Genomic DNA, 72,089 nt, shown 5'->3' with positions numbered 1-72,089 from the left:
GGTGGTGTCATGGTGTGGGGAATATTTTCTTGGCACTCTTTGGGCCCCTTGGTACCAATTGAGCATCGTTGCAACGCCAAAGCCTACCTGAGTATTGTTGCTGACCATGTCCATCCCTTTATGACCACAATGTACCCAACATCTGATGGCTACTTTCAGCAGGATAATGCGCCATGTCTTAAAGCTGGATCATCTCAGACTGGTTTCTTGAACATGACAATGAGTTCACTGTACTCCAATGGCCCCCACAGTCACCAGATCTCAATCCAATAGAGCATCTTTGGGATGTGGTGGAAGGGGAGATTCGCATCATGGATGTGCAGCCGACAAATCTGCGGCAACTGTGTGATGCCATCGTGTCAATATGGACCAAAATCTCTGAGGAATGGTTCAGAACCTGTTGAATCTATGCCACGAAGAATTGAGGCAGTTCTGAAGGCAAAAGGGGGTCCAACCCATTACTAGCATGGTGTACCTAATAAAGTGGCCGGTGAGTGTAGATGTGTAGTATGAGGTTCTATAGCAGTATAGATGTGTAGTATGAGGTTCTATAGCAGTATAGATGTGTAGGATGAGATTCTATAGCAGTATAGATGTGTAGTATGAGGTTCCATAGTAGTATAGATGTGCAGTATGAGGTTTCTATAGTAGTATAGATGTGTAGATGAGATTCTATAGCAGTATAGATGTGTAGTATGAGGTTCTATAGCAGTATAGATGTGTAGGATGAGATTCTATAGCAGTATAGATGTGTAGTATGAGGTTCCATAGTAGTATAGATGTGTAGTATGAGGTTCTATAGCAGTATAGATGTGTATTATGAGGTTCTATAGCAGTATAGATGTGTAGTATGAGGTTCTATAGCAGTATAGATGTGCAGTATGAGGTTATATAGTAGTATAGATGTGTAGTATGAGGTTCTATAGTAGTATAGATGTGTAGTATGAGGTTCTATAGTAGTATAGATGTGTAGTATGAGGTTCTATAGCAGTATAGATGTGTAGTATGAGGTTCTATAGTAGTATAGATGTGTAGTATGAGGTTCTATAGTAGTATAGATGTGTAGTATGAGGTTCTATAGCAGTATAGATGTGTATTATGAGGTTCTATAGCAGTATAGATGTGTAGTATGAGGTTCTATAGCAGTATAGATGTGTATTATGAGGTTCTATAGCAGTATAGATGTGTAGTATGAGGTTCTATAGTAGTATAGATGTGTAGTATGAGGTTCTATAGCAGTATAGATGTGTAGTATGAGGTTATATAGCAGTATAGATATGTATTATGAAGTTCTATAGCAGTATAGATGTGTAGTATGAGGTTCTATAGTAGTATAGATGTGTAGTATGAGGTTCTATAGCAGTATAGATATGTATTATGAAGTTCTATAGCAGTATAGATGTGTAGTATGAGGTTCTATAGTAGTATAGATGTGTAGGATGAGATTCTATAGCAGTATAGATGTGTAGGATGAGATTCTATAGCAGTATAGATGTGTAGTATGAGGTTCTATAGTAGTATAGATGTGTAGTATGAGGTTCTATAGTAGTATAGATGTGTAGGATGAGATTCTATAGCAGTATAGATGTGTAGGATGAGATTCTATAGCAGTATAGATGTGTAGTATGAGGTTCCATAGTAGTATAGATGTGCAGTATGAGGTTCTATAGTAGTATAGATGTGTAGTATGAGGTTCTATAGCAGTATAGATGTGTAGTATGAGGTTCTATAGTAGTATAGATGTGTAGTATGAGGTTCTATAGTAGTATAGATGTGTAGTATGAGGTTCTATAGTAGTATAGATGTGTAGTATGAGGTTCTATAGTAGTATAGATGTGTAGTATGAGGTTCTATAGTAGTATAGATGTGTAGTATTAGGTTCTATAGTAGTATAGATGTGTAGTATGAGGTTCTATAGTAGTATAGATGTGTAGTATGAGGTTCTATAGCAGTATAGATATGTATTATGAAGTTCTATAGCAGTATAGATGTGTAGTATGAGGTTCTATAGTAGTATAGATGTGCAGTATGAGGTTCTATAGTAGTATAGATGTGTAGTATGAGGTTCTATAGCAGTATAGATGTGTAGTATGAGGTTATATAGCAGTATATATGTGTAGGATGAGGTTCTATAGTAGTATAGATGTGTAGTATGAGGTTCTATAGCAGTATAGATATGTATTATGAAGTTCTATAGCAGTATAGATGTGTAGTATGAGGTTCTATAGTAGTATAGATGTGTAGGATGAGATTCTATAGCAGTATAAATGTGTAGGATGAGATTCTATAGCAGTATAGATGTGTAGTATGAGGTTCCATAGTAGTATAGATGTGTAGTATGAGGTTCCATAGTAGTATAGATGTGCAGTATGAGGTTCTATAGTAGTATAGATGTGTAGATGAGATTCTATAGCAGTATAGATGTGTATTATGAGGTTCTATAGTAGTATAGATGTGTAGTATGAGGTTCTATAGTAGTATAGATGTGTAGTATGAGGTTCTATAGTAGTATAGATGTGTAGGATGAGATTCTATAGCAGTATAGATGTGTAGGATGAGATTCTATAGCAGTATAGATGTGTAGTATGATTTTCCATAGTAGTATAGATGTGCAGTATGAGGTTCTATAGTAGTATAGATGTGTAGATGAGATTCTATAGCAGTATAGATGTGTATTATGAGGTTCTATAGTAGTATAGATGTGTAGTATGAGGTTCTATAGTAGTATAGATGTGTAGTATGAGGTTCTATAGTAGTATAGATGTGTAGTATGAGGTTCTATAGTAGTATAGATGTGTAGTATGAGGTTCTATAGTAGTATAGATGTGTAGTATGAGGTTCCATAGTAGTATAGATGTGTAGTATGAGGTTCTATAGCAGTATAGATGTGTAGTATGAGGTTCTATAGTAGTATAGATGTGTAGTATGAGGTTCTATAGTAGTATAGATGTGTAGTATGAGGTTCTATAGTAGTATAGATGTGTAGTATGAGGTTCTATAGTAGTATAGATGTGTAGTATGAGGTTCTATAGCAGTATAGATATGTATTATGAAGTTCTATAGCAGTATAGATGTGTAGTATGAGGTTCTATAGTAGTATAGATGTGCAGTATGAGGTTCTATAGTAGTATAGATGTGTAGTATGAGGTTCTATAGCAGTATAGATGTGTAGTATGAGGTTCTATAGTAGTATAGATGTGTAGTATGAGGTTCTATAGTAGTATAGATTTGTACGGTATTATGAGGTTCTATAGTAGTATAGATGTGTATTATGACGTTTGGCAGCAGCTTAGGGGCTCTACTCATGACATTTTTGCACTTTGAGCAACAAAACTCTTTAATTTTTACTGTTTGAATTTGGTCAAACAAATGTAAGAATTTAGCAAATCCCCACTACGCAGACACAGCAGCCGCCGCCATGTCTCCTGGTACTTATTACAGTCATTTCAATGGATTTCTTTCCAGTCATTAAGCTCATTAAGGATCGCTAGTTGCCATCTCTGACTTCCTGTTGGGTCTAATAATGGACAGTAATGGAGTAGTGGACACATTAGAGGATGTAAATGTACAATGGAGGGTTATTGATGGTGAGACACATCTGTGGTAACTATAGGAGGACTATACCCCTGGGTTGCAGCACATACATCTAATATTTCTACATTCCCAACAAGTCTTCGGATTAGTCCATGTTTGCAGGATCTTTTTCTGCACATTTCTAATTTATTATTCATTCAATTAAACAACATTTGTTTTATGCTGAAATCTCCCAGAAAATAATTATAGGTGCTGAATTATTTAGGGGCGGAAAGGTCTCGCTGTTTCTATTAATATAGGGAAATGCTAAGTATAATGGTGCAAAATAGAAATTCAGCACTGGTCATAGACTATGTCTCATGGTATAGATGCTTCACTAAACTGGAAAACAGGGATCTATGGCATGTAATAGACTATGGGCAGACCCTGAAGCCTCCAACCAGTATATCATTGTCTTCTATTGACTCTATTTTGGTGGTGGTAAAGTCCCTTTAAGACATAACAAAATCCTAACCACCATTGTCTATATCACCTTGTTATTTGAGCAGTTTCTGTAGAACCAGACAATAAATGAGAAAAGATCTTTTTTTGTATAAATCAGTTAAGACTTTAATTCTAGCAGATGGAAGGCGGAAAAGAAAATCAATAGATGTTCATCAATTTGCACAGCGATATAGACAAGACAAATTCTTTTCATTCCAATTGTTTCCAGATGAATAGCCATGAGGGAAGAAGTTATGTTATATCCCTGCCTAATACCTGACACCTCTCACACATATGATATATTCACAATACAACCTCATATAGCACAGTGGCTGGAACCAGGACTGCGGTCTGCTTAGCTTTGGGAGATTAACATAGTGCGTGTTATGGCATTTACAAAGTTTTATATGAAATTCAGCCTTAAATATTTCATATAATATATATATATATATATATATATATATATATATATATATATATATTATTCCTCAAGCAGTTTGCATATGTCCATGGCACAAGCTGATGTACTGTGGACAGTCATCAGCTGGTTTCCTGCGTGACCTGTGGCACCTTTTCAAGGGCCAGATATTGGAAACGACCAGTCTTAAGAGCAGCAGTTCTCAATTAGTGTCCCAAGTCTTAGCCCATATTAAGAAAATCACAAGATCAGCCATTTCTGCTTCCACTTTGGCTGGTTGCAGGGGCGTACGCAAAATTTTCTTGATCGGACTATAGGGAATTGGTGCAGGAACCGGAAGGCAAGTTCCCCAAACACAGTATAATGTACTCTTAGTGTCTTCAAACACTATTATATCCCCCACATAATGTTCCCTTTAGTGCCTCAATGCACAGTATTATGCCCCCTTGTGCCCCCACACAGTATAATGCTTCAGACCTTCTGCCACACAGTATATTGCCAACAACCTCCACACAATATATTGCTCTCCAGTGTCCACACAGTATATTGTCACCCAGCCTGCACACAGTATATTGTCCTTTACTCCAGGCAGTATATTGCTCTCTCAGCCTCCACACAGTATAAACCGCTTCTTACTTCTTTGCTCTGATACCAATGCACACTAACCGTCAGAGCGACGCCAGCACCAGCAGCAGAGAAGGAGCCGGCAGTTGTAAGAGTGATGAGCATTGACAACCATACTTACCAGTCACTGCTCAGCCCTGCCTCTAACCAGTGAGCACTTCCAAAACACTCATTGGTGAAGTGCTTATTGGTTTCCATTGAACTGCCACCTTCCCATGGAAGGGTAAGTTCACACAGCGTTTTTTGGACCAGATTTTGATGCAGAATCCGGCTCCGAAAAACGCCTCCCATTGACTTCAATGGGAGCCGTTCACTTCTTTTTTTCCGCTAGCACTTTTTTGCCGCTCGTAGCAAAAAAGAAGCGACCTGCCCTTTCTTGCCGCGGATTCCGCAGTGGAATCCGTACCAACGTCCGCGGCGCGAACCTTCCCTCCTGACTAGTTGCATTCATTTGGACCTAACCTGGAGCGGAATGCCGCAACTGGATGCCGTTGTTCTGCACCGGCAACCAGTTTCAGATAGCCGTTTTTTGGACCGGATTCTGAGGCGGCCTCTGCTTCAAAATACAAGCCAAAAAAACCTGTGTGAACTCACCCTTATGATACTTATTGAGGAGAGCAATGGCAGCCATGGTCAGAAACAGTTTTAACTATTAAACTGCCCCCTTGTGTATGAGTCTGGTTGTTAAGTAAAATGCTGCAGAAATGAACTGTCCCTCACTGTTCTGCTTTCTATAAGAGACTAAGGCCGGCCATACACGTTAGATTATCAGTCAGGTATGGTAATGCAATAAACATACATTTGTGGCTGAATGATTTGTGTCTGACATTAGTTTGCCCAAAGCATAAAGCTTATGATGGATATTTTGGGCTGTTGACTAAAAATATCAATGATGAGCGGATGGAAGAGGCTGCGGCGTTCAGGTAATGGCTGCAGCATCTTCAGTACTTACCTAGCACAGCGCTGCACATCTGTACAGTGGCCATGCTTGGTATTGCAGCTCTACCCATTCATTTGAATGGGACTGAGCTGAAATCAGGCCATGTGACTGATGAACCTGACATCACATGGCCTAGGTGTTAAACCCCCACAGATCTTCAATTGATGGCTTATCCTAAGGATAGGTCTTGAATTAAAAAGTCTCATAAAAAAACCTTTAATTATTGTTATTGCATATTACATGTAAGAGGTTTATCAATACTGCGGATGTAGTGCTGTGTAGATTAGATCAATAACACTCATGATAAATGCCTCAACTACAGTATACTGCATAGCAGAGAGCATCAGCTGTAACCCCATCACACCCAGATCAAGGTGTCTAAGAAGCTTTACCAGGTTTTCTTACTTTTCTCACAATTGGTGGAAAAAATAACTGGAAAATGAAAAAAATATATCTTAAAGGGGTTCTCCTATCATAGCCTTTCATAAATGGATAGATATATAGATAAATAGATAGATAGATAGATAGATAGATGATAGACAGATAGATAGATAGATAGATAGATAGATAGATACTGTGGCATAACTAGCAAAGACTGGGGCCCCCAGCAAACGTTTGACTTGGTCCCCCACATGGCAAAGCACCCTCTTTCTTGGCCCCTACACAGTTTAGCAACGCATTTATACACACTATAATGGCCCAACTAGACTCCAGACAGTATAATGTCCCACAGTGGCCCCCCACACACTATTATGCCCCACTGAGCCTCTGCACACACACTATTATGCCCCATAATGGCCCTTGCACACAGTATGATGTCCCATAGTGGCCCCTGCACACAATATTATGCCCCATAGTGGCCCTTGCACACAGCATTATGCCCCATAGTGACCCCTGCACACAATATTATGCCCCATAGTGACCCCTGCACACGGTATTATGCCCCATGGTGGCCCCTGCACACAATATTATGCCCCATAGTGGCCCTTGCACACAGTATTATGCCCCATAGTGACCCCTGCACACAGTATTATGCCCCATAGTGGCCCCTGCACACAATATTATGCCCCATAGTGGCCCCTGCACACAGTATTATGCTCCATGGTGGCCCCTGCACACTGCACACAGTATTATGCCCCATAATAGCCCTTGCACACAGTATTATGCCCCATAGTGAACCCTGCACACAGTATTATGCCATATGGTGTCCCCTACACACACTACTATGCACGATACTGGCCCCTGCACACAGTATTATGCCTCATTGTGGACCACGGTCTTTTCAGACCCCAAGTATAATGATGAGATACCCAGGGGAAGATACAAACATAAAAAAAATACTGTTACTTACCTCTCCCTGGCTCTGGAGCACTTCCCAGATGGCCATGAGCAGGAGTGAGGATCGGTAAATAGATGGGGCCAATAAGTAGCTGGGGTTACTCCAGCAGGTAACGGCGTATAAAAAAAAAGCATCAGAAGCCCACCAAGCCCCTTAATGTCCTGGACCCTATGGCAGCTGCTACTGCTGTACCCCGGTATTTACGCCAATGGATAGATAGATAGATAGATAGATAGATAGATAGATAGATAGATAGATAGATAGATAGGATAGATTTCCACTACAGATATTTATCACCTATCCATAGTTCCACCGCTCCATTCTCTTCTATCAGACTCTAACAACCCTGAGAATTATATGGAGGATTGACCTGCATCAACACCACTGCTCCATTAACTTAGGTTAAAGATACAGCCCCATGTCTTGATGGTTGGTGGTCCCAGCATTCAGACCCCCAGTATTCAGGCTCTGATCCCCTATCCTGTTATCCTGTTGATAGAGGATAAGAATGTACCATGGAAAACCACTTTAAGTTTAGATAAGATTTCCATTTCTATGAATACTGATTTCTCATCTTCACGATATTACCTGTCTACACCAATCCTCAGACTGGTTACATTTTTTTGTCATTTTGGGTGAACCACAGATCATATTTTTCATATATTTATATTTAACAGACAAACGTAATAAATCAAGTAAGACGCACAAGCCGTCCCTATGGGGGAAGTCTGTGGGTGGGCACAATGCGTCGAGTGGGATATGGCGGCGTGAGTGCAAATGGCTGAATATATCAGAATCCTAATTGAATTTTTCTGTCTTTGTCCAGTGAGACAGATGTAATATATGGCTTTATCTTCAGAATAAAAGGTAATGCATATAAATAGAGGCAAATCAATATAGAAAGCAGAGAGCAGTACTGAACAATAGAAAACCTAGGCCATATAGACGCCAACTGTTATTTTCAGGGTTCTTACTCTTTAATTAATAGTAAAATTAGATTATCTTCCATAGACGTCATTGCTTATGAATATACAAGGATAATGTGCAATTGTCCATACAGATTTCACCAGGTGACTACACAAATCCCCCACAAACTGATATGCAGGTCAGATAATACGTCCCATTGGAGCCTATTGTATAACTAATGCAGGTCTCAGATGACGGCAGAAGGATATTTCAGCTACACATAAATCATATGTAGAAGTATTCCGGCTTTGCAATTCATGGATTCTGGAAGCTTTTTAATATTCATAAGCATTGGATATATCAGGTGACTGGTCATTATGTATCTACATCCAAATTGGATTGACCGAGACGTGGGAATATTTGTGAGACTATAGGTCAAACGTCTACTATATTACCCTAGCCTATGGATAGGCTGCAAAGAAAGACTACACAGGCCTATGACTCTTCCAGCAGAAATTGTTTCTTAACCCTTTGTATTATACCTAACAACATTACAAAATGTGAAAAAAATGAAACCGGAGGCAGGGGTCGTAGAGATATGCAGACGGTTTAACTTGACACGGCATGGCAGGTCCTCTTTATGTGGATGAAGGTCTTTGCTGTCCAAGGTTCTGAAATACATGACCATGTGTACTGGAGCTTCATGTACACTTACATGGTAAATATGATTGATCCGGTTTCTGGGATTGTAATAATGATCTGTCCTTAAAATAGGTCATCAATGTCAGATAAGTGTGGTTAAGACACCTGGAACCCCCTATGATTAGTTCTTTAAGTGGCCACAGCATGTGAAGTGGAAGGGGCACCGGGTCAGATATTGATGACTTATAGTAAGGATAGGCCTGATTCACATCTGTGTTCGGTATTCCATTTGGGGAGTCCGCTTGGGGGCCCTGCCGAACGAAATAGTGAATGCATTGACAAGCGGTGGACAGTGAAACCACACGGACCTCATAGACTATCATGGGGTCCGTGTGTTTTCCACGCGGTGTCTGTACAAGTCATGTGGACAGCAAAGTAGCTCATGAAGTACTTTTCTCTCTGCTTGACTGATACAGACTCTGTACGAAAAACGCACAACCCCATTATCGTCTATGGGGCCTGTGTGCTTTCATAAGCTCACCACTTGTCAGTGTGTTCGGTATTCTGTTCAGGGGGTCGCCAAGTGGACTCCGTGAAGGGAATCCCAAACGCAGATGTGAACCAGGCCTTAGATCATCATCATTTAGCTCTCGGAACCTCCTTTTAATTATGGTCTCCGCATTTTTCACCCCTTTCGGTTGGAATCCAGGTGGACCCTATTATAGTCTATAGGGTGACAGGTTTCCATGGGTAACTGCTTTTTCAAGTGGAACCTTGCATTTCACGTGAACCTAGCATCAGATATATACATACAGACAGGGATTGACGGGGGGAAGTTAGCAGGTGAGAACACTAATCCTTAAAGAGACAGGAGCACGCACAGACTTAGCCATGCAGCTTGGTCTGCTGAGAAGGTAATATAGTTGCATCGCCCTCTCTTCTAATAATACTGGTATACAGTGTATACACATGTCTTATCCTCAATAAGGATTCATAGGTTATATGTGAATCAACCCATAATATATAGACCCTAGTGGCAAGTGATTGTCTTCTATGTCACCACCAATTGGGTTTGTTTCCAGGACCTTTGTTGTGGTCCTCGTGTCAATATCATATTGTATCCCTGTCTTCTAGTTCTACATATCTATGAACTACGTTCTTTATATATAATAGGTGTGGTTTATTACACATGCAGGAATTTTCATAGCGGAATGAAACATAGACCTATTTAGCCCTGCAAATCCTTGCTGTGTGTTCATAGAAACCCTCTCTCAGTATTCTAGGTAATGTATGCCGTACCCCCATAATGCTGTTCTCAATAGCAGTAATTCACTTTGAATACCTCGTGAAGCTTACACCAGGGTCTGCTTTGAAAGCCATCAAGAATTATACAAAGGCTTTCCATTCTCATCTGTATTATTCATTGTATAAGTAATAACGTTGTATACACAATACAGGCAGACGTATCGACTTTGCCATAGAATATATTAATGTAGCGCCAATGGCAGGCGCTTAAAATAAAAGGGAAAACCTGAGAAATGTGTAAATCTGCTCCCGATAATATGCACCAGGCATCAAAAGAAGACACTTCATTACAATGGGAGCTTGGTAAATAATGTTATGGGAGTATACTGTATATTACAGGCAAAAAAGAGTGGATATACAGTGGTGTGCAAAAGTTTTAAGCAAGGATGGGAAAATGCTGCAAAGTACAAGGTTTAGAAAACTAGAAGGGTTAATAGTTTATTTATGGCCAATAAGCAAAATGAAGTGAATGAAGAAAAGAAAAATCTAAATCCCAACAAGATTTGGTGTGACCTTTACCCTTTGGGGGAGGAGTCCTGGAAGTGATGATACGGCCCCCGCAGAGCCCTGATCTCATCATCATCCAGTCTGTCTGGAGTTACATGAAGAGATAGAAGGATTGGAGCAAGCCTACATCCACAGAAGATCTGGGCTTAGTTCCCCAAGATGGCGGGAACAAGTTCATTCAAAAACTGTCTGCAAGAGTACCAAGAAAAATTGCCTTCCAAGGCCATGGGTGCCTTCATCTAGTTTCTCAAATTCCCTTATAGGTTGTGATCTTTGTAACATAGCTTATGTTTGCTTCCTTTGATGGGCTTGAATTTGGCTTTTTTACTGAGTTGCATGACATCATTTTTGAGGCATCATGGGAGATTGGAAATGATACAACCAGGCATACCTACAGTCTAAATGTTGGTGAGACAAACACATGAATTGGATACAAAAGAGGCAAAGTTTAAGCAAATTTACCTCAAAATTTACTGTTTGGGGTCCATTCCCAAAATTGGAGATTAAATCTCCCAATTTTAACAGATTTATAGGGGTATTCCTGTAATTTAAAGGTATTGCCTATCCACTGGCTAAAGGATAGGTAATTAATAGGGGTCTGACCCAGTCATGAGAATGGGGAGTCCCTGTACCCCAGTATGTATGGAGTGACTGGTCACATGTGTATGTTGCTCATTCACGCCTGTGCCAGAGATAGCCAAGAACATTGCTCACCATAGAGAATGAATGGAAACACATCAGCACATTCATATGGGTGAATGGGACCCACTTTATCATGAGAAGCCGGCTCCCCACTGATCATCCAGTGATCTCCTACCAATGAAATGTCCAGAATATCCATTTAAAGAGGACCTTCCACTTCCTTGGGCATCTGCGGTTTTATATACCGCTAGAAAGCCGACACTGCGCTTTCCCATTATGTGCCACCAGTGAAGAGATACCGGTGCTCTTACCCATATCTCATTACCGTCAGAAGGGCATTCCTGGCAGTCTAGCTGGGCTGTGAGAAACACCTCTCCTGACAGTATTGTCTATAGCCTTGTACTGTCGGGGGGGGGGGGGGGGGTGTTCTTTACCACCCAGCGAAGACATTAAGCTGTGAATAACACCGCCCAGTACTAGTCTATGGACGAGTACTATCAGGAGTACTGGAGGGTGTTCCCCACTGCTCATGATTATTCCTGGGCAGTAAAGAACGCCCCCTCCGACAGTACACAGCTATGGACAGTACTGTCATTGGTGGCGTTCCTCACAGCTCAGCTAGACTGTCAGGAACATCCTTCTGACGTTGAAGAGATATCAGTAATGGCACTGATATCTCCAACCCCCGGGGCACATAATGGGAAAGCCAACAGTGCACTGAATTCAGCACACTGTCGGCTTTCTAGCAGTATCAAAAACCGCATGTGCTCGAGGACATGAAAGGTCCTCATTAAGTGTTTATAAGTATGGCTGCCAATATATCATGTGTCATGATGATGAAACTCCATACACATGACATGAATATCATAGAAAATATGGTCATAACAGCATCGGTCTGGATAGAAGTTTGCTCTTAGGAACCATAAACGCATTTTGATAAGTTGCAAACATTTCCAAAGTTTAATGGATTTATTTTATAAGTTCTTATAACTCATGTTTTGCAGGCAGGAGCTGAGAAATATCAGGGAATCAATATGAGGAACTCCTCTATTTAGCTTTCCATATCACATTGCCTCGTACAAGTAAACATCTTGCCCAGAAGTACATAAAGAACGACTTGGTCCTATGCCAATGTAAACTGGAATAACTGCACATTGGTATTCTCCAGTCTCGGCAAACAAATACATTCCACCTGGACTCCTGCACTCTTCTATCTCCTTGTTTTATCAGAAATACCTTCAATTTGGCTCGGAATATGCGTCCTTAAAATGCAAATTCTTATTAGCTTCAACATCAAAGGGGCTTCACGTCAATTCCTTTATACTTCATCTCCCCTCGTGTTATTTGTGGTGGATTCAAAGACAGAATGTTTGCATATACATGGTGGCTGAGATTGGAAGGAAACACATGGCATCTGTCAAATTTAAGATCAGGCAGTGGTCCGATGGCCTGAATGCAAACCCACCGGGGAACCTCCATGGCACAAAGTCAGCAACGGCTTCCAATGACTGACACACATCACATTCAGTGGCGTAACTAGGAATGGCGGGGCCCCGTGGCGAACTTTTGACATGGGGCCCCCCCCCCATCCCAACTGACGCCGAAGACCTCGACCGACCCCCTCCTCCGCACTCTATTATGTCCCTTACTGGCCCCTGCACACAGTATTAACCCCAATAGTGGCCCCTGCACACAGTATTAACCCCAATAGTGGCCCCTGCACACAGTATTAACCCCTATAGTGGTCCCTGCACACAGTATTAACCCCTATAGTGGCCCCTGCACACAGTATTAACCCCAATAGTGGCCCCTGCACACAGTATTAACCCCAATAGTGGCCCCTGCACACAGTATTAACCCCTATAGTGGCCCCTGCACACAGTATTAACCCCATAGTGGCCCCTGCACACAGTATTAAATCCAATAGTGTCCCTCTGTGGACACCCATAAACAATTATTATACTCTGGGGTCTTTTCAGACCCCAGAGTATAATAATCGGAGACCCGGGGTCGGAATAAAAACATAAAAAAAACAACCCACTGTTGCTTCTTACCTGTTCCCCGGCTCCTGTGCTGTACTGTCCTCCTCTCGCGTCCTTCTTTAATGACGTCGGACGTCACATGACCCGGGAAGCATGCCGGGTTCATGTGACGTCAGAGACGTCAGACAGCAGTAGGACGGAGGCCTGGCAGGATCGTGGAGAGGTAAGTAACAGTTTTTTATGTTCCCTTACCTCTCTGGTCCGCCGGTCATTATACTCGGGGGTCTGCAAAGACCCCCGAGTATAATGATAGCCCCTGTGGGGCCCGCGGTGTCACTTGCCGATCCCGGCCCAGCCAGGATCGGCAAGTGAATAGGGCCCGTAACTGCCTATTTTAAAAAAACCGCAGCGGTAGCGGCTGTCACCGGGCCCCCTAATGGCCCGGGCCCTGTGGCAGCTGCTACTGCTGCTACCACGGTAGTTACGCCCCTGATCACATTGGATTTTGATCAAGGAAACCTTTGCACTATGTAGAAATAATATCAGGCCCATAAACAATCCCTCCATTATTGCCAGTACCCAATATACGACACATGGGTATTATATAACGTGTTCCAGACCGCAGTTATCATTCCAAAACGGTATTGCTTTTGTCTAATAACATGGAGGATCCGGATTATGGAGGAGATTAATCTTAGGTCTTTGGCAGAACATGTTGAGTGAAAGATAGAGGTGAGCAAAAGTCAAGAGTGGAATTGCTTGTGAGAAAGCTGCACGTTCCTTGTGACAAAGACGAATCTCCAGTGCCGCTCCGAGGTTATTGCTCATTCTGGCCAAATGCTGTTAACATAGATCCTATGAAGCGACTACATAGAAGTCCGGCCGTAAGATCAGAATTACTCAGAGAAGATTTGGATCTAAATTGTTTTCTTCGCTGTCCGTTATCCTGGGTATATCAGCACTTGAATTTTACATTTGTTTTCTTCTATAATCGTCGCTCTTGTTTTCTATTAATAAAGTCAGATATCATTTCTTTGGTCATTTACCATAAAAATGTACAGAACCTACTAGAATGCAGATCAGATCTATAGCCTCTACAAAATGACTTCCTTAAAGGGAGTCTGTCGCCAGGACCCGGCATATCTACCTGGCCCCTAGATTGATAGGTTAAGGTCACCTGAATCAAACAGTGTTTTCCCCTTTTGAATCACCCCAAGCAGACTTCCCGAAAGCATGCACAGGTGTGAACTGGGTCTATGAAATCTCACAATACTTATGCAGATCAGATAATATGCACATGCTCATACTCAGTGTTATCTATGAGTTTACATAGAGAGATAACAGATAGGGCTTTATCAGCAATCTGTAATTAGCTGAACTGATTGTCAGGGGCGGATCCAGGGCCGGGCGAGCCAGGCAACCGCCCAGGGCCCTGCGCTTAGCGGGGCCCTGCGGCCCGGCCCTAAGAAAATGGTCCCAGTCAGCTCGGCAGTCGGGCAAGTGCCGGGGCCCACAGAGCCTCTGGGGGGCCCCCGGCACTTGCCTGTCACGATTTCAGCTCATCGGCGTCCGTCCGCCGATGAGCTGGAATACATACGCGATCAGTGGCGTAACTACCGCCATAGCAGCAGAGGCAGCTGCCACAGGGCCCGGGACATAAGGGACCCGGCGACAGCTACCTCTGCTACCCCCACTGTTATCACAGACAAACTGTTTTAACTGTGCTAAGAGCGGGGGAAAGCTGAAAGGACCTTGTGTGACGTCATCCGTCACATGACTGGGTGGGCGTGTCTATAGCCCGTACAGTCCTGGAAAGAGAAGGAGAGATCTGCTGCGAGGTAATGAAGGGGAGGGGGAAGGGAGATGCAGGATGGAGAGTGTCTGTGTGTAAGTGTGTGTGAGTGTGTATGTGTGTGAGTGTGTATGTGTGTGTGGTGAGGAGCAACAGTAACCTAGGGGCAGAGATGGAGGAGAGGACATGAAAATGTGGGTAGAGATGAGGGGTGCATGAAACTGGGGGCAGATGGAGGGAGGGTATGAAATGTCAGGTGACATCAGTGTGTTATTAAAGATGGCCAACACCACCAAAGACTGCAGCGGAGCCGGAGACAGGTAAGTAACTTTTTTTTTTTATGTCTGTATCTCCCCTCGGTCTCCGATTATTATACTCTGGGGTCTGAAAATACCCCAGAGTATAATAATTGTTCGTGGGTGTTCATTATCGGGCATAATCCCGTGTGCAGGGGCCACAATGGGGTGTAATATTGTGTGCAGGGGCCACAATGGGGTATAATACTGTGTGCAGGAGCCACTATGGGACATAATTGAGCGTGCAGGAATGCGGCGTGTGTGTGTGGGGGGTGGGGTAGTCGGTCGAGATCTTCGATGTTGGTCAAGAAGGGGGGGGGGCCCCATGTCAAAACTAGGAATGGCCCCGCCATTCCTAGTTACGCCACTGTACGCGATTAAAGCAGGAGCTGTGACCTCAGCTCCTGCTTTAAAGCTCCGGCCCGGCTTGCGTGTGTAGGCGCGATGACGTCATCACATCGCGCCTATACACGCAAGCCGGGCCGTAGCTAAGCAGGAGCTGAGGTCACAGCTCCTGCTTTAATCGCGTATATGACTGGAGTGGGAGAGAGGAGAGAGGAGCGTCGGGGGGAACGATGGAAGGTGAGTGATAGAAGGTGAGTGTAAGTGTTTGTTTTGTATTAAATATTAAGGTGGAACATAATGAAGGGGGCCCATGAAACTGGGGGGCAAATGAAGGGGAGGGGGGAACGGCATGACAATGGGGAAGATGAAGGGGGTGGGGAGAGAACGGCATGAAACTGGGGACAAAGATGGAGGGGGCCCAATGAAACTGGGGGGCAAATGAAGGGGAGGGGGGAACAGAGACGGGGGACATTAAACTGTGGGCAGATGAAGGGGGAGAACGTGATGAAACTGGAGACAGAGATGGAGGGGGGGGACATGAAACTGGGGACAGAGGAAGGGTGTATATGAAACTGGGGGAGAGATGGAGGGGGGGCATATAATTTACGGGTGACTGTAGGAGGATTATACTGTGTGGAATCACATGAAAAATGAATGAGAATGGGCGGAGTCAACATAAAAGTTGACCCTGGATCCGCCACTGCTGATTGTCCTGCCAGCACAGCAGTGAGTGACATCACTTGTCCTATCACACAGGTCAAGTGTTATGGAAACACTGTGTAAATAATGGAGGAATAAGTTCACATAGCAGGAAAACAAAGCAGCATTGCAAAAGCAATATATATGCATAAACTACCAGTATAGATAGGATTACTGAGATGGGAATACCTCTTTAATGTTTGCTATTTTTTTACAACTCCCTTGGACCTTCACCTCTGTTCAGACCACAGAGTTTAATATTTTCACTTGCTTTTCTATCTGAACAAGTTTGAACTAAAATGAACTGGAGTATTGATTCCCCGAACCCAAGATGAAACAAATCTTCAGAGGTTCACCTATCTCTATATACTCTATTTATGTGGCCATGTCTCCATGTAGTGTATTAGAAAACTAAATAAAATTCCTGAGCATAACCTATGGTTGTTTTTTTTCTTTTATACTTATTTGTATCATATTCCACAGCGCTTTACAGCCATTGTCAGTCACTGTCCCATATAGGGCTCACAATCTACATTCCCTATCAGTATGTCTTTGGAGTGTTGGAAACGTCTATTCACACATGCATCTTCCCCTCTCCCTCAAAAGTTCCTGAAGTTTTGATAGCAAAAACATTGAATTTTGAGTAACCTGTGTCTTTTTTTTAACCTTATCAACTATGTATCTATATGATAGAATTATTCTTGCTTCTAGATCCATGATGAAAACCTATCAATGCCCGTTATAAACCATGGGATTATTCTGAAGGATGTTGAAATCCATTTAAAAAGTATTTTTTCTCATTGTTATGTACTGTGAGAACTTGTTGACTGGGTGAAAGGATCTCCAAGATGGCAGGTCTTGTGGAATGTTCCTGAAATGGAGTATTGGTATCTAACAAAGATGCTCATAAAAAGGCCAATTGGTGACCTAGTGACCAGTTCATGGATGCCTAAAACCATTGATGTTTGTAGGGAACAATATCAGTCCATCTGGTCTGATCCCCATAAAAAGTTACTGTAACATAAATTGCTAAAAAGTTAATATGGGCTTTGGTAGAAAGGAGTCAGGATAAGCAAAACATTGCAACATTGCAAACAAATCCTGGGTCTTGTATCTATACCTCTTAAAAGGCTTGTCCAGAACTATGATATTGATTGCTGTGACCTCTTCACTACTTATCAAGCACAGCACCATACATTGAATAGTGACTGAGTTTGGCAATGCAGTTGACTTGATTTCCAAACTTCGCAAGAACTCAAGCATTTGTCTGGTGTTCTGGAAAAATAAGGGCAATTTATGGTGGACACTCATCACAACTTCCAAGACCTAAAGGATCTGCTGCTACTGCCTTGGTGCCAGATAACATAGGACAACTTCATGCGGTGGCCCAGAAGTAGCAAGATGGTGGCCTTGTTGGTCTTGGTGGCTTTTGGTGACAAATCCTCTTATAGGTCACAGGAGGAGGTTGTACTCAGGTGATGGTGTTGGGTCCACAGGGGCACTCCCTACAACTTTTTTCCCATGTGCTGGGGTGTCCTTGCTGCCAGACTGCAACGGGTACATCCTCTTCCCGCCTCTGCCATTTATACCCCTCCCTAAATCCCGCCCCAACAACAGTTGGGAGATTGTCCCTCCAGCATTTTACAAAACTTTAACCCCTTGCTGACTTACAGTCCCTGGCCATCTCATTAACCACTTCATGGACTTCTAGGACAAGGATCACCTATGTTCTTTCCACCTATTAGGAATCCCATAGCATTAACCACTCGTGCCTACAGAACAATACAGGAAGGGCAGATTAACTCTAACATGTGCAACATAAATGAACGTGAATGTGAAAATATACAGATATAACATTATAAACAGTATTAAAACAGCTCAAAACATACTGTCCTTGGCAATGGTCTTTTGGGGGGACACTGAAGTCAATTGTCTTGTGCATTCCTGGATGGGATGTTTTTGCCAGACAAGTAGGGTATATACAATATTAGATAGATGGATTTATTTGTTGTACTTGATAAGGGCATATTTTACTGTTCATGGATGTAATGTTCTTCATAGGACTCTATTATAACGTCTAGTGAGACAATGATTGACTGGACTGGACAGAATGATAGAGGACCTACTGAGAGTACTTGAGTCCCGGGAATGCCTGATGAAATACACTCCATGTACAGCAGACCTCATATAGATTGAGCTGTTCTGTAGGCGCCATGTGGCAGAAATCAAGTGTCTTGATTAAATCTATCTTTAGACCTCGGCAAATAATAGGGAGCTGGAGATGTTACCGCGCAAGATCTGCAATATCTATCAGATGTAACTGGACCGGTGATACAAGCCATTTTACTCACAATAGAAAAATCTATATTAGATAAAGACAGAAATTGCTTTCAGTGGGTTAATGAGATGTTTTCACAGCCCATCCCCCGTTACGAACGTCTCTGAATAGTAATGTAACGGTTAAATGGTGATCTATAAAAGTATAAAGTACTAATGAAGACAATGGAGAAAATATCAATATTCCATAGTAGGGATCAGTGAACCGGTTTATAATGAGCCAGGATTGTTATGAATTTTTGGGGTTTGCCATTCACGAACCATTATTATACTCTGGGGTGTCTTCCAATGTGGTGTATAATAAGTGGAGGCCCAGGGGAGGTGAGCAAATCCTTGTGAGATTTGTCTTGTGAATATTCAAGAGAATTGCCTGGCAGTTTCGTTCTGTAATAAGCCGAATCCCAGGGCATAACAGTCATACTCACTTTTCATGAGTTTGGTTGCAAATCCCCAACCTTTTTTGGCTTCTACGACCTCCTGAATGAAGTGTTTTGCAGCTTTTAACATTCATGGCATATTGCTAGAGGTTGTCTGAGACCAGTAGGGATAAGCTGAATTGATGCAGCCTGCAATAGATCTCCATTTGATGTTAAGATTTGCAGTGTAAAAAGGTTAATATGCCAAAATGCTATGTTTTCTCGAGCATCATACTGGATCCTTGTGGCCACAACTGATTTGATGCTGGCTAGACTGGGGTGCAGAATCTAAATAATCCATGGATTTCACCCTTCAATGAGATATGAACTTTACTGTAGCGAGATAGAAGCAGGACTGGGGCTAGAGCTGGAGAGAACATGGAAGGTAAACACAGGAACATTCAGAGGACTAGAACTTGGGAACAAAACTGAAAAAAAGAGACAGAACTACACAGAAGTGATCAGGAACAAAAGAAATCTTGTATAGCCCATCAGGATCAAATGGCATTCTGCTAGTGATGTATACTACTACTTGCTAGCAACATGGTACAATCGCCAAGAGGACACAGCAGGATTCTGCTGGAGTGGGGAGCAGTGAGTAATAGCGCTGACAGCCATTTGCATTATATTACAGAAACAATTCAAGGGGTTTTCCATCCACAAATGCATGTTTCATACTGATGACTAGAGGTGAGTGAGTACTATTCGAAATGGCCGTTTCGAATAGTACTCACTAATCTCTACTGATGACAGGATAGGTCATCAATATCTGATCTATAGGCGTCTGACATTTGGACATATTGATATTGTAGTAGCAAACAGAAAAGGGAATGATTCCTTGCTAATATTCACTTCCACATAATCCTACACATGTCCACAGCTCACAACAATATGGCACCCCAGCACTGAACTATAGCAATGAGGTGGGCCCCTCAGTGGGCGATACCCTTTTATTTTGGCTATAAGTACATCCCCATAGGCATGTAGCAGGGCTGTGACATTGATGACATTTGTGTCCTGCCATGCCTCTACAGCCCCATTCATTGCTCTCGGTGAGTCCAGACCTTCCTGGGTTTTGCCCCCGAGTTCTCTGGCACATACAAGGGTCTGTGATAATATATAGGCATGTGTATGCAGCCATAGAAATGAATGATGAAAAACATGTCTAGCGCAAAGACGAAGTATGCAGTCCTGTACATGTAGCCTAAGTCTGAGAAAATTGGAAAAATATACTTGGAAATAAGAGCTAATTTCTATGTAACCTTCTAGGAACCGAGTCTTTGAAATGGACAGGCAGATTAGAAAAAAAACCACCAAGTTGTTGAAGGGCATGACATGATTTATCATATTGTACTTGGTGACAGGTCTTCTTTAAAGGTTCACTTCGATGTAATAAAGTCCATAGCTTCCCAGACATCTCATAAGTTACCTTCTTAATGTGCATGACTCATCCAGTATACCCTATAGCTTACATTATGTCCTCCCTGAGTATATAGCGGTAAATGAATTAGATGGAACTTCTCCAGCCAGAATGTTAACAGGTTCCTCTTAGAGGAATTGCTCTGTCCTGCGCTCTGTAACGTCTGTATTATATGGGCATTCCTGTAGGCTTGATGTTTAGCCGTCAGCTTTATTTAAGGTTTTAATATCTTTAACTGTGCGTTCATTATCCAGGCAGCTAAATGAGAAATTCGGCTTGGCGCTCGTCCATTGCACTGCCTGTAAAAGGGCTGCCAAGCGTAGAAGCGCAGTCTTGTAATCACATTCAGTGTTGTGAATAAATGCTTATGAAGTAGAGCGAGTTTTGCTGCCTTGGAGGAGAACATAATTTTGGCATTAGAACATATTCATATAATGATTTATCTCTCTTCAGAAAACACAATGATTAGGTATTAAGGAGGAATCATAACTGGTGCAGATGGTCCTGACTACTTACTGTTCATACCCTCTTATTGCCTGGGTCCAGTATGATAATGATGTAGAAGGGGTTATTATATAGTGTATCAAGGTACATATACAACAGTCCGATGAACAAATACAATACACAAACTTGCACAAAATAGATCAATGCAGAAGAAGAGTGAGTTACACATACCATAGGAGTGTACTACCAAGAAAGAGAAGTAGTGGTAGTGGAGACTAGATTAAGGTAGGTTACAACCTTGTCTGAGCCGGTACACCTCTAATACAGACACACCACACAACTGGACCCGGAGAGGAGTTTGGTGTGGCCATTGTACTTGGTGTGCACACCAGAGACTGATCAGAGATTGTAACCGCTAAGCAAAATGCCTTTATGAAAACTGTAACCAATAAGTTGTATCCCTGTAAGTATTAAAGTGGTTACCAGCATAAAAAAAATTAATCCCTACCCTAATCTAAACACCTAAATAACTAAAAACCTAAATAACATTATTTATCAAAAATGTATATTTACCCATATCTCTGGGGTAGTCATGTGACCACCTCAGGGAGATTTGCTGGTTATCTGATAATGATCTGTTTCTCCATTTCTGGAAATGAAACATCACTACTACTCCCCTCCCTATACATTCTGTCATACTTACCTATCTTCCTTCCAGGCTTCTTCCTGTGGGACGGCTCCTCCTACTTTTCTGACTGCTGACACGTGCTATAGCCCAAGCGCTGCTCTGTGTTCTGCCTCTGATAATCCACCTCAACTGTGTAGCTCCCACACCTGCAGTAGAGTTGGATTTTCGGTTGTATAGCACAGAGCAGCGCTGGGACAATAGTGTTCTCCGGCAGTCAGAAAAGTAGAAGGGGCCATCCCATAGGAGGAAGCTTGGAAGGAAGAAACGTAAGTATAATGGGGTCGTGGGTTGGGCTGAGTAGGTATTAAAGGGCTAGTTGTGGGTGGAATAGCAAGAGAGACAAGGAGGGGGTGTTTGAGAAGGAAGGAGAGCGAGGAGGGGGAAGTGAGGTGAGAGGGAGGTGCTGTGAAAGTTACATAGCAGGAAGCTGAACCACGTCAACAAATGCAGAAGATAACAGGAGCTCCCAGAAACACCCACAAATCACTCAAAACACTGCTAAAGGTGTATGGGTGCATTTATTAACTCATTAATAGCACTAACAGACCTTTTTTAAAAAAACAAAATTGCCCGAAAACCCCTTTAATTTATTGTGTGGCAACTACAGAACTGTAACCATTAAGCTATGTGCCTTCCAGAGAACAGTAACCACTAAGGCTGTAGCTTAAAATATGCAGACAGAAAAGTCCTGCATGTATGCTAGTTTTGGGAAGAAACCTGGCGGGTCACATTATAGTTTATGGGGTCCAGGGGTAACTACTAGAGATGAGCGAACACTAAAATGTTCGAGGTTCGAAATTCGATTCGAACAGCCGCTCAATGTTCGTGTGTTCGAATGGGTTTCGAACCCCATTATAGTCTATGGGGAACAGATACTCGTTAAGGGGGAAACCCAAATCCGTGTCTGGAGGGTCACCAAGTCCACTATGACACCCCAGGAAATGATGCCAACACCTCTGGAATGACACTGGGACAGCAGGGGAAGCATGTCTGGGGGCATCTAACACACCAAAGACCCTCTATTACCCCAACATCACAGCCTAACAACTACACACTTTACACACTCAATACCACCTCTCTGACAGTAGGAAAACACCTTGAAACATGTGTATTTGGCACTTGCAGTGAGGAGAGCTTGTCACCAGCAGTGAATTTGGCCCTTGTAGTAAGTTGAGGTTGGCACCAACATTTGTTTTGAAAATCAGGGTGGATTGAGCCTCTAACCAGCAGAGTTTGGGCAAATTCATGGTGGAGGGAGCCTCTAAACACCCCAGTTAGGGCAAATTCATGGTGGAGGGAGCCTCTAAAAACCCCAGTTTGGACCAATTCATGGTGGAGGGAGCCTCTAACCAGCCCAGTGTGGGCAAATTCATGGTGGAGGGAGCCTCTAAAAAACCCAGTTTGGACCAATTCATGGTGGAGGGAGCCTCTAACCAGCCCAGTTTAGGCAAATTCATGGTGGAGGGAGCCTCTAAAAAACCCAGTTTGGACCAATTCATGGTGGAGGGAGCCTCTAACCAGCCCAGTTTGGGCAAATTCATGGTGGAGGGAGCCTCTAAACAGCCCAGTTTGGGCAAATTCATGGTGGAGGGAGCCTCTAAACAGCCCAGTTTGGGCAAATTCATGGTGGAGGGAGCCTCTAACCAGCCCAGTTTGGACCAATTAATGGTGGAGGGAGCCTCTAACCAGCCCAGTTTGGGCAAATTCATGGTGGAGGGAGCCTCTAAACAGCCCAGTTTGGACCAATTCATGGTGGAGGGAGCCTCTAAAAAACCCAGTTTGGACCAATTCATGGTGGAGGGAGCCTCTAAACAGCCCAGTTTGGGCAAATTCATGGTGGAGGGAGCCTCTAACCAGCCCAGTTTGGACCAATTCATGGTGGAGGGAGCCTCTAACCAGCCCAGTTTGGGCAAATTCATGGTGGAGGGAGCCTCTAAACAGCCCAGTTTGGACCAATTCATGGTGGAGGGAGCCTCTAAAAAACCCAGTTTGGACCAATTCATGGTGGAGGGAGCCTCTAAACAGCCCAGTTTGGGCAAATTCATGGTGGAGGGAGCCTCTAACCAGCCCAGTTTGGACCAATTAATGGTGGAGGGAGCCTCTAAACAGCCAAGTTTTGGGAAATTCATGGTGGAGGGAGCCTCTAACCAGCCCAGTTTGGACCAATTCATGGTGGAGGGAGCCTCTAAACAGCCCAGTTTGGGCAAATTCATGTTGGAGGGAGCCTCTAACCAGCCCAGTTTGGACCAATTAATGGTGGAGGGAGCCTCTAAACAGCCAAGTTTTGGGAAATTCATGGTGGAGGGAGCCTCTAACCAGCCCAGTTTGGACCAATTCATGGTGGAGGGAGCCTCTAAACAGCCCAGTTTGGGCAAATTCATGGTGGAGGGAGCCTCTAACCAGCCCAGTTTGGACCAATTAATGGTGGAGGGAGCCTCTAACCAGCCCAGTTTGGGCAAATTCATGGTGGAGGGAGCCTCTAAACAGCCCAGTTTGGACCAATTCATGGTGGAGGGAGCCTCTAAAAAACCCAGTTTGGACCAATTCATGGTGGAGGGAGCCTCTAAACAGCCCAGTTTGGGCAAATTCATGGTGGAGGGAGCCTCTAACCAGCCCAGTTTGGACCAATTCATGGTGGAGGGAGCCTCTAACCAGCCCAGTTTGGGCAAAGTCATGGTGGAGGGAGCCTCTAAACAGCCCAGTTTGGACCAATTCATGGTGGAGGGAGCCTCTAAAAAACCCAGTTTGGACCAATTCATGGTGGAGGGAGCCTCTAAACAGCCCAGTTTGGGCAAATTCATGGTGGAGGGAGCCTCTAACCAGCCCAGTTTGGACCAATTCATGGTGGAGGGAGCCTCTAAACAGCCAAGTTTTGGGAAATTCATGGTGGAGGGAGCCTCTAACCAGCCCAGTTTGGACCAATTCATGGTGGAGGGAGCCTCTAAACAGCCCAGTTTGGGCAAATTCATGGTGGAGGGAGCCTCTAAAAAACCCAGTTTGGACCAATTCATGGTGGAGGGAGCCTCTAACCAGCCCAGTTTGGACCAATTAATGGTGGAGGGAGCCTCTAAACAGCCAAGTTTGGACCAATTCATGGTGGAGGGAGCCTCTAAAAACCCCAGTTTGGACCAATTCATGGTGGAGGGAGCCTCTAACCAGCCCAGTTTGGGCAAATTCATGGTGGAGGGAGCCTCTAACCAGCCCAGTTTGGACCAATTAATGGTGGAGGGAGCCTCTAAACAGCCAAGTTTGGGCAAATTCATGGTGGAGGGAGCCTCTAAACAGCCAAGTTTGGACCAATTCATGGTGGAGGGAGCCTCTAACCAGCCCAGTTTGGGCAAATTCATGGTGGAGGGAGCCTCTAAACAGCCCAGTTTGGGCACATTCATGGTGGAGGGAGCCTCTAACCAGCCCAGTTTGGACCAATTAATGGTGGAGGGAGCCGCTAAACAGCCCAGTTTGGACCAATTCATGGTGGAGGGAGCCTCTAAAAACCCCAGTTTGGACCAATTCATGGTGGAGGGAGCCTCTAAAAAACCCAGTTTGGACCAATTCATGGTGGAGGGAGCCTCTAACCAGCCCAGTTTGGACCAATTAATGGTGGAGGGAGCCTCTAAACAGCCAAGTTTGGACCAATTCATGGTGGAGGGAGCCTCTAAAAACCCCAGTTTGGACCAATTCATGGTGGAGGGAGCCTCTAACCAGCCCAGTTTGGGCAAATTCATGGTGGAGGGAGCCTCTAAACAGCCCAGTTTGGGCAAATTCATGGTGGAGGGAGCCTCTAACCAGCCCAGTTTGGATCAATTAATGGTGGAGGGAGCCGCTAAACAGCCCAGTTTGGACCAATTCATGGTGGAGGGAGCCTCTAAAAACCCCAGTTTGGACCAATTCATGGTGGAGGGAGCCTCTAAAAAACCCAGTTTGGACCAATTCATGGTGGAGGGAGCCTCTAACCAGCCCAGTTTGGACCAATTAATGGTGGAGGGAGCCTCTAAACAGCCAAGTTTGGACCAATTCATGGTGGAGGGAGCCTCTAAAAACCCCAGTTTGGACCAATTCATAGTGGAGGGAGCCTCTAACCATCCCAGTTTGGGCAAATTCATGGTGGAGGGAGCCTCTAACCAGCCCAGTTTGGACCAATTAATGGTGGAGGGAGCCTCTAAACAGCCAAGTTTGGACCAATTCATGGTGGAGGGAGCCTCTAAAAACCCCAGTTTGGACCAATTCATGGTGGAGGGAGCCTCTAACCAGCCCAGTTTGGGCAAATTCATGGTGGAGGGAGCCTCTAAACAGCCCAGTTTGGGCACATTCATGGTGGAGGGAGCCTCTAACCAGCCCAGTTTGGACCAATTAATGGTGGAGGGAGCCGCTAAACAGCCCAGTTTGGACCAATTCATGGTGGAGGGAGCCTCTAAAAACCCCAGTTTGGACCAATTCATGGTGGAGGGAGCCTCTAAAAAACCCAGTTTGGACCAATTCATGGTGGAGGGAGCCTCTAACCAGCCCAGTTTGGACCAATTAATGGTGGAGGGAGCCTCTAAACAGCCAAGTTTGGACCAATTCATGGTGGAGGGAGCCTCTAAAATCCCCAGTTTGGACCAATTCATGGTGGAGGGAGCCTCTAACCAGCCCAGTTTGGGCAAATTCATGGTGGAGGGAGCCTCTAAACAGCCCAGTTTGGGCAAATTCATGGTGGAGGGAGCCTCTAACCAGCCCAGTTTGGACCAATTAATGGTGGAGGGAGCCGCTAAACAGCCCAGTTTGGACCAATTCATGGTGGAGGGAGCCTCTAAAAACCCCAGTTTGGACCAATTCATGGTGGAGGGAGCCTCTAAAAAACCCAGTTTGGACCAATTCATGGTGGAGGGAGCCTCTAACCAGCCCAGTTTGGACCAATTAATGGTGGAGGGAGCCTCTAAACAGCCAAGTTTGGACCAATTCATGGTGGAGGGAGCCTCTAAAAACCCCAGTTTGGACCAATTCATGGTGGAGGGAGCCTCTAACCAGCCCAGTTTGGGCAAATTCATGGTGGAGGGAGCCTCTAACCAGCCCAGTTTGGACCAATTAATGGTGGAGGGAGCCTCTAAACAGCCAAGTTTGGACCAATTCATGGTGGAGGGAGCCTCTAAAAACCCCAGTTTGGACCAATTAATGGTGGAGGGAGCCTCTAAACAGCCCAGTTTGGGCAAATTCATGGTGGAGGGAGCCTCTAAACAGCCCAGTTTGGACCAATTAATGGTGGAGGGAGCCGCTAAACAGCCCAGTTTGGACCAATTCATGGTGGAGGGAGCCTCTAAAAACCCCAGTTTGGACCAATTCATGGTGGAGGGAGCCTCTAAACAGCCCAGTTTGGGCAAATTCATGGTGGAGGGAGCCTCTAACCAGCAGAGTTGGTGGAAATCAGGGTGGAGGGAGCCTCTAACCAGCAGAGTTGGGGGAAATCAGGGTGGAGGGAGCCTAGTATTAGCAGAATTGTGCAACGCTTATGGTGGATGAGTATGAGGATGCGGAGGAATTGGAGAGGTTGAGTACAGACATGGAGTTTCATGTTGGGGTGCTTTACACAGGTGGGCACAAAAATGACGGCTCTACCCAGTGGTGGTTCATTTTTATCAAAGTGAGCCGGTCGGCACTCTCAGCTGACAGACGGGTGCGCTTGTCAGTGATGATGCCACCGGCTGCACTGAACACCCTCTCAGATAGGACGCTGGCGGCAGGACAGGACAGCACCTCCAAGGCATATAGGGCAAGTTCAAGCCACAGGTCCAACTTCGACACCCAATACGTGTAGGGCGCAGAGGGGTCGGAGAGGACAGGGCTGTGGTCGGAAAGGTATTCCCGCAACATGCGCCTATACTTCTCACGCCTGGTGACACTAGGACCCTCCGTGGCGGCACTTTGGCGAGGGGGTGCCATCAAGGTGTCCCAGACCTTAGACAGTGTGCCCCTCGTTTGTGTGGACCGGTGAGAACTTGGTTGCCTACTGGAGGAACTGCCCTCCCTGCCGCCAACGTCACATGCTGGAAACATCTCCATCATATTCTGCACCAATTGCCTGTGGCAAGCATTGATGCGATTGGCCCTCCCCTCTACCGGAATAAAAGACGAGATGTTGTTTTTATACCGGGGGTCAAGGATAGCAAAGATCCAGTACTGGTTGTCCTCCATGATTTTGACAATACGCTTGTCGGTTGTAAAGCACCCCAACATGAACTCAGCCATGTCTGCCACAGTGTTAGTTGGCATGACTCCTCTGGCCCCACCGGAAAGTTCAATCTCCATTTCCTCCTCATCCTCCATGTCTACCCATCCGCGCTGCAACAATGGGACGATTCGAAGTTGCCCGGAAGCCTCCTGTATCACCATCACATCATCGGACAACTCTTCTTCCTCCTCCTCCTCCTCCTCCATTAAACGCAGTGAAGTGGACAGATGTGTGGACCTACTCTCCAGCTGTGACGGATCGGATGCTATCCCTAACTCCTCTGTGTGATCTGAGTTATCCCTGATGTCAATCAGGGATTCTCTCAGAACACACAAGAGCGGGATTGTAAGGCTCACCATCGCATCCTCAGAGCTCACCCTCCTTGTGGACTCCTCAAAGACCCGTAGGATGTCACAAAGGTCTCTCATCCATGGCCACTCATGGATGTGAAACTGAGGCAGCTGACTTTGTGGCACCCTAGGGTTTTGTAGCTGGTATTCCATCAAAGGTCTCTGCTGCTCAACCACTCTATTCAACATCTGAAACGTTGAGTTCCAGCGTGTGGGGACGTCGCACAAAAGCCGGTGTTGTGGCACATGCAGGCGTTGCTGGAGAGATTTTAAGCTAGCAGCGGCTACTGTCGACTTGCGAAAGTGGGCGCACATGCGCCGCACTTTCACCAGTAGCTCTGGAACATTGGGGTAGCTCTTTAGGAAACGTTGCACCACTAGGTTGAAGACGTGGGCCAGGCATGGAACATGTTGGAGTCCGGCAAGCTCCAGAGCTGCTACCAGGTTCCGGCCGTTATCACAAACGACCATGCCTGGGCCCAGGTGCAGCGGCTCAAACCATATTGCCGTCTCATCGAGGAGGGAATCCCTCACCTCGGAGGCAGTGTGCTGTCTGTCCCCCAAGCTGATCAGCTTCAGCACAGCCTGCTGACGTCTACCAACGCCAGTGCTGCAACGTTTCCAACTCGTAGCTGGGGTCAATCTAACAGCGGAGGAGGAGGCGGTGGCGGAGGAGGAGGCGGTGGCGGAGGAGGAGGCGGTAGAGGAGGAGGAGGAGGGGGGTGTTCTTCTCGTGTCCCTGCCAGGAATGTTAGGCGGGGAGACGAGGTACACCGGGCCAGTTTGGGAAGCAGTCCCAGCCTCAACTACATTCACCCAGTGTGCCGTCAGTGAAATGTAGCGTCCCTGTCCGCATGCACTTGTCCACGCGTCGGTGGTCAAGTGGACCTTTGTGCAAAGCGCGGAACTAAGGGCCCGCCTGATGTTGAGTGACACGTGCTGGTGCAAGGCGGGGACGGCACACCGGGAGAAGTAGTGACGGCTAGGGACGGCATAGCGAGGTGCCGCAGTTGCCATCAGGTCCAGGAAGGCGGGAGTTTCAACAAGCCGGAACGCCAACATCTCCTGGGCCAGCAGTTTAGCGATGTTGGCGTTCAAGGCTTGCGCGTGTGGGTGGTTAGCAGTGTATTTCTGCCGCCGCTCCAATGTCTGAGAGATGGTGGGTTGTTGTAAAGAAACGCCTGATGGTGCCTTTGATGGTGCAGGAGAAGGAGATAAGACAGGACCAGGGGAGGATGAGGTAGAAGTCAACAAAGTGGCGGAGGCAGATGAAGTGGTGTCCTGGCTCGTCCTCTGGAGTGCATCGCCAGCACAGTCAGCAGTGGCAGTGGCAGAGGCAGAGGCAGTGGCAGAGGCAGTGGCAGTGGCGTGAACGGCAGGCGGCCTTTGTCCTGCCGTTGCTGCCTGCCACTGATTCCAGTGCTTGGATTCCAAATGACGGCGCATTGAAGTGGTGGACAGGTTGCTCTTCTCAGAGCCCCTAATCAATTTCGAGAGGCAAATTGTGCAGACAACACTATATCTGTCCTCGGCGCATTCCTTGAAAAAACTCCACACCTTCGAGAAACGTGCCCTCGAGGTGGGAGTTTTTCAGGGCTGGGTACGAACTGGAACATCTTGGGAGATTCCGGGTGTGGCCTGGCTTCGCCTAAGCTGCTGACCTCTGCCTCTGCCTCTAGCTACCCTTTTTGGTGCTGCACCTGCCTCAACATCCACACTACTTTCCCCGCTTGACATCCCCCCTGTCCAGGTCGGGTCAGTGTCCTCATCATCCACCACTTCCTCTTCCAACTCCTGTCTCATCTCCTCCTCCCGCACAATGCGCCGGTCAACTGGATGCCCTGACGGCAACTGCGTCACATCATCGTCGATGAGGGTGGGTTGCTGGCCATCCACCACCAAATCGAACGGAGATGGAGGAGACTCTAGTGTTTGAGCATCTGGACACAGATGCTCCTCTGTTAGGTTCGTGGAATCGTGACGTGGAGAGGCAGGTTGAGGGACAATGAAAGGAGCGGAGAACAGCTCTGGGGAGCAGGGACAGTTTGGGTTATTGTTCTGTAAAGCTTCGGAATTTTGGGAGGAAGGAAGACAAGACTGTTGGGTAATAGGAGGAGAGGAGGCAGAGTCTGACTGGCTGCTGGACAATGTGCTGTAAGCGTTCTCTGACAGCCATTGCAAGACCTGTTCCTGGTTCTCGGGCCTACTAAGGTTTGTACCCTGCAGTTTAGTTAATGTGGCAAGCAACCCTGGCACTGTGGAGTGGCGCAATGCTTGCTGCCCCACAGGAGTAGGCATGGGACGCCCTGTGGCTTCACTGCTACCTTGCTCCCCAGAACCATTCCCCCGACCTCGCCCACGGCCTCGTCCACGTCCCTTTCCGGGAGCCTTGCGCATTTTGAATTCCTAGTTAGAAATTGGCACTGTATACCAGTAGTAAAAATTGTGGGTGCACGTAACCCCAATATATTCTTTGAATTCCCAGTCAGACACTGGCACTATATGGCAGTAGCAAGAAATGAGGGTATTTGTATTCCCAATATATTCTTTGAATTCCCAGTCAGACAATGGCACTGTATACCAGTAGTAAAAATTGTGGGTGCACGTAACCCCAATATATTCTTTGAATTACCAGTCAGAAACTGGCACTATATGGCAGTAGCAAGAAATGAGGGTATTTGTATTCCCAATATATTCTTTGAATTCCCAGTCAGACAATGGCACTGTATACCAGTAGTAAAAATTGTGGGTGCACGTAACCCCAATATATTCTTTGAATTCCCAGTCAGACACTGGCACTATATGGCAGTAGCAAGAAATGAGGGTATTTGTATTCCCAATATATTCTTTGAATTCCCAGTCAGACAATGGCACTGTATACCAGTAGTAAAAATTGTGGGTGCACGTAACCCCAATATATTCTTTGAATTACCAGTCAGAAACTGGCACTATATGGCAGTAGCAAGAAATGAGGGTATTTATAACCCCAATATATTCTTTGAATTCCCAGTCAGACAATGGCACTGTATACCAGTAGTAAAAATTGTGGGTGCACGTAACCCCAATATATTCTTTGAATTCCCAGTCAGACACTGGCACTATATGGCAGTAGCAAGAAATGAGGGTATTTGTATTCCCAATATATTCTTTGAATTCCCAGTCAGACAATGGCACTGTATACCAGTAGTAAAAATTGTGGGTGCACGTAACCCCAATATATTCTTTGAATTACCAGTCAGAAACTGGCACTATATGGCAGTAGCAAGAAATGAGGGTATTTGTATTCCCAATATATTCTTTGAATTCCCAGTCAGACAATGGCACTGTATACCAGTAGTAAAAATTGTGGGTGCACGTAACCCCAATATATTCTTTGAATTCCCAGTCAGACACTGGCACTATATGGCAGTAGCAAGAAATGAGGGTATTTGTATTCCCAATATATTCTTTGAATTCCCAGTCAGACAATGGCACTGTATACCAGTAGTAAAAATTGTGGGTGCACGTAACCCCAATATATTCTTTGAATTACCAGTCAGAAACTGGCACTATATGGCAGTAGCAAGAAATGAGGGTATTTGTATTCCCAATATATTCTTTGAATTCCCAGTCAGACAATGGCACTGTATACCAGTAGTAAAAATTGTGGGTGCACGTAACCCCAATATATTCTTTGAATTCCCAGTCAGACACTGGCACTATATGGCAGTAGCAAGAAATGAGGGTATTTGTATTCCCAATATATTCTTTGAATTCCCAGTCAGACAATGGCACTGTATACCAGTAGTAAAAATTGTGGGTGCACGTAACCACAATATATTCTTTGAATTACCAGTCAGAAACTGGCACTATATGGCAGTAGCAAGAAATGAGGGTATTTGTATTCCCAATATATTCTTTGAATTCCCAGTCAGACAATGGCACTATATACCAGTAGTAAAAATTGTGGGTGCACGTAACCCCAATATATTCTTTGAATTCCCAGTCAGACACTGGCACTATATGGCAGTAGCAAGAAATGAGGGTATTTGTATTCCCAATATATTCTTTGAATTCCCAGTCAGACAATGGCACTGTATACCAGTAGTAAAAATTGTGGGTGCACGTAACCCCAATATATTCTTTGAATTACCAGTCAGAAACTGGCACTATATGGCAGTAGCAAGAAATGAGGGTATTTGTATTCCCAATATATTCTTTGAATTCCCAGTCAGACAATGGCACTGTATACCAGTAGTAAAAATTGTGGGTGCACGTAACCCCAATATATTCTTTGAATTCCCAGTCAGACACTGGCACTATATGGCAGTAGCAAGAAATGAGGGTATTTGTATTCCCAATATATTCTTTGAATTCCCAGTCAGACAATGGCACTGTATACCAGTAGTAAAAATTGTGGGTGCACGTAACCCCAATATATTCTTTGAATTACCAGTCAGACACTGGCACTATATGGCAGTAGCAAGAAATGAGGGTATTTGTATTCCCAATATATTCTTTGAATTCCCAGTCAGACAATGGCACTGTATACCAGTAGTAAAAATTGTGGGTGCACGTAACCACAATATATTCTTTGAATTACCAGTCAGAAACTGGCACTATATGGCAGTAGCAAGAAATGAGGGTATTTGTATTCCCAATATATTCTTTGAATTCCCAGTCAGACAATGGCACTGTATACCAGTAGTAAAAATTGTGGGTGCACGTAACCCCAATATATTCTTTGAATTCCCAGTCAGACACTGGCACTATATGGCAGTAGCAAGAAATGAGGGTATTTGTATTCCCAATATATTCTTTGAATTCCCAGTCAGACAATGGCACTGTATACCAGTAGTAAAAATTGTGGGTGCACGTAACCCCAATATATTCTTTGAATTACCAGTCAGAAACTGGCACTATATGGCAGTAGCAAGAAATGAGGGTATTTATAACCCCAATATATTCTTTGAATTCCCAGTCAGACAATGGCACTGTATACCAGTAGTAAAAATTGTGGGTGTATATAGCCCCAATTCTATTGCTAGGGGACTTGCAGGGTATTTCTGGGGTGAAGGTGGGGGGGGCACACCGTTGGAACGGGTATCGGGGTATATATCGGGTATACGGGAATACACTGACAGTGTATTCCATTCAGGATCCTGGGAAAGCTGGGTTGCGGCGATTGAGCCCGTCAGTGCCACGTTACACTGACAAGCTTCTCCCTGGAATTTAGCTCTTATAAGAGCTGTTGGTTGTCTTCTCCTTCCTATCCTAGCCTGTCCCTGCCTACCCAGAATCTAAGCCCTAGCTAGCTGGACGGAAACCTCCGTCCTCGGTGAATTGCAAGTTCAGAATGACGCGAACCTGGGCGGCGCTGTTCTTTTAAATTAGAGGTCACATGTTTTCGGCAGCCAATGGGTTTTGCCTACTTTTCTCAACGTCACCGGTGTCGTAGTTCCTGTCCCACCTACCCTGCGCTGTTATTGGAGCAAAAAAGGCGCCAGGGAAGGTGGGAGGGGAATCGAGTAATGGCGCACTTTACCACGCGGTGTTCGATTCGATTCGAACATGCCGAACAGCCTAATATCCGATCGAACATGAGTTCGATAGAACACTGTTCGCTCATCTCTAGTAACTGCTTCTTAAGCAGAAGAGTTTCCATTTTTTTTCAGGTCCCCAAGTGGGTCTGAAGAATAGAAATCTGAATGTTAGTGTGAACCTAGTTTAAGCAGTGTGTCCACCAAAGATGGTAACTGCTAATCTATGTGCCTGCCAGGGAACTATAACCACCAAGTTGTTTTCCTGCCAGGGAACTATAACCACTAAGCTGTGTGCCTGCCAGGGAACTATAACCACTAAGCTGTTTGCCTGCTAGGGAAATATAACCACTAAGCTGTGTGCCTGCCAGGGACCTATAACCACTAAGCCGTGTGCCTGATAGGGAACTATAACCACTAAGCTGTTTGCCTGCTAGGGAAATATAACCACTAAGCTGTGTGCCTGCCAGGGACCTATAACCACTAAGCTGTGTGCCTGCCAGGGAACTATAACCACTAAGCTGTGTTCCTGCCAGGGAACTATAACCACCAAGTTGTTTTCCTGCTAGGGAACTATAACCACTAAGCTGTGTGCCTGCCAGGGAACAATAACCACTAAGCTGTTTGCCTGCCAGGGAACTATAACCACTAAGGTTCTACACGTCCCTTAGAAACTGTAACCCCTAAGCTGCTGTGTACCTATCAAAAACTTTAACCATTGAGCTACCTGTCAAGTCCTATAGCCATTTATAACCCTGTACCCATTTATAACCAATGGATTGCCGGAGCTTCATGTCAATGACTCCATACACATTAACAATTCCTGTCATGCAGCACCTCATGCAGCTATTGAGACCTTAGACAATCATTTTACATTGTTATGTTTCTTGATTAATAATCCCACAATAAATATTTGTTCGCTGCTTGTTATTATATTTCACTTCCATCCATAGAAAACGACGGTAAAGAAAACTCTTCTGTTTGCTTTTCAGACTGTCTGTCAACTATCCACCCAGTGATCTCTCTTTTGTTCTTTTGTGGCGGAGATTCATCACCCAGAGCTGTGTTTGCTTCCATAAATATTTGTCAATGATAGGGAGCTGACATTTGCAAGGAAAGTAAATGGCAAATATTACAGCGACGCGTTTGCTCAGCAAGAATTTTTTTTTTTTAAATTATGTATATCCTCATTGTAATTGCAGGGCTGAAGGCAATGATGCAGACTAGCGTAGAATAGTGTATTGTGAATGGAGAACACATTTCTCAGATTTCTGATAAAACCATGGTGCAATATGTCCAATATTAAAGTGGAGCTTTCATGTCCTCGAGCACATGTGATTTTATAGACCACTAGAAAGCTGCACTGAATTCACTGTTGGCTTTCCTGTTATGTGCCCCGAGGCTGGAGATATCGGGTTGGGCTGTGAGGACTGTGCCCACTGACGGGACTCATCCATAGCCCTGTACTGTCATAGGGCGCGTTTCTTACCTCCTAGTAATGATGCTAAGTTATGAAGAACACCCCACAGTACTAGTCTATGGACCACTACAGTCAGGGGCATATATTTAGAAAAGTATAGCCCCAGAATTACCACCCTTAAAGGGAGTCTGTCAGCAGGAATTCTGATATAACCTAATCCTAGTACCTATACAGTTGTTAGCACAGTTTATAATGATGTGTCTGGGCTTTTGGGGTCTTTACTTTTTTGGGCTGTACTTCACTGCTGCTCCTAATTGCCACCCAGCTCCATCCCCACTAGTGCACTGACATCTCAGTCGTGGCACAAAGTACTAACTGATGACACACAAGTCTGATGATGACACACTGGACCCAGACATGAAGGAGGCCATCTCCATCTGCCTCCGCCTGAAGCCTGCCTCCTTCACTAAATGAAAGAGCCTGTGCCTTTCAGAATTTCTCCTGTATTTACTTCTGAGTGATTTTGTTCCATATTCCATACACAAGTAATATCAGTTTACAATGAAGTCTATGGAGAGGGGTGGGGTAGGAGGAGAAGGAGGGAGACAAAGATACTGTATGAGGTCATCTACAGCATTAAATGACTTATTTCTATCAAGGAGAAGGCCAGATAGTAATTCCTAAAACCATGTTTTGTGAAAGAAAACTGTATAGTGCAGAAGTCTCTCTGGTTTGAGGGCATCCCCTTCCCATAGACTTCTATTGTACAGATCTGATCAGAGGCAAAATGAAACAAATAAGTGAAGAAACAGGTCGTTTTCTTTAATAAACTTTATGTCAAATCGTATTCTCTTCACCATGAATTTGTAAGAAAATAACTATAAGTTTACTGACACTTTAAATTATACATTTCACCTACCTTCAGCCTCCACTAGGGGAAGGAGAGTGTTTGTTGTATACTATTAATACCTAGAATGCAAACATAAAACATTATACAGAAACATAAGCTCCCTCCAGTAGTAGCAGGAGTCCTAGGGACACCTGGAATCACTGTCTAGGGGTGGACTGTCTAGCCTGTTCACCTGCAAAGGGACCCAGAAAGATGTGATGTGTCCACTCTGGCCATAGAAGGGTGTGGAAACCAGAAGGAATACAATAGGGCACCAAAAATGGTATTATTACAGCATCAGAATAAATGGCCTAGCTATAAGGGTCACAGCTGTCATAGTTTCACTGGGTTCCATGAGTAAGGGGAGCTTAAGGACCTCAGTTTTACAGTACTTCTATGATCTTCTTTGATGTTTGCTTATGTATTCTAAATCCCCCTCCCCTGCTCTCTGCACTGGTTGTCTTTGACAGCACTCCTCGCATGATATTTTAATTGCGGTCTGCCATTAAAGAAAAAGGGTTTTGCCCAACAATCAGGAAAATGGGAACCGAAAGTTCTGCATTCTTGTCAATGAAGCCCCAATACGTGTGCTTGCATATTCGCCACTCCATTCACTTTTATAGGGCTTCAAAAACCAGGGGCAATCCCTCTAATGGGGACGGCAGTCCAGGCAATTTTTTTTTTCTTTTTTTTAAATTTTTTTTTCTTTTTTCTTTGAACCACTGCCGCTCTCTGTGCACTGATTCAGACGTCTATGTATCAGCGTCATCACGCCACCTACGATGAAACGTAGACGTCTGATGTCTGTCGTCTGCCGAGAGAAGAGGAGCAGCGGGAGCGGCAGCAGCGCTATCGGTAAGTATGTTTTATAATAGGTCGCTACCTGCTGGAGTATCTCCAGCAGGTAGCGGCATATTTACCAACCTCCCCGGACCTGATCACTGCCGCTCCCGCTTCCCCTTGTACTATAGGCTGCGGAGGCCGGCAGTGAATAGGCCCGGGTCAGGCCGCAATCCCACTGCCACTATTATTATACTCAGGGGTCTTTTCAGACCCCTGAGTATAATAATCGGAGCCCCAGGGGAGGTGAGGGAACATAATAAACAATGTTACTTACCTCTCCGGGATCCGATGTTTATCCTAGCTGGCTTCAGGCCTATATGGTAATGCCCAGACGTCACGTGGACTGGTATATTATCATATATGCCCAAAGCCTGTGCTAGCAGTACCATATAGGCCCGAAGCCTGCTAGAATTAAAGAGGACCTTTCATGGGTTTGGGCAAAGGCAGTTCTATACACCGCTGGAAAGTCGACAGTGCGGTATATAGAACTGCTTTTGCCCAAACCCATGAAAGGTCCTCTTTAACATCAAACCCGGAGAGGTGAGTAGCAGTGTGTATTATATACCCTCATCTCTCCTGGGGCTCTGATTATTATAATTGGAGGTCTGAAGTATACGTCTGGGGGTCTATAATAATAGAGCTTGAAGGGTCCACTGTGGCTCCTGCAACCTCTATTATGCCCCACAGTCTATTGTGCCACTGTGTGGCATAATATAGGCTGCAGGGGCCGCTGTGGGATATATATGTGGGATATATATGTATATATATATATATATATATATATATATATATATATATATATATATATATAGCGGTTGGGTGCGTGAAGAAGTGAGGAGTCAAAGATGTCTGTGTTTCATACTTTACAGAGTCAAGACACAGCTGAAAGAAGTGGTCATGGCGGTCCAAAGGGAAGAGTCGAGAAATGTCTCCTGTGAGTATTACTGCATTGTATTTATTGTAATGTCAGAATGTAATGGCAGAAAATATGAATTGCATTTGAAAAACGCATTTTAAGGGCTAATTTTTTCAAAAAATCCTGGGGGGGACCCCAAGACCCCCCTTTCCCCTGGGGGGTATTCTATTTTCCCCAGACCCCCCCGGTAAGTAGGGCCCCGCCTAAGTCAATTGCCCAGGGCCCCGCAAAGCCTGTACACTCAGTAATTGAAATAGATTTTAAGTGAGCACCACCATTACATTAGAGAGTATACAGGGGACATAAATATCCCCATACTCCAAAAATTGCATGACATCTTAATGTCTACAAATGCATAGAAACCCAGCAATGTGGCTGAAAGATACAAAGTGGCAGCATCTGGTCAGGGGAAGTTACATGGACTTTTACAATGGGATCCATAAGCCATTAATCTGCGCCCTTAGACCTGTTACTATTCATCTCTGTATTATTCAGAATCACCAAAAATGTTATCTTCATTCCTATACCGTAAGCTAGCAGGTATGGGAATACATATGAAAGGATAAGATACAAAACTGCTGCCCGACCATACTACCACTTTTCCAGCACCTGAAGTCCCTTGGCATCGGGCCAACCATTAAAGCTACACAGCCATGTACAAAGGTCCAGAGTAATGACAGTGTGTGCATTCAGCTCCTCTCTGATATTGTAATTTTATGAATCATTTCTAGAAAAAGTGAACAGATGAGATTTCTGTGACCTGACCAGCCGATATTAATATTAATGTCCATGTTCAGGCTCAATTTGTGCCTTGTATGTGAGGGTGGAAAAATACAAAAATGAACTTTTCCTGCTAATCCTTTACGGACATCCAACCTTACGAGAACATTTAAATCATCTTATTGGACAGCTCTTAGAACACTCGACATCCAAGCATGATATTCTGTATTTTTTAGACACAGTGGACTTCTATTTATCAGTGGTTTGAAGTAATTTTCCTCCTTTTACATGAATAGACCACTGTGAGGTGGATCCAAACTGGAAAACTAAGAAGGTCCGGATCTAAGACGCGCAAGTCCTATATTGTCAATATATACCGTCATACTCTCCGAGAGTCTTATAAATATGTCTATTCTTCACGAGACAACCATTTATAAGATCATTTCTTCGGCCTCTGTTACATTCACAGCCTTGATCCTGCTTTCCAATAGAAGACATGGAGGATTGTATCCGGAGGATTTCCTAGACTGGACATAATTGTCAGCTATGAGATCTGGATGTTCACACATGACAGATTTGATGCAGAACTTTCCTCCATTGTTCCATTCATCTGAAAGGGTTTGTAGGAATCCTTATTCATAGGTTTTAGAAACTTCCATTATACATAACACATTTTCCTTCTGTTCATGTGAGTATTTTGGTCAGAATACATGGACCACACGCCTTCATGGGTCCTTCAGCTTCTTGAAGACTTACAAGATCTTCACCCTACTTGCAAAGGTCCTTCAGATCTGGCTGTCTGCCAATTTCTAGTTAGTGAAGAGGAAAAGGGGATCAAAGGTCCGTTGAGGGAGAACCGCGCACACTGGTATGTCTAAGAAGATGGTAAACCAGGGTCCAATCGCATAGGGTTTATTGGGTAGTTAAAAATACAGCATATAGCACGACGCGTTTCGGGCCTTACACTGGCCCTTTCTCAAGTGCAAAAAACGAGAGCTGTAGGATGATACAATAAAACATACTAAATAAAAACATAAAATAATATAAAGGGACCATCAAGGTATAATCAAACGAACAAGAGGGCGTCTGACCCATTAGAATGCATCAACATATATTGAAAGATATGTATGTATACATTTACCTGAGTGTCTATCTCTCTACCAAAATCTAGGGCTAGGTTCACAACTGCATTATAGAGAAGAAAACAGAAATACTAGTGAAGATGCGAACCTAACCATGGGAAGTTGCTGACCCCATACACTTAAGTAAAGAGAGGGCAATGTGGGGACCAAGCAGTGTGCAATGAGGGCACATAATAACCAGCTCCAATAATTCTAGTTCTTAACATCTGTCAATAGAAGCCGCTCCACTGATTCCAGCACATTTGGAATTTTCTCTCTAGTCCCCTCCCTTTCTGAGTAACAAGAGCAGTTAGTTTTGGTGCCTGATGTGCTATTTAAGCTCTGTAATGTCAGGTGGGCAGTGTCAGACATAGGGTGTGATTCAGATCCCTAATCAGAGGCAGCCAGTGTCAGAGCTCAGAATCACACCCCTTGTCTGCCCCAGCCTGATACCACCATCCTGACAATACAGAGACTAAATAGTATATCAGGCACCAAAACTAACAGCATAGATTGTTGGAGAATGACAGGAGCTAGAGAAAATATTCCAGCTGTGCCACAATCAGTTAAGGGGTGTCTATTAGTATTGTAAAAGGTAGCCAAAAACCTAAGGGGGTCTTCTGTGACTTAGGGTGGGTCATCAGTAGTAGATTAGAGAGTATCTGATCCTTGCCGCCCCAGCTGATCAGCTGATTGAATGGGCTACAATTGGATTTATGCTGCATCCTTATCATTGATAATCAACATTAAACCCCAAAACATCATTTTATGGGATAGGCAAAGTTCACTGATATATGTAAAAGGCCGATCTGTTCTAGCCTTGAACTCCCAGGCCCTGAACCTTGAAAGGCAAGGCCAGGCTATTCTTGTGTATTGTGCTGGTAAATTGAGAGGGTTGAATGCTGAATACGAGTGAAAGATGGATATACAACACTTTATTCAATACTAAACTATTTTTGTTCTTGCTCGTGAACTCGATCCCTTGGAAAGTGTATCTGGTGACGGTACACAATAATCACACAGAGCCCGGCTCATGTCACTAGATGAAAACATTGGCGTTTTATGATGGCTTGCAAATAATGGATGCCTAACAAGTGCGAGGTGAAGAGACAGATGTTTTATCTGAAGCCGCTCACCAAATTTATAGGAGACTAAAGAAAGTGTCTCAAATATTTAGATTAGAGTTAGATTAATAATGAGATGTAAGTCCAGAGAAGAGGAATAATGTGCGTCTTTTGATTTTAAAATGTTGTAGCTATTATTTCTTTTTAAATTTTTGAAAAGTTTTTTTGGGGTGGCCATATTGGAGGTAACACTTGCCTCCGCTGGCACAGGGTACATTAAGACTAGAGAAGAGCGGACTTTTATAACATTTATACTCCCCTTCCTTCACCACTTCAGCCTCCTTGCGGCATCTGCGCTCTCCTGTATAAATGATTATATGTAGCCACCACAGAGTCTAAGCAACAGTGCCGCATAAGTAAATACCCCCATACTGTGCACAAATAATATCAACGTATGGTCACCAAATAACATCTCGTTACATACAGTAATTTAATAATAGTGCAATATAATGTCTGAGCTGGGTTAAACCCGAATATTCTAACTTGTTTGTTTGTTTGTTTTTACAAAACTGAACAAATGAAGATTCATCAAAATGGCCACTACATTATACTGTGGGGTTTCTCTATAATAGGTGGAGGCCCGGGGCAACATGGTTCCTATATCCCTGACAGTGTTCTGCACTGTTTATAGATAGGTTCCTAGGAGCCCTGACAGTGTTCTACACTATGTTTTATAGATAGGTTCCTAGGAGCCCTGACAGTGTTCTACACTATGTTTTATAGATAGGTTCCTAGGAGCCCTGACAGTGTTCTACACTATGTTTTATAGATAGGTTCCTAGGAGCCCTGACAGCGTTCTACACTATGTTTTATAGATAGGTTCCTAGGAGCCCTGACAGTGTTCTACACTATGTTTTATAGATAGGTACCTAGGAGTCCTGACAGTGTTCTATACTATGTTTTATAGATAGGTTCCTAGGAGCCCTGACAGTGTTCTATACTATGTTTTATAGATAGGTTCCTAGGAGCCCTGACAGTGTTCTAAACTATGTTTTATAGATAGGTTCCTAGGAGCCCTGACAGTGTTCTACACTATGTTTTATAGATAGGTTCCTAAGAGCCCTGACAGTGTTCTACACTATGTTTTATAGATAGGTTCCTAGGAGCCCTGACAGTGTTCTACACTATGTTTTATAGATAGGTTCCTAGGAGCCCTGACAGCGTTCTACACTATGTTTTATAGATAGGTTCCTAGGAGCCCTGACAGTGTTCTACACTATGTTTTATAGATAGGTACCTAGGTGCCCTGACAGTGTTCTACACTATGTTTTATAGATAGGTTCCTAGGAGCCCTGACAGTGTTATACACTATGTTTTATAGATAGGTTCCTAGGAGCCCTGACAGTGTTCTACACTATGTTTTATAGATAGGTACCTAGGAGTCCTGACAGTGTTCTATACTATGTTTTATAGATAGGTTCCTAGGAGCCCTGACAGTGTTCTACACTATGTTTTATAGATAGGTACCTAGGAGTCCTGACAGTGTTCTATACTATGTTTTATAGATAGGTTCCTAGGAGCCCTGACAGTGTTCTAAACTATGTTTTATAGATAGGTTCATAGGAGCCCTGACAGTGTTCTACACTATGTTTTATAGATAGGTTCCTAGGAACCCTAAGACTGTTCTACACTATGTTTTATACATAGATTCCTAGGAGCCCTGAGAATATTCTAAACTATGTTTTATAGATAGGTTCCTAGTAGCTTTGAGAGTGTTCTGCCCTATATTTTAAGTCATTTTAAATTGTAGTTTATACCCTAAACAAATCGTGGACCTGAGCCACTGGAACCTGGAACAAAACATATCCTGAGAGGTTCTCCCAACTCTAGTGCTGATCAAAAGTGCTGGATACAAGTCATCTGTGGTGTCCTCTTTAGCAAAAATGTGTAATGCACCGATCACAAAACTCTAGGCTTAGCCCACAATAATGGGAGTAAATCGTTAGGTTGTGACATGAGTATCGTATTAGATTCTTAAAGCGGCATTCTATAAAATGTGATACAATTCTATACAATTAATCCTTGCAGAGACCCTTGTCTGGATGGTATAGCTTAAGTTCTATTGTGTTTTTTAACCCTTCACTTTTTTATTAAAGCGTTTTGAGAGTTTGCCATAAACAATTTTCTTTGTCAGAAGACACTCCACCCCTACCTGAAATTTATGATTTGTTGATAGTAGGAAACAGCAAAAACAAGCAAAAAAAAAGTATTGCCTTGTATGATAAGACTATGAGACATGCTGCAATATCTCAGGCTTAAGATAGACATCTTGGAGCTTCTCTTTTATTTGTCAGGCTAAATATTAGTTTCTTATCTATACCCCGGTCTTGGCAGTGTTCACTTGATATACTGAAAGTAATTTGAGTGTGATCCTGGCAGGTTCACCGTATACAAAACCCGCTGACAAAACTTTTCAGACTGAAAGTTGACAAGAGATAACTGAGTAGCGGTGACACTGTAATGCCCTCCATGATTACACCAGACAATGACAGTGACACCAATGGAAAGGCCCCGCGCGATAAAAATAGCTCTATACCCATGCAAGAAGAGAGAATTTTCCATCTATCATAATGAAATGTGTCCATGTTGCTACTTAGGGAAAATGTTACATAATTGGATTCATTTAATAACCATGGATCCTTTCATGTCTTATCAGCGACAATGGTTGCAAAGGACATCGGATGAGATAGTTGCGGAGTAAAAAGCCTCACAGGGTTGGGGATTTGTAATAGTCTCCTGTGTAAAAATACCTAAAAGAGTTATTATTACCTTAAAGACTTGGCCTAGTTTTATACTTAAAGGGATTCTACCACTAAAGTTGTATTTTTTATGCTTAAGACATCAGAATAGCCTTTAAGAAAGGCTATTCATCTCTTACCTTTAGACGTGGTCTCCGCGGCACCGTTCCTTAGAAATACTGTATTTTACTGGTATGCAAATGAGTTCTCTCGCAGCAATGGGGGCGGGCCCCAGCACTCAAACGGCGATAGGGGCGTCCCCACTGCTGCTAGAGAACTCTCTCCAGCGATGCCTCCATCTTCAGCAGCATCCTCCCCTTCTCTCGTCGTCTTCCGTCTGGGTCAGCTTTGATGCCTGCGCAGTTGGCTCTGCCAGTGAGACACTAGTACAGCCAACTGCGCATGCCGGCCGGTGGCCATTTTTTGTTCGGTGTAGACTTAGAGGAGCGTACTGCGCGTGCGCGCAATTGCGACCTTGAAAAATGGCCGCCGGCCAGTATGTGCAGTCGGCTCTACCAGTGTCTCACTGGCAGAGCTGACTGCGCAGGCATTGGAGCTGACCCAGACGGAATACAACGAGAGAAGGGGAGGATGCAGCTGAAGATGGAGGCTTCGCTGGAGAGAGTTCTCTGGCAGCAGTGGGGATGCCCCCATCACCGTTTGAGCACTGCGGCCCGCCCTCATTGTTGCACATCTAAAGGTAAGAGATGAATAGCCTTTCTAAAGGCTATTCCGATGTCTAAAGCACAAAAAACATAGCGACAAATAAAAATAACGGAAACCAAAAATGGTCCTGCTCCTTAGGAGTTAAAGGTAAACTCGGCAAATAAACTCACAATGTTTTTAGGAAATTCATAGCATCAATCTAAACTTCAATGCTTTTAGCAACGTAAGGATATTGTGTCCTGTAACACAGACCACTGAACGATCTCCTTCCAACAATGAATTAGTAGAATTTTCTGATATATACACTAAATCCATAAAATGGTAAAGAAGAATATGTAATTTGTACAAGATATCACCAGTCATGTCCCCGTGTCTATGAATCCTCAGGTCAGATCAACTGTTACCTGGGAAACTGTGACCCATTTCTTCTGGCTTCTGTACTAAACTAACCAAAAGGCTAATAGTAATAGAGAAAGGGAAGAAAGAAAATGAATGTTTGCAGAGTAGAATTCTCTAACTTTGTATAGGATCAGATTCTGTCTCCTATTACTTTCAATGAGAGGCAGATATCATAGTAGGACGATGAAAAAATAATTGCTCTCCTTGATCTTGCCATAGATGGTGGAAAGACACGATGGTAGGCCGATACCCAGCATCGGACTATGACATGGGTAGCCAGATCCTGGAAAACAGCGGCCGGAAGAGGAAGACGAATTCGTCATCTTTTTTACTATGTGAACAGACCCTTAAAGAGGACCATTCACCACTCGCGGCACATGCGGTTTTATATACTGCTAGAAAGAAACAATTCAGTTCACTACTGTCTTTCACGATCTGTGCCCCTGGTAAAGAGCTATCGGTGCCGGTAGCTCTTCACCATCAGAAGGGCGTTTCTGACAGTCAGTCAGGAACGCCCTTCCTCACAGCAGCGTCTATAGCACTGTAGTGTGAGAGCGGTGAGGAATAGAGATGAGCATACAGTGTATATTTATAGTGTGAATTTTTACTGCGTTTACTGCGTGGTATTTGACTGAGTACAAGTATTTCAAATATCATAGTATTCAATATCGAATACCTACTCGATCGAATACTACTCGCTCATCTCTAGTGAGATGCCCCCCACTCAGTATGGACGAGTACTATCAGGAGGGGAGGGGGGTGTTCCTCACCGCTGGCACAGTACAGCACTATAGACGCTACTGTGAGGAAGGGCGTTCCTGACTGACTGTCAGAAACGCGCTTCTGACGGTGAAGAACTACGGTACCGGCACCGCTAGCTCTTCACTGGGGGCACAGATCAGGAAAACCGACAGTACGCTGAATTCAGCACACTGTCGGCTTTCTAGCAGTATATAAAACCACACGTACCCCAAGTGGTGAAATGTGTTCTTTAAGGGATTGTCAATGGTAAATTTTGCTTGGGCCGATGTTAAAATAAGATAAGATAAGATAATCCTTTAATAGTCCCACAGTGGGGAAATTTCAGTATGTTACAGCAGCATAGTAATACAGATACAGGATAATACACAGTAATATATTACAGACGTAGACACACATATGCTGAGAACAGAAGATATACTAGGAGTCCATAGCAGCTAAGGAAAAAAACGGAAGAGAAAGAGGAAGACCTCATGGTCATCGTCATAGTCATTAGTTCTCTGTGCGGGGTGATCTTCGCTTGGTCTGATGTAGATTATACAGCCTGGTCGCGGTTGGAAGGAAGGACTTGCGATAGCTCCTTCTCACACTTGGGGTGAAGCAGTCGGTCACTTACAGTGCTGCCAAGTCCCATCAGGGTCCCATACATGGGGTGGGATTTGTTCTCCCGCATGGAGGTCATCACAGACAGTATCTGTCTGTCACCCACCACCTGTACTGGGTCCAGGGGGCTCCCCAGGACAGAGCTGGCCCTCCTGATCAGCCTGTCAAGTCTATTTCTGTCCCTGCTCCCCCAGCAGGCCACACCGAAAAAGATGGCTGAGGCAACCACAGAGTTGAAGAAGGCCCTAAAAAGTGGCCCCTGGACTCCGAAGGCCCTCAGCCTCCTGAGCAGGTAGAGTTTGAAGTGACCCTTTCTGTGCAGCGCCTCCAGGTGATCAGCCCAGTCTAGTTTATTATTGAGGAGCACGCCCAGGTACTTATATGTCCTGACTATCTCAATACATGTCCCTTGGATATCCACTGGGGTCGGAGCACCTCTCCGTTTACTAAAGTCCACCACCATCTCCTTGGTCTTCCCAGCATTAATCCTGAGCTGGTTCTGCTGGCACCATTCAACAAAGTCCCGGTTTAAGTCTCTGTATTCCCTATCGTCGCCATCAGTGATAAGGCCGACTATAGCAGGTAAAATAAGGTAAAGTAAGACAAATGAAAAAGAGAGAAAAGTCATTAGATAAACCAATATAGATGAGAATATTCATTTACCCATTAGGTTCTCGCCATGACCATCCTTCATATTTCAGAAATTGCACTAGTCCCTCCAACATATGGCTTTAGACTAGAACCCCTATAAATTCGGATAGGACTGTAGTCAGACAATGGCACAACGTTGTCAGAATTTCTAACTTATGTACTGAATAAAAGAAAACAAAAATGATGGGAAAAAAAATACAGCTAATGTAACGAGTCCACATATGGGCAGGACAATGAGGCTTATGGCTGTTACGGTAATAAAAATCACACAATGGTTATTATTATTATTATCATGAGCACTTCATTCTAGAAGACAGTTCTGAATATCTGGACTATTCTAATTCTCGCAGTTTTCAGTGTAAGAGATTGGACAGATTGGACTAAATGTGATGACACCAGTTGAACTATCATGATAAATGGTCTCTATATAAGATGTATATGATTTTATATTCCACCAAATGTGAGATGGAGCCATAAAACTAATAAAACTGATCATCCAATGAACCCTTGGAATGGTCACTGTACTCTACAGAGAAGAACATAGAGCTGACATAGGAAGAGAGGAGGAATTCAGTACTCATAGTTATAACATTACTGATGGACAGATGATAGATAGATAGATAGATAGATAGATAGATAGATAGATTACATAATATAGATAGATAGATAGGTAGATAGATAGATAGATAGATAGATAGATAGATAGAATACATAATATGGATAGATAGATAGATAGATAGATAGATAGATAGATAGATAGATAGATAAATAGAATACATAATATAAATAGATGATAGATAGATAGATAGATAGATAGATAGATAGATAGATAGATAGATAGATAGAATACATAATATAAATAGATGATAGATAGATAGATAGATAGATAGATAGATAGATAGATAGATAGATAGATAGATATTAGAGAAAGGATAGATAGATAGATAGATAGATAGATAGATAGATAGATAGATAGATATTAGAATAAGGATAGATAGATAGATAGATAGATAGATAGATAGATAGATAGATAGATAGGAGATAGATAGATATTAGAATACGGATAGATAGATAGATAGATAGATAGATAGATAGATAGATAGATAGATAGAGATAGATAGATAGATATGAGATAGATAGATATGAGAGATAGATAGATAGATATGAGATAGATAGATAGATAGATATGAGAGATAGATAGATAGATATGAGATAGATAGATAGATATGAGAGATAGATAGATAGATAGATAGATAGATATGAGATAGATAGATAGATATGAGAGATAGATAGATAGATAGATAGATAGATAGATAGATAGATAGATAGATAGATAGATAGATAGATAGATAGATAGATATAGACAGATGATAGATAGACAGACAGACAGACAGACAGACAGACAGACAGACAGACAGACAGACAGATAGATAGATAGATAGATAGATAGATAGATAGATAGATAGATAGATAGATAGATAGATATTAGAATAAGGATAGATAGATAGATAGATAGATAGATAGATAGATAGGAGATAGATAGATAGATAGATAGATAGATAGATAGATAGAAGATAGATATTAGAAAAAGGATAGATAGATAGATAGATAGATAGATAGATAGATAGATGATAGATAGATAGATAGATAGATAGATAGATAGATAGATAGATAGATAGATAGGAGATAGATATTAGAAAAAGGATAGATAGATAGATAGATAGATAGATAGATAGATAGATAGATAGATAGATAGATATTAGAATACGGATAGATAGATAGATAGATAGATAGATAGATAGATAGATAGATATTAGAATACGGATAGATAGATATTAGAAAAAGGATAGATAGATAGATAGATAGATAGATAGATAGATAGATGATAGATATTAGAATACAGATAGATAGAAAGATAGATAGATAGATATTAGAATAAGGATAGATAGATAGATAGATAGATAGATAGATAGATAGATAGATAGATAGATAGATAGATAGGAGATAGATATTAGAATAAGGATAGATAGATAGATAGATAGATGATAGATAGATAGATAGATAGATAGATAGATAGATAGATATTAGAATAAGGATAGATAGATAGATAGATAGATAGATAGATAGATAGGAGATAGATAGATAGATAGATAGATAGATAGGAGATGGATAGATAGATAGATGATAGATAGATAGATAGATAGATAGATAGATAGATAGATAGATATTAGAATAAGGATAGATAGATAGATAGATAGATAGATAGATAGATAGATAGATAGATAGATAGATATTAGAATACGGATAGATAGATATTAGAAAAAGGATAGATAGATAGATAGATAGATAGATAGATAGATAGATAGATAGATAGATGATAGATATTAGAATACAGATAGATAGATAGATAGATAGATAGATAGATAGATAGATATTAGAATAAGGATAGATAGATAGATAGATAGATAGATAGATGATAGATAGATAGATAGATAGATAGATAGATAGATAGATAGATATTAGAATAAGGATAGATAGATAGATAGATAGATAGATAGATAGATAGGAGATAGATAGATAGATAGATAGATAGATAGGAGATAGATAGATAGATAGATAGATAGATAGATAGAAGATGGATAGATAGATAGATAGATAGATAGATAGATAGATAGATAGATAGATAGGAGATAGATATTAGAAAAAGGATAGATAGATAGATAGATAGATAGATAGATAGATAGATAGATAGATAGATGATAGATAGATATTAGAATACGGATAGATAGATAGATAGATAGATAGATAGATAGATAGATAGATAGATAGATTATTAGAATACGGATAGATAGATATTAGAAAAAGGATAGATAGATAGATAGATAGATAGATAGATAGATAGATAGATAGAACTTTATATAGACTACATGATGTGAATTATCATAAAACAATTCAGCCACAGGACAGGGTTTTTATCCAGCCAGATCTCTTAATTCCTTTGATCATTTACATGATAGCTAAGTGCAGACTTCTCTTGTGTTCGTGCTCTTTCTCCTCAGCCCGGCGGTGTCTCGGTAATGACCTTTAGACAAGGTGTACTTGCTTTCTATTACAGCCCGAGCGATTATCTTCTGAGTACTCCTCTAAAGGTCTTGGAGGGCTTAGAAAAGAAGCACAAAAAACAATAATTATAATTAAAGGTTAAAAGCAGGATTGTATTGCAGGGAGAGCGACATGAAAGAGACAGAATAACTAAATAATAGCATGTGCAATTATTCTATGGTCAGTAATAGCTCTGGCAACCACTGACTATTCTTATCTACATTTTTTTTTCATGACTTCAGAACTAAAGATCTTCTCAAACATGGTGCGGAGGGAGACCTTTAGGAAACCATGCAACGAGGGAACAAAACGAACTGCTGGGTGATAGCGAAGCCATTCTATCATGGGGAGATTCAGGTTGAGGCCCCACGTTGCAGTAATGCAGCTTTTTTTTGTTGCAGATTTTGTTGCTTTTTTTTGAGCCAATGCCAGTAGTGAATTGAGCAGAAGGTACAAGTATAAGAGCTTCTTATATATTTCCCATTTCTTTGTAACCATTCTTGGCTTTGGCTGTGCTTTTCTTTTGTGTAATGGGGTTAATATATTTTGGCTCAAAAAACCGCAACAAAAAAAGCTGCATTTCCACAATGTGGGGACTTACCCTCAAGGTAGAGGTGAGGTAGTCAAAGGACATGAGCTCCAATGGCACAGGCTCAACCATATCAGCAATCCTGAACAGGCCTGCCCTGGACCATACACTGACCATGCTAGATGACATTCCCTCTCGGAGGAGGGGATTATACAGGAGGGAGACCATCGAGAAACAATTGGACGCCAAAAGGAACAAGGATAGACAAACAGACCAAATCATTCTAGTGAAATGAATGAGGCCAAGCAAGGGAAGGAGGCGAGGGGGGAGCTGAACCATAACAACGCATTAGGATGCAGAGGCACAAGCCACAGCTTCTCAGTTTTACACCCATTTGGTATATGGAGACAAGGCTGCGTAAATAGATTGCCCAGTAAGAGTAGAGAAGACACAGGACAGCCAATCCCTCACACCCCATCCCAGCCGGCATTATAGACCTATGAATGCAATGATACTTGGCATTCCATATAAACTGGAAAATAGTCTTCTGTAAGTTCCGCTCTAGGGACCGCCACTGGGAGTGTCTCAAAAAAAGTAAAGCAACCTCAGTAGGATGGTCATCTTTACCACCGTGATTCACCCCAAATGAAGAAATAGGTAGCAGTCATCATTTGTCTTTGAGGGCCCTAAGGTCTCGGAAGAGCTGCGGGTAATTGGCAGAGTAGAGGGTCACGTACGTAGGAGAGATATGGGTCCCAAGATAACGGACGGAGGTAGTCTGCCACTGGAAGCCATAACTACTACTATGGAGGTAAGGTAATCATGGGGATGTTGAAAGGCAATACTGCTGTTTTATAAGTACGTAAGACACTCAATAGGTTAGGTAAGGTTAGGTAAAGAGGTATGAGGGGAAGTGAGAGTAAGAAGAACGTCATCCGCTAAGAGGGAGGGATGACTTTGGTTTGATTGGTTCAGTTAGCTATAGCAGTTCTTAGATCTCCTGGTATAGCCCACAATATCTCATCTATAACCTCAATGTTCCAATGTCCTCACACCCTGGGCTTCATCCTTTGTTTATGCTCATACCATGTTACAATATCTTGCCAGATTTTTTTGATAATTCCTTCTTTATATTGTCTGAGTTATTCCTATTCATACTCTGGAATCTATCTCTACACATCTTCGAAACTTTATTTACCCTTCCGAATTGTATCTCTAAACCTTCGGTAACTAAACTTTTGATTTCCTGGCAACATTTCTGGCATCAATGAATATTGTAATATATTTTATTAACCCCCCCCCCTTGCAGTCACATTAAAATTGAGAAAACCTTCTGGGAATTGTCACTTTTTTATTGTATATTATAAATTTATGTCTCAAGCATATAAAATGATTCCTCTGAGTACCTGTATGAGACGTTACTTTTTGCAGGACAAATAGTACTTTATAATGGCGCCATTTAATAATCTGCCCAATGTACACATATTTATTTCCTTTGTGTGTACTGGAACAACACAAAAAAAAACAGAAAAAAAAAGCCAAAAATTATATAATTTTACACAAATCTCCTAAATTGGGCTGGAAAACATTACTGGCACCCTTAACTTAATATTTGATTGCACACCCTTTGAAATCAATTGCTTCCTATAACCATCAACAGACAAGCTTCTTACTGGAATTTTGGACCCCTCTTCTTTTGCAGATTGCTCCCATTCTCTAATATTTTAAGGCTGCCTTCTCTTCTCCCAACAGCAATTTTAAAATCTCTCCGTAGATGTTCTATGAGATTTAGATCTGGACTCTTTGTTGGCCAATTCAGAAGTCTCCAGTACTTTGCTTCCATCTATTCCTGGCATGTTTGGGGTCATTGTCCTGCTTGAAGACTCCATGATCTAGGACCCAAAACCAGTTTTCTGACACTGGGTCCTGCAGGAAAACAACTCCAAAACATATGTGAATCTCCACCATATTTGACTGCTGATACTGTGCTCTTTTCTTTGTAGGCCTCATTTTGTTTTGGTAAACAGTAGAATGATGAGCATTACTAAAAAGCTCTATCTTGGTCTCATCTGTCTACAAGAAATTTTCCCACAAGGATTTTGGCTTACTCTCATACATATTGGCAGCCAAGATTTTTTATGCCTTTTTGTCACCAAGGTCTTCCTGGGTCTCCTGCTTTGCGATTCATTTCAATCAAATGTTGACGGGTAGTTGGTGCTGACACTGATGCACCCCGATCCTGCAGGACAGATTGAGTTTCTTTGGAACTTGATTGGAGCTGCTTATCCACCATCTGGACTATCCTGTGTCGCAACCTTTCATCAATTTTTCTCTTCCATCCAGGTCCAGGGAGATTAGCTACAGTGCCATGGGTTGTAAACTTCTTGATTGTGTTGCACACCATGGACAAAGGAACATCTAGCTCTCTGGAGATGGACTTGTAACCTTAAAATTGTTATTTTTCCACAATTTTGGTCCTCGAGTGCTCAGACACTTCTCTTCTCTTGACTGAGTCAAGTTCTCCTTTTTATCTGGTTTCGGGTGTGATTTTCATATTGCCCACACCTGTTACTTGCCACAGGTGGGTTTAAAAAAAAGTATCACATCCGTGAAACAAAGTTATACACCCACAATTTTGAAAAGGTTCCAATTATTTTGTTTGGCCCATTTTTGTAATTTTGTGTGAAATTATGACCAATTTGTCTTTTTTTTTTCTGTGTTTTTGTGTTGTACCAATACACACAAAGGAAATAAACCTGTGTATAACAAAATACAGTGTTGGTCAAAAGTATTGGCACTCCTGCAATTCTGTTTGCAATGATTGCAATCACAAATTCTTTGGTATTATTATCTTCATTTAATTTGTCTTCAATGGAAAACCACAAAAAGAATTGTCAAAAAGCCAAACTGGATATAATTCTACACCAAACATAAAAAAGGAGGTGGACAAAAGTATTGGCACTGTTTGAAAAATCGTGTGATGCTTCTCTAATTTGTGTAATTAACAGCACCTGTTACTTACCTGAGGCACCTAACAGGTGGTGGCAATAACTAAATCACAATTGCAGCCAGTTGAAATGGATTAAAGTTGACTCAACCTCTGTCCTGTGTCCTTGTGGGTACCACATTGAGCATGGAGAAAAGAAAAAAGACCAAAGAACTGTCTGAGGGCTTGAGAAGCAAAATTGTGAGGAAGCATGAGCAATCTCAAGGCTACAAATCCATCTTCAAAGACCTGAGTGTTCCTATGTCTACCATGCGCAGTGTCATCAAGAAGTTTAAAGCCCATGGCACTGTGGCTAACCTCCCTAGATGTGGACGGAAAAGAAAAATTGACGAGAGATTTCAACGCAAGATTGTGCGGATGGTGGATAAAGAACCTCAATTAACATCCAAACAATTTCAAGCTGCCCTGCAGTCCGAGGGTACAACAGTGTCACCCCGTACTATCCGTTGGCGTCTGAATGAAAAGGGACTGTATGGTAGGAGACCCAGGAAGACACCACTTCTTACCCAGAGACATAAAAAAAAGTCAGGCTGGAGTTTGCCAAAACTTACCTTAAAATGGCAGTTTGGAGAAGGCCCCCTTCACATCTCAGGGAGCAGTTTGCCAAAGAAGAATGGTCTAAAATCCCAGCAGAGCCTTGTAAGAAACTCATTGATGGTTACCGGAAGCGGTTGTTCGCAGTTATTTTGTCTAAAGGTTGTGCTACCAAGTATTAGGCTGAGGGGGCCAATACTTTTGTCCGGCCCATTTTTGGAGTTTTGTGTAAAATTATCAATGATTTGACTTTTTTTCATTCTCTTTTGTGTTTTTTCATTGCAAGCAAAATAAATGAAGATATTAATACCAAAGAGTTTGTGCTTGCAATCATTTTCTGGAAGACAACGAGTATTATCTGACAGAATTGCAGGGGTGCCAATACTTTTGGCCAACACTGTATGTGTAATTGCAATAATGTTATGGAGAAATTTCACTGGTTCCAAAAGTTATGACCATGACTGTAAGTCCTGCTTATGTAACCAGCTATGCATTGACTCCTCTTCTTTCTATGCAGCATATATTTCCATAATTCACAGGTTTTATCACTATTGATTTCTTTGTAGAGACATTGCTAGCGCTGCAGATTTTATCATTTTCATCCATAAAATAAGAACATGAAGGAGTCCATAAAAGTGTGAAGTCTTGAACTTTGGATTTACAGTGGAAATGACTTGTGTAGGATGTGAAGAATCATTGTAATGTACCAGATTATTCTCCATTACTGTCATATGTTGTCTCTGCATGAAATCTTTAATAAAATATATAAAGATATTAAATCCATAGAACTTCATTGTGTGATTTATTATCTATTCCTTCCAACACAACTGCTTTATTTCTCTAGTGCACGATATAACCTCAGCTAACCTTAGTATTTGGATCTTCTATTAGAGCGCTATTATAACTGGAGGGACTGTTTGTATATACTCTAGATGCAATGAAAGCTCCTGTTTGCATGGGATAGAAGTAACCCTTTCCATACAATGAAAAAAATTCCTTATTATCCTGTCCACAGCTCGGGGGGGGGGGGGGGGGCTTAGATATGACCTCCCTGGGAAATAAAATAATGTGGTGGAAGAATATTGTCCTCTTAGGAGCTCTACAAAATGTTCATTTGTGCCTTATATAATATGTTTGCATTGTAATGAATATATAGTGTATAGTTATCCCCTAAAATAGTCTGAACTGTGGAATGGGAGATGAGACTTGATATGACCCATCTAGAAAGTTCTGGAACGGAGCTGTAGACCAGGAGTCTTCTCCTTTCAGTGGAGCAGAAAAGAAGTGTGGAGTGTGAAGCCCTGGTTAACCCCAAGATAGTCCATCAAGCACAGTGCTGGGTGATTTCAGCAGATAGGAGATGGGAATAATCCCTGCTTGGCTTCTGTTACAGAGCACAGAGTGCCAGATAAGTGTTACATGGTCTCAGAGCCACAACCCTGCCTTTGCAGGACAATGCACTCTGCTGATATACACCCCACAGTGGGGACCTGTAGACAAGATGGACTTTTGTAAGAGTGAATTGCATGGATATTACTGTAAAGACTGCCGCAGCAAGGGAAACGCAGACTGCCAAATGGATGTATCAACTACTAGTTCCCCAAGTTACCCTGTTTATGCATACCTCTCATCTTATTACTGCGTGACCAAAGCATATCATCAACCAACTGGGTATTAAAAAAAAAAAAAAAAAAAAAAAAAAAGGAAGCGAGTAAAATTCCATAAAACAGCCCATGGGCTGCTGATATGATTAAGATTTGGAAAATTTGGAGGCCAAGTCAATATCTTCAATTTTAAAGAGTTGGAAATTGTTTAAAGGAGTTGCAGAGGACCAAACATAATCAGTATCGGTAATCAGTATCAGATCAGTGACGTCCAGTCCCTACACCGATCAGCTGAATAGGAGAAGAGCTGCAGTTCGCCACTTCTGTCGCTACAGTATATGGCTCAGTAAACTCTATACAGCTTCCTACACCGGACACTATAGCAGTGGTGTCCGGGAACTGCAGCTCTGGTTCCATTCCATTGAATAGAAGCAGAGCTGCTATATCTTGTATATATTTCCAGCCTCTGAATCAGCTGGAAACACATATACAAGATATAGCAGTGTGTCGGACTCCACCAATCAGATAGTGATGACCCATCCTGTGGATAGGTCACCTCTATATATTGCCTTGGTCTTGGACAACCCCTTTAAGGACTCATTTTCTTATGAAACTAAGAAAAACTTGAAACCCAAGCACTTGGGTGCTCACAAATTGACACATATAGCATATCAATTTATGATACAATATCATGAAACAATATTGTCTTGAAAAGATAGTCGTCTTGTGACGCACATATCTTGACATGCCATAAAGAAAGGTAAGGAAGCCTTGACACATACAAACAAATTATGGGGAACAAAAAGCGATTTTATTCTAAAATTAAAATAAAGTTCTTGATTCGGAGTTATACTATTTAAGAAGAATGCATAGACTCTACTAATAATAACCTACTCATCCTCGCGATTCGCCATCCTTCCGGTTAAATCGAACATGTCTCTTTTTTTTTAATTAGCGTACATAGTATCGCTGCTGTAGCAAAATGAATATCTGTATTACACCGAGATGAATCTTTAATTAATCATCAGCCAAACCTTCACTGAGATGAGACTTGACTAGCATCTAGCACATCTATTAGGCCTGTTCTAATTACTGAGAATCTCCTAATTGTACGCATTTGACTTCAAGGAGATCTTTTTCCAAACTTTATGAGACATATCACTGCGGCCTCGGTTATTAAATATTAATAATTCACCCAGCTACAAAATTTCTCATTTATTTTTCTTGGCTTAATATTTGCATCTTCCATTTGGCTATAGGGATAAGTCAGAGAAAGGGAACAATCATTTGTTTTAGCGGCTTTTCCTTAATGGAACATACTAGATGAGGCATTTCCAATTGAAGTGTTAATCTCGGGTCTGAAATACTACAAAATCTATGGCCGGCATGTTCTAGAGCAGGAGATGAGCAGGTTTATGCAGTATATGGTTTTGCAGGAAAATCTCAATAGGACTTATTTATCTATTGAGATCTCCTTACATGCAATACAAAGCCAGAGATTATATCATTTTAAAGCCTAGGTGTCATTATAAGCCATTCCAAATCCTGCCATATGACTTCACATGAGTAGTAACAGTATTTCTGGATATTATATGACATGCATTCTGCATCTTTTTCGGAGTTTTCCTTTCTGCAGACTCTGCCATATACTGCACACAGTATGTAGGGGAGAATCTGCCCCCTGCTCGACCTTCACTCAGGTATAGTTACAGGATCATGATGGTTATATATTGAGAAGTAATGTGAGCTGATGTGAATAAAGTACTTGGGACATGATAGAAACTTACTTTGTAGCTACAGCTTCATTCTTGTGCTTGAACAACTCATGGATGACATCTGTGTGCCACCTGTGCCTCCACTGCCCCATTCACATCTTTCAGTGACTCCGGACGTCAAAATGATCATGTCAAGACATTTGCCCTGGGCTTACTGCCATATACATGGTCCTCTGATAATATACAGCCATAGAGATGAATAGGTCATTGACCAGTGTCTCTGCTTCTTTTTCCCTAAGCTCCTGTTCACTTCTTCCCCTCTCCTCTTGATAGATTTCTTTAGAAAGTTAATTGTGTACTTGTATTTTCTTTGTAAAAATGTTAACCAATCAACCTCATAAATTTTGAGACCACTTAGATCAGAAGGGCTACCACGCCTCCTTCGGAAGATGTTGACGTTGAAGGCCACTTTGTGGTGTGTAGAGTCTAACAGACCATGTATGCTATACTGGGAATTCTGGGAAGAAAATATGCAAATTATTTATCCTTCATGAAAAAAGGAGAATTTGCTATAGTGCCACCTTTTGGAAGGTAGCCTCCTAGAGATCAATGCATGTTTTTTTTTTTTCATGGTTGACATTGATGGGAATTAAAGCCAAACCAGAATATCTCCTCCAAAGTGAATAGAAACCCATCTGCAGACAGCTGTTTTGGGGTTACTGCCCCTTATCAGTGCAAAGCAGGGTACGGGTGTAGCTAGGTGAGAGTCATATAAATGTGGGTAAGGTGGGGTGCTGTATCCCCTTAGGAGGATGTCACTTTTGCAGGCCACCTTGTTCACAGACCAAGCATACTCTCACCTAGGAAAACTAATACCCTGATACCCTGCTGTGTGTACAAGTGTGTTATACATACAGTATACACTGTCTACCAATAAGTATTTGGACACCCATGCAAATGAAGATATCTGCGGTCGTGATGTACGTCACGTCCTCCGTGGGAAACAGCATTGGCATTAGTCGCATGCAAGATGCCACAAAGTGCAGAGTTGTCCGATTTCGAGATAGGGGTAATTGTGGGGTACCACAGAAATGGTCGATCGAAGGGACATAGCAAGCGAACTGAATTACCCAAAATCGACAGTGACCTATGTGATTACGAAGTGGAAGATGAACGGTGATTGTCGGAATGTACCCTGAGTCGGCAGACCCCCGAAACTGGGAGATAGAGACCGACGAGTGCTGACCAGAGAAACCGCACCCAACCGATGGCTCACATACACCAGGAGTGTCACCAGGCATCCGGGAGTATTGTGTCGCTCAATCCCATCCATAAGGAAGCATCTGCTGGGGTCTACCATCTATTGTATAGGAATAAATGTTCCCTGTCGTCCTCAACAGCGGCACAATGTGGGGTATTTCTGCCCCTGTGTGCTGGTAGGACAGGCGGATATTTAATTAGCCAATCAAATGCGTGGCAGGCCCTATAAGAGGGCACAAGAACCTCCCCTCTGCGTGTTTTTTTCTGTCCTGTGTGGACAGAGGACAGGTGGGAGGACTTGTGTCCTCTTAGAGAAGCTCAGCAGGATTACTCACCTCCTGAGCGGTTGTTTTCTTCTTGTCACCTTCTGTGCCCTGCGGGGAGAAGGTGCTTGTTAGCCATGTGTGGCTACCCCCCTCTATCCCCCCTGCCCCCCCTCTCCTCCGCTTCCCCTGCTCCTTGTGACTTACCTGACATTTTGGTGAGAGTCCGGGGACTCCGCATGCTGCCTCTGGTGGCCGCGCGGACTGCCGGCTGGTGGAACCACACTGTTGTGTATCCTGTTCCCCGCCGGCCGCTGTAAGCGCGCACTTCCGGTTTTGCCGGAAGTATCATAGCGCCATGGCAACGGCCTGGCGCTGGCGGCCGCTCACTCAGGGAAGATTCAGGCCTTATTAAAGGCCGGAAAAGACGGGGAGATGTGGGGGTAAGTGCCCGGGTTAAGGGCCTCTTGGTGGGGGGGAATGTATATCTTTGCAGACCCCTGATTACAGGGTTAGTTGTCTGGGCAGGTTGCCTCACCTGCTTTGATTGTGGCTCCCCCCACTTCCAGCCGGCCAGAATTAAGAGGTGTCAGAGACCTTCCTGCAGTATCTGCTGAAGGCGTGCGATTGTGGTGTTCATTGATCTTGAACTCTTTTCCAGTTTGTAAACTTTATTGGGAACCGGCTGTGATGGCCGAGTGGTTAAGGTTTTGGACTCGAAATCCAATGGGGTCTCCCCGCACAGGTTCAGATCCTGTTCACAGTGCCAGCCCGGCTAGCTCAGTCAGTAGAGCATGAGACTCTTAATCTCAAGGTCGTGGGTTCGAGTCGCACGTTGGGCGCCAAGTCACCTCTCTGTCCGGTCTACAGGACCTGGTAAGATTTACCCTTTTTTTAAAAGCTGGTATGATGTCATGGTGACAGTGTTGCATGGTCTATTATCTCTCACTGTAGGATATGTCATCCTCTACTACCCCTCCTGGGGATGGTAGGAGGAAAACCTCTTCCAAGAGGAAACATCTTTCCTGCTTCGATTGCGACACACCGCTCCCTGATGGTAGGTAGCGGCTTGAAAGGTTGTGCCCTGCAGGGTACTACTGGTCCTATAACTTGCCTATTTTCAGGCTATGAGTGGGCCCGTTGTCGCGGGTGCAGAGGTCCTCCACCTGTGGAGCCCTCTCCCAGAGATATGATGGCATGGGTCAAGGAGATGGTGAGTTTGGGCATCGCTTGGGTAAATAGTTTTTCCCTTGCTTGTACTCTCCTTTTTGTTTTGCAGGATGATTCCCTCAAAGGGATCCATTGCACCTTGTCTCAGCTCACCAGGAGACCATGCTCTGAGCTCCGTTCCTCGTCTCTCCCCCCCCCCTTGTAACACCTGCGGGTGGAAGAGGATGATTCCTCCGAGGACGACTCAGTTATTCCAGCAGAACTGCGTTCCATTATGAACAAACGGGCAGGCTGCTGAAGTCCATCCGGTCTACAGTGGGCCGAGATGTTGACGGGGAAGCCTCCACGTCTGCCTCTGGGGGACATATTGCCTTCCATGCGGACGCCACGCTGACCGACCTTATGGCGCAGCAGTGGAAACAGCCAGAGAAAGGACATTCGCTTTCCAGGATCTTCAAGAGTTTGTTTCCTATTAACACTACCCAGTGGGATTCCTGGGGGCCTCCCCCGAAGGTGGATTTGGCCGTAGCAAAGCTGTCCCGCAGAACCCTGGTGCCCTTGGAAGATGGTTCAAATCTTCAGGACCCTCTGGATCGTAGGGCGGACTCCGTTCTGAAGAAGGTCTACTCAGCTTCCTCCGCGCAAGCCTCTGTGGCCATAGCCTCCTCTATGGTTGGTGACTTTTTGCGCAACCGCTTATCCTTGGTTGCCGAATATGTTACCAAGGGCGCCCTGGAGAAGGTACCAGCCTCAGACCTCGGTCTGGGAGTCTACTCCCCCGTATTTCTGGTCCCCAAGTTCACCGGGGGCTGGAGGATGATAATAGATCTGAGGTACCTCAATCGGTTTATCAGGAAGAGGTCATTTCGAATGGAAACCGTGGATTCCGTGGCTGTGTTTCTTCAGCCAGGAGAGGTGATGGTTACCCTCGATTTGAAGGACGCCTATCTACATGTCCCCATTGCTCATTTCCACAGGAAGTTCCTCAGGATTGCCGTCTCTATGGCCGGCCACAGGGAGCACTATCAATTCACAGCTCTGCCATTCGGCATCACATCCGCCCCACTGGTATTCACCAAGGTGATTTCTCCGGTCCGCGGCCCTCAGACTTCAGGGTCTTTTCATCGTCCCTTATCTAGACGACTGGCTACTGAAAGCTCAGTCTCCTGCTGCCCTCCTCCAGCAGCTCAACCTTGCCATCAACTTCCTACAGGAGTTAGGATTATCAATTGGGAGAAGTCCGAAATCGTTCCATCCACCTGAAGAAAATTCCTCGGATTTATTGTGGATTCAGAAGCGATGCAGATCTTCCTCTCCAGTCCAAGGAAGGAAAGAATCCAAGCCAGTGCACAATTCCTATTGCGCACTCGGCAGGTAACCATCCGGACCGCCATGAGAGTCCTGGGCCTGATGTCATCCTCGGCCAGGGCGGTGCCTTGGACTTTATGGCATTTGCGTCCCCTGCAGATGGAAGTGTTGAGAACCTGGAACAGGTCTCCACGGGGATTGCACAAGAAGATCTGCCTTTCTCCCGCTACCCGTCTTTCCCTCAGATGGTGGATACACCTGAAAGACGGAAGGTCCACGGTCCCGACAGTGTGGACCCTGTTGACAACAGATGCATCCCAGTGGGGATGGGGAGCCCATTGTCAAGACAAAACTGTACAAGGACGATGGAGATGTCCGGAGCTGGGGTCATCCAATCTCAAGGAACTCAGAGCAGTGTACCTGGCCCTAGTACACTTTGCCCCGGAATTGAAAGGCAAGTCTGTCAAAAACCGGTCAGACAATATGACGGTGGTAGTCTATATAAACAAACAAGGGGGCACCAGGTCACCAACCTTGCTGAGAGAGACGAATCTCATATTTGCCTGGGCGGAGAAGAATCTGGTCCAGTTATCCGCTGTTCACATAAAGGGCTCCCTGAACATAGTAGCGGATCAGCTGAGTCAGGGTATTACCGTATCAGGAGAATGGTCTCTCAATCCAGACGTATTTCAACAGATCGTCCAGAGATGGGGTCTCCCGGAGGTCGATCTTATGGCTACCCGACTCAACGCCAAGGTGGGGACCTTCTGCTCTCTGTACCAGGAGGACAATCCCTTGGCGGTGGATGCCCTGTCCATCCCATGGAGGTTCAGGCTGTTTTACATATTCCCTCCAATTCCAATCATACCGAAGGTATTGATAAAAATAAGACAGGACCAAGCCTCGGGAATAGCCATAATCCCGTTCTGGCCAAAAAGGGCTTGGTTTGCTCAGCTCATACAAATGAGTCAGGGCATATATTGGAGGCTTCCCCCACTCCCAGACCTGGTAACCCAAGGAGAGCTGAGATGCCAGGATCTGAGGAGACTCAACCTGACAGCCTGGAGGTTGACCAGTCCCTATTGAGAAATAGAGGACTGTCACAAGCCGTCTTGAAGACCCTATCCAGCGCCAGAGCAGATTCGACTAACAGGAACTACCGTCGAATAGGTAACATCTTTAATGCCTGTTGTCTGCAGCATCAAGTGGACTCCACCGATCCCCCTACGGAGGCGATCCTGGACTTCCTTCAAGACGGACTAGACAGAGGTCTTGCTGCGGCCACACTCAAGGTACACGTAGCGGCCCTGTCCGCCTATCTGGGGAGGCGTTTGTCTCAGGATCCTTTAGTGAGCACCTTTATTAAAGGGGCAACTAGGCTGAGACCGGTGGTAAACACCCCTGTCCACCAATGGGACCTTATTCCGGTCCTGAACGCCCTATGTGGCCAGCCATTTGAACCTCTGGAAGAGGTCTCCCTCAAGTCGCTAACCGGCAAAATGGCGCTGCTATTGGCAGTCACACCTGCCAAACGCGTTAGTGAACTACAAGCTTTGTCCGCTGAGGAGCCATATACCACCTTTTTCTCTGACCATGTACAGCTTAGGTTCCTCCCTGGGTTTCGTCCCAAGGTGCCATCTGCTGTAAACAGGAACCAACTGATTTCCCTTCCAGTATTTTTTCCGTTCCCTTCTTCTGCTGAAGAAGAAAGATGGCACAAGCTGGATGTGGTTAGATGCCTGCAGATCTACTTGCAGCGCACTCGCCCCTTTAGGTGGACTGAAAACCTGTTGGTCAGCTACACGGGGAAAAACAAGGGCGCCAAAGCCGCCAAAGCTACAATATCCCGGTGGGTTATCGAGACTATTAGAGTCGCCTATACCGCCCAAGGGCTGTCGGCTCCATCTTTCCTTCATGCCCATTCAACCAGGGCAGTGTCCACTTCACGGGCAGAAAGAAGTGCTTTGTCTGTGGACCAAATATATGCAGCTGCCTCTTGGGCATCTGAATCCACCTTCATTCGGCATTACCGCCTGAAGGACCAAGTGGCAGATTCCACTGCCTTTGCCCAGACCAGTTTAAGTTCGGTCATGGGTTTGTCCCACCCATCTTGGGGACCTGCTTGCTATATCCCCACATTGTGCCGCTGTTGAGGACGACAGGGAACGAGTGATTATGAAGATAATCTTGTTTCCCTTAGTCCTAACAGCGGCACAAGATTTCCCACCCTGGGAATCATATCTTATGTATAAAACTGTATATAAATGTAATGGAGGTACTTTTGTATTTACACGCAGAGGGGAGGTTCTTGTGCCCTCTTATAGGGCCTGCCACGCATTTGATTGGCTAATTAAATATCCGCCTGTCCTACCAGCACACAGGGGCAGAAATACCCCACATTGTGCCGCTGTTAGGACTAAGGGAAACAAGATTATCTTCATAATCACTCGTTGTTTTTCTATTCTAACACAGGGGTCCAAATACTTATTGGTAGACAGTGTATGACATTGGGGAAAGGAAACAAAACATTATAATCAGTGGTGGTTTCTCATGCAAAAATAATCTCTGGCCATGAACTGGTTAATATTTGTTCCTTTTTCGCAGTAGGAATGCCCGTCCATAATCAGCCATAGTTTACAGCCTATTAATAAATCGCTTTACATTAAGGCCACATTCGCCCACATGCATCCATGATGAGGCAGCTGTGTTGTGCTAATCTCTATGGATGTCTATTGTGAATGGTAATGTGATAATTTATATGTATTCCCATTCCTAATGAACTTATTTCCATATATTTATTCTTCTCGCCATCACTCGCTATATTCTAAGCTAAAGCTTGTCAGATATTTCTGATCTTAGCAGATAAACTCATTTTCTAATGTTTTTACGCAGATATTTGTCTTCTCGACTACTTATCTTTGACAGAGATGGGCCAACCTTCCAAGATTTGCTTAGTTTTGGGTTCGGGTGGCTCGGGTCCTTGATTCGTTTCGGGTACATTATCGATTCTGTTTATATTCTTGTTTGATATATTCTTTACACTTGCCATAGTTTTTGTCTATTGTAACTACTCATCCCAGTTTTTTTCTTTAAAGGGGAGGTGGGTTACTGTCACAAAATGCCTACAGGGCCCACCATTTTCCAAATATGACATGGATGGGTGGAAGCAGGAGAAATGGGCCAGGACCTCAGTGAACTTGACAAGGGACAAATTATGATAACACAATATCCGGGTCAGAGTATCTGTAAAATAAGGTTTCTAGTACAACGTGGTAAGTATCTACCAAATGTGGTCCATGGAAAGATAACCAGTGAGCTGGCAACAGGGTCCATGCTAACCCCTGTGCATGACTGAAAGCACCTACAATGGGCATGTGAGTATCAAAATTGGACCATGAAGCAATGTAAGAAGGTGATCTCATCCAATGATTCACTTTTTCTTTTAGATTAAATAGAAGGCCAAGCAGGGCCGGCGTCAGCACACAGCATAGTCGGGCAAGTGCCGGGGCCCCCAGAGCCTCTGGGGGCCCCCCGGCATTTGCCCGCCCCAGCACTTGCCCGCCCCAGCAGAACGTCGGACGCCGATGAGCTGAATACATAGGCGATTAAAGTAGGAGCTGTCACAGCTCAGCTCCTGCTTTAACGCTGCGGTCCAGCTTCTGCATGTGATGACATCACATCGGGCCTACAACTATGTGAGTGGAGTGAGAGCAGAGGGAGGAGCGGCGGGGGAGCATTGGAAGGTGAGTATAAGTGTTGGTTTTGTGTTAAACATTAAGGTGGAACATAATGAAGGGGCCCATGAAACTGGGGGAAAATGAAGGGGGGGAGAACGGAATGACACTGGGGAAGATGAAGGGGGGGGGACGGCATGACACTGGGGCAGATGAAGGAGGGGAGAACAGCATGACACTGGGGCAGATGAAGGGGGGGAGAACGGCATGACACTGGGGCAGATGAAGGGGGGGAGAACGGCATGACACTGGGGCAGATGAAGGGGGCAGAACGGCATGACACTGGGGCAGATGAAGGGGGAAGAACGGCATGACACTGGGGCAGATGAAGGGGGGAGAACGGCATGGCACTGGGGCAGATGAAGGGGGAAGAATGGCATGAAACTGGGGACAGAGATGGAGGGGGGGTATGAAACTGGGGGAGAGATGGAGGGGGAGCATATAATTTACAGGTGAGTGTAGGAGAATTATACTGTGTGAGAGCACATGAAAAATGAATGAGAATGGGCGGAGTCAACATAAAAGTGTGCGGAGCTAAATTTGCCACGGCACGCAGAGCGCGCCGCACATTTTGTCCCGCTTTATACTCTTCAAAAGTTGGGAGGTATGGCGTAGGTGATGCTGTGCTCCTGCATGACATCACTCACTTCGTCCGCCCCCAGCGGCACGCAGTGTCCCGACTCCCACCTCCTCCACAAGGGGGCCCACTGAGGCTCTGTTGCCCAAGGGCCCATAAAAACCTGGAGCTGGCCCTGAGGCCAAGTGTATTTGTGACGCTAACCTGGGGAAGAAATGGCACTAAGACAGGAAACACTATTCAAAGAAGGCAATGTTGTACATGGTGTGTGAAGGTGACAGGTAGAGTGCTGGAGTCCCGATATATCAGGCCCAGGTTTCTGATCTTTGTGTGATCCAGGGCTGATCTTGAGTAGGCCTCACCCCAAGGTGTGAGCCATAGTCTCATTACTGGTCCGTAAATGGCTGCAGAGCCTGCACTTCACGGCAGATCCTGGGAGCGAGAGGAGACGCCTGAGTCTGTCCTGACACACTGAGAGTCTGGTGATAATGTATTGCACTATTTTTGTTTACCCATGTTGTTGGTAGCAAGCTATACATACACTTAGTATTTTATTATTTTAGCTCGGATGAGCAGGGTTCTGCTTGACATTCTTTTGCCTGAAGTTAAGGCTGTATTTTATTTTGCTCATTTTGTGCCTGAAGTAAAGGATTATTGATTTAGCTGTTTTTTCTTTAAAAATCAGTTTACTATAGATTTTGTGTCTCTGTCTCTGACTGGTTGGGTCCGTACTATTGCTGCTACCAAGCTACCTTTTAACACAGTGGGTCCAGGCATTCATGTTGGTGATACAGGCCAAATGAATCCATTTAAATCAGTAGTATTTCGTGATGGCAGTGACCCATATAGTGTCCCTTGTTTTCCAATATCGCAGTATAGAGCTGCCCCTTACAGCCTTCTAACAAGCCACCAATAACTGTTAGCCATGAAATCCATTAACTTAGGTGTTTACCTACAATCTAAAATACAATGGACACTGCTGTTATGGTGAAAGGGCCCCTGACTTACTGGGCACTTGTGCAGTTGCACCAATGGTGCTTGCAATGGCCTCTGTCTGAAGGATTGCTCTGGAGTGGTTAGAGGAACGTGACGAAGAGTTCAATTCCATATTCCCCAGATTTTATTCTAGAAAAACAAATCATATCCATGAACGGCCTGCTTCCCAATGTAGCACAGGATATCTTTACTGGTCTTACAGAGTCCACATATTGATGAGTTATGGCTGTTTTGGCAACACCAAGGGTACCCACACAATATTTTAGGGGCAACTGGCATTAGCCTCATGGGAGCTTTTTGCCTTCCTCTGGATCAACTCTGTAGGGGAATAGGTTGGACTGGTTGGATCAGTGTCTTCTTCCAATCTCATCCATAATGTTAGGCAAGTGGTTTCAATGTTATGGCCGTCAGAGTAAATTTCACATCGACTTGGCCTGCCAATTCATACTGTCATCTAAGTGAACTTAAAATGTAGGCGCGTGCGTCACACCAGAGTAATGGCCCAGCGGCTTTATGGACTTGCTGTACACAATTGACCACTGGTGATTAATTGCCGGCCCGGTGTGAACGTTTCTCGGTGCGACGGCTCCTTTCAGCTATTTTGCTTCCCATAAAAAATTAATTACATTTCCCAAGTTGCTTATAACACTAACATTTCCAGAACTACAATCCTAAAGGTCACTTATAATTAGTTTCTAAAAGAGTTTTAGTCTAGAGACCCCATTACACTTCTAGTCTATACTTTACCGCATTCATCACCAAATGATTTCACGTCCGTGAACTTTTTTCTTTCAAGCAGGAAATGTAATTTGTTATCAAGTGAATAATCTCCAATAATGAAGACGATCTTTAATGACTGCAAAGTTTCTTTACTCGGTTTACACTTTTAATTGTGTTAGGTTCACGTGTAAGTAGAATCACGAAAAGTCAGAATTCTTGATGTGCCGATGAAAATGATCTGGGATGACAACTGGTAAGATGGAAAAGTCAGGGCTGCTGTACTATCACAATAGAGAGAAGGTTATACAAGAATGCTGGGACTAATCTGTACTAATAGTCTAAGATGGACTACATGAAAGCATTCATGTCTTCTTTCTAATTCGCAATCCATTGCATGCTATATGCCGTGGATGCTGTATGGACAAAGGGGCATTTTATCGAGGCACCAGAATAGGATCTCTCATTCAGTGTATTAGAAACCTATGTCTTGTCTTAAAGGGGTTGTCCAGGATAAAGTTATATTTCTACTCTAAGCTAAACACCCTCCCCGCCTACCTTCTTATTTAGAGTGCCGGCTACAGCGCATGCCAGCACTCCAGCTCTACTTCGCAGGCACCTGCAGACATCAAGAAGAGGTGGAAATGGCCCCCCCAGAAGGAAATGATGTCTCATTATTATTATTATTATTTATTTATATAGCACCATTAATTCCATGGTGCTTTACATTTGGGGGTTACATACAATACACAGAATATACAGGTAGATATAATACTAATAATAACCGACTGGCACGGTGGGGAAGAGGGCCCTGCCCGCGAGGGCTTACAATCTATGAGGGAAGGGGGGTAGAGACAGAAGGAGAGGGGGAGACTGTGCAGATGGCAGTGCGGTGATAGTGGCAGTCTCATGCTCAGAAAATCCGGAAAGGAAGACAGGTAAGTACAGTACAGTACAATGGGGTGGAGGATGAGTTAGTTAGTTAAGAAGGGTTAGTAGTGGGCAGACTAACTAGGGAAACGGAGGGGATGTGATGGAGTGAGAACGGAAGAGAGTGAAAGAGGGAAGTGGTGTGAGTCAGCTCTGAGTGAAGAGCAATGCACCAAGGTAGTTGTAGGAAAACAGAACAGGAAGCTACCCATGTAAGCAAATGCGGAAGATGCCAGAAGCTCCCAGAGAAATAACTAAACGTTCGGACAACTTTTGATTTTCTCAGCAATACAAAAATTATGTGACAGCACTCTGGTTTTTCTCTGCATAAAGTATTTATTAATAGTTCATTGTAAGGTGCAACATTAATGAAAAACTTATATAAATAAAAACTTGTCCCTTCATCAGGCATTGATCCAGAAGCGGGTAGAATAATAATAGATATCAAGCGTCAGACGGGAAAAGAACTGTTTGGTGGTTGGTGAGAGTCACTTGCACAGCGTGGTGTGGTGCAAATATTGTCCTCCTGGACAAAACCATAACCCCTCCTCCAGTCCACCAGAACCTCTCCAGACACTGCTGATGCCGGATCCCAGAGTGTGGACCAATAGCTTAATGGGTCTTGAACCTCATGTCCCTCCAACTCTTGGGCTGACTGCAATGACTCCATCAGATAAGAATGATGTCTTGATGTCTACCCTTGACTTAGAAATTTGTGAAATTTGCCTTTTCTTAAGAGAAATCCCAGAAAACTCCTTTATTGGTGCGAATACTCCTTTAAAGAGTATGACTGTTAGCAGATATGAAGATTAGCAGCTTGGCCTAACTCTCCGAACAACAGAAGTTGTTTTGTACGTTGCTTTCAAGTTCATTGAAACAACTTTTTGTGTAACTTCCCTAAATCTGCTGCTTCATTTTCTTTTTGCAGACTTCCAAAATGCTGCATTAATATTTCTTCAAAACAGACAATTAATCTAGCATTTCGGTGAGAATTTTTTTGATCAGGGTAAAAAGAGAAAGTATTTTAGAAAAAAAAAATGTTTGAACTAAGCCGTGTGGAATTATCTTTGAAGTTTTCTAAAAAATGCAACGCTGCAGAGCTTAGAAGTTAACAGAACATACTTGCAAGGACATTCAGAAACATCAATTCAGAAATTCAGATGCTTTCATGAAGTTTCAGATTTAAAGGGGTCATTGTTTGGGAAGGGGGAAATACTTTACTATGGGAGCCCCATAAAGATATACGTGTTCTGTGACCTGGTAATACTTCAGAAGGTTCCAAACATTTCCTAATGTGTCTGCTAGAATCACATGAGATCAACTGTACAAGACAACAAGAGGCTACTTTGTACATCCTCCAAGTTGCACAATTTTTAAAAAATCTTCTTACTCATAGATCTGTGATGTAACAAGGGGAAAAAAACATTTCGCCAGCAGCATATATGGAAATTCTTTACTGTAAAAGCAGTGAGAGTAGGGAATTCATTGGTGCAGGATGTGGTGATGGTGGACTGTACAAGTTCAATACGAACCTGGATTCCTTTCTTGAACGGAAAAGTATTGGTCATGGGGATTAGATTTTTGGAGATGACAAGTTGGCCCAGAGTTTTATATTGGGAGTCAGGAAAGTATTTTTTGGGCATAAAATACGGTAAAATAAGATAATCCTTTATCAGCCCCACCATGGGGAAATTCAGTGTGTTACAGCAGCATAGATAATATAATATATAAATACAAACACTCCAAGGTAGAGGCATTGCAGACACAGTAGGTACAGATGAAAAAAAAGGTAAAGGTTAAAAAAAAAAAGATAGTAGGAGGGATATCACAACTTACGGATCTTTCACTTCTTGGTTGGGAGGAAGCATCTCCAATAGCTCCTTCTCACACTCAGGGTGAAGTACTCGATCACTGACAGTACTGCCGAGTGCTGTCACCGTCTCATACATGGGATGGGAGTTGTTCTCCAGCATGGAGCTCACCACGGACAGTATCCTTCTGTCACCCACCACCTGTACTGGGTTCAGGGGGCTCCCCAGGACAGAGCTGGCCCTACTAATCAGTCTGTCAAGTCTATCCTATCCTTGGTTGATATGATACTCCCCCAGCAGGCCACACCGAAGAAGATGGCTGATGCCACTACAGGGTTGAAAAAGGCCCTAAGAAGTGCCCCCTGGACTCCAAAGGCCCTCAGCCTTTGGGGTTGTTGCCTTCTTCTGTATCAACTCTATACGGTTGAGGGTTAGACTTGATGGACCTGTGTTTTCTTTCAACTTCATCTACTATGTAACTATGTTTTTTATGGAATCCATATTGCTTCTCTGTATACTAAGGATAGGACATCAATCTTAAAAATGGAAACTGCTTTAGGAACCTCTGTTTTGGGGAAATAGCCAGGTTTCCCTACCTCTTTCTGACAGTCTCTGTAGCCTTGTCTTATTCTAGTACAAGGGCAAATCCTCTACCAACACTCCTAGCCAAAATCTTGACCTATTATTTCAAGAATTTTTGCTTGTGTGAGGTTGCCATAAAGGAGATTGTAGTAGAGCTTTTGAAGTAGGGTATAGAAGCCTTGACACCTTGTATAAACAGAGGTCTCATGTTGGCAGACATATTACCGTAAATTCGTTTGTATCGCTTTGAAAGTTGTCTGACGTCCATTGCTATTAATCCCATCCAAGCCTCATCGAAACATATATTTTATTATGTGAATTTACATTGACATATACAGAACCTACTATATAAGCATGGACACAAGCTGAAGATTAAAGATTATTGCTCTTAATGGTCATTTTGCGCACTTTAGTGTAAAAATATCCTTTAATATGTATATATGTATAAGAAATAAACCGGATACTGATCAAAAGCCAATCTCATCAAATCGACCCAGTTATTATAGGTCTTCAAAGCCTAATGTAAGATCACCCACTGAGAGAGAACATGAAATAAGTTCTCACTGTTCAGACACGTAGAAAAAATGTAAAGAAGCGTCTCTACTAAGAGCAAGATGAGTTCAGTATCCACCTGGTGTGAAAGTGAGAGGACGTCATATGGAAGCTCATGTTCATTATTACTGTTGCCAATATTAGCACTGGATTTACATCCCAGGAGACTGTAGGTACAGATTTTCATCTCCAACGTGATAGTTATAGATGATGATGGTGGTCAAAGGGAACCTGTCAGCCCCAGGTTTGGCAGCCCTAAATCATCAGCATGTCCTTATGCAGCTAGGGTTGTAGGGTCCCAAACCCATACGGCCCCATTTTGTTTGCGTTACTATTACAGCGTTGAACGTTAAGTATACGCTCAGAGTGAAGTAATAGTACGGTGCAGAGAGGGAAGGGGTTAACAAAGTATTCTAGTAATTGTACGTTATCCCATTTCCATTGGATAAGGGATAACTAATAGATTGGTAGGGGTGAAACCAGGGGCATGACATTTTTATAGAATTTACATTTCCCTTTCCAGCGCTGTCTGGGCCCAGACCTCCATGAAGATTTGTTCACAATATATTTTTGATCACATCATTCCCATTCCTTGTTGGTACCCCCTCTTTTTGTGCCACAGCCCCCTCCACTGAATTTTGACACTATGGTGTTGACCAACTTTTTTGCCATTAAGGAGTGATTTTCTCCTTTCTGACAGTGGAAAGCTGTGTATCATAAATTATCTCACGCCAGTGCACCAGAGGCCGGGGTAATACATTTACAATGCATAGATTGCCAGCTGTCAAGGGAATCTAAGAGGTTTTTCCGGTCCTAACATGTTGTGGGTCACCTACAGGCCCCCTTGGTTTCTGTTGCGACTACTGCGATCCCTATATTTATGCCAGTGGGTGCAACTGCTGAGATACCCACCAATCACAAGAAGAGGAATCCCTTGTAATCCTGCATTAATAGAGTGACTGATCGTACATACACGCTTTTGTGGGACTGTTGGAGATTGGTGGTTACAGTGCTCA

General features: G+C 43.6%; 1 non-coding gene across 1 annotated transcript; it reads left to right on the top strand.

Moving 5' to 3' along the window:
* The first annotated feature begins 59,380 nt into the window (after nt 1-59,380).
* TRNAS-CGA (transfer RNA serine (anticodon CGA)) lies at nt 59,381-59,462 on the top strand. Its single transcript has one exon. It is a non-coding gene; the product is annotated as a tRNA-Ser (tRNA).
* Nucleotides 59,463-72,089: the final 12,627 nt, after the last annotated feature.

Source organism: Leptodactylus fuscus, chromosome 3, assembly GCF_031893055.1.
Source record: "Leptodactylus fuscus isolate aLepFus1 chromosome 3, aLepFus1.hap2, whole genome shotgun sequence".
NCBI lineage: Eukaryota > Metazoa > Chordata > Amphibia > Anura > Leptodactylidae > Leptodactylus > Leptodactylus fuscus.
This window is presented reverse-complemented; position numbering and strand designations above follow the sequence as displayed.